Source organism: Amborella trichopoda, chromosome 12 (genome assembly GCF_054954075.1).
Source record: "Amborella trichopoda isolate Santa Cruz 75 chromosome 12, AtrichopodaSantaCruz75HAP2 v2.0, whole genome shotgun sequence".
NCBI lineage: Eukaryota > Viridiplantae > Streptophyta > Magnoliopsida > Amborellales > Amborellaceae > Amborella > Amborella trichopoda.
Window position 1 is genome coordinate 39,249,755 of NC_142347.1, and position 72,089 is coordinate 39,321,843.

At 37.1% G+C, this 72,089-nt stretch overlaps 1 protein-coding gene and 1 long non-coding RNA gene across 6 annotated transcripts; one reads left to right on the forward strand and one right to left on the reverse strand.

Moving 5' to 3' along the window:
- The first annotated feature begins 5,812 nt into the window (after positions 1 to 5,812).
- Positions 5,813 to 10,701, forward strand: LOC18446914 (growth-regulating factor 7). The gene is made up of 4 exons (XM_011629715.3): positions 5,813 to 6,767; positions 7,342 to 7,566; positions 8,609 to 8,987; positions 9,703 to 10,701. The coding sequence occupies exons 1-4, from the start codon at positions 6,308 to 6,310 to the stop codon at positions 10,415 to 10,417; spliced, it is 1,779 nt and encodes a 592-aa protein (XP_011628017.2). The 5' UTR covers positions 5,813 to 6,307; the 3' UTR covers positions 10,418 to 10,701.
- Positions 10,702 to 18,290: 7,589 nt separating this feature from the next.
- LOC110008358 (uncharacterized) lies at positions 18,291 to 41,449 on the reverse strand. Of its 5 annotated transcripts, XR_002283178.2 has the most exons (5): positions 41,100 to 41,402; positions 40,066 to 40,226; positions 37,444 to 37,500; positions 36,411 to 36,440; positions 18,291 to 18,811 (listed from the first exon to the last, which is right to left on the reverse strand). It is a non-coding gene; the product is annotated as an uncharacterized LOC110008358 (long non-coding RNA). The 5 variants fall into 5 exon arrangements; XR_002283179.2 differs by lacking the exon at positions 36,411 to 36,440 and having other exon boundaries at positions 40,066 to 40,183; XR_002283175.2 differs by lacking the exon at positions 36,411 to 36,440 and having other exon boundaries at positions 41,100 to 41,401.
- Positions 41,450 to 72,089: the final 30,640 nt, after the last annotated feature.

The window sequence follows — 72,089 nt, forward strand, 5'->3', positions numbered from 1 at the left end:
TTAATTATAAAAATTAAAGCTTCAAAAATAATGTAGATCAAGCAGATCTATGAAAACTTGAAAATTGACAGTCCAAAAAATGCATCATAAGATGCACCATTTTCAAATTTTGAAATCCATTTTTTTCTCATGTCCATGCTTCTTGATGTCAAGATAATCAATTTGAAGATATTTAGGCATCAAAACAAACTCTTACAGTGAAAGTTTTGAAGTGGGCTCTAATTTGGTTGTTTAGAGCGTAAGCTCTATATAAAAACTTTTTCCTTGATGCCTAAAAGAAAGAAAGTGGTCCTTCTTGGTAGAGATTTCACTCTGGTACGACAAACGGGTCAGATCGGGCGGATTTGACCGGATCTGGGCCCAAAAATATAGTGTGGGACTCGGACCCGACTACATATTTATTAATTGTAATTAAATATATTTGATATCTTGATATCTAAAAAATATTACCAGACCTAGACCCGATCCACTGGGTCTAAGTTTTGAACTCATACCCCAACCCGGATCGGGTCTACCCCTCGTGTCTTGGGTTGGGTCGGGGTCCATTGCGACCCCTATATTTCACTCGGTTTAGGAAGGATGAAGCTGTTGACACATCTATTGAAATGCGGTCTCTCAATACAATAGGGAAAAATAATAATTTATCTTGCAATATATTACTTTAACCGTCTATTTTCAAGTGTTGGTGCATCTACATCATTTTTGGACCTTTGATTTGCTTGCTTACAGGTAAATAGATTTCCATGCGAACGTAAAGGTCTCCTGCACCATAATTACATCTTCTTATACGGTTTGGTTTGGAGGTTTAAGGTCCGCATCTTATATAAACCAATATCCCTTCCAAGTACAAATCTTAGGAATGGACCTTGGTTTACACTTTTACACGTTGATAATATTAATCACCACAATTGTGAATACCAATAAAAATTGTTTTATAACTTGAGATATATATTAATTACCACAATCATGAATACCAATAAGAATTGTTTTCTGAATTGAGATATACTATTTTAAACTTTATTTTTGAACTATTCAGCATCATTCATTTGAATTATTCTCAGATTAACATATTTTTAACAACATTAAAAAAAAAAATTATTATATTTGCGCTATTTTCTTAGCTGCAAAAACATGAATATAAAGCAAAAGCTTACGATATATTTTTAGATCCTAAATCCATCTCTAACCTAAAACTTTAGAAGGGGCGTATTTGAGAAGGAAATGATCTATAGGTGATGCCATACAGATGTTTCCAAATTACAAATGGGATAAATATTAAAATTCTAAAACTATTTACAAAGACCCGATTAGAATAATAGTGATTATGATCTTTTTGTATTAAAAGTAAATGATATACGTGAACATAACTTATCAGCGATGGAGCCAAACCAAGCTCCGTGTTCGTAGTGGAGTATCCACCACCTGTGTATAGTGGAAGCTCCGCGATCGTGGTGGAGTATCCACCACCTGTGTATAGTGGGAGCAAAAAAAAGCGTACGGAGGGAGGGCTTGCACGGGTCCTACAAAGCCAAGGAGCAAAGCATGGTAGATAGGGGTCGGAAGGTAAGGAGACAAGCAACTAGGTTTGATTTTCAAATGAGAGGAAGGACAGGGTTTGTATCACATCATCACCTCGTTTGAAATGTAGGAAAACCAAGCGAAGAGAGAGAAAGGTCACCCACCTCCCACATGCACCACCCCCAACAACTAACTCTATAGACTGAGAAAAGGGGCTGGAAACCCAAAGTTGTCTTTTCATCATTGTTTATTATGATGGGTTTGGTGTTTCTCAGAGAACATGCCCAAACGCAAACATGGAAAAGGGATGATGGTTGAGTGTTGCAAACTCAAATAAAATAAAGGAAATATTCAGTCCCCACCACCCATTTTTTTAAAGTCAAAAGATTTCTTACCCCTCCGTGGGGTTGGCCACCACAGTTAGCTTGGGGACTATCAATAAATAGGGTTACAATAAAATCGAGAAAAAATTATTTTTTATTTTAAAAAATTGGATAAAAAATACAGATCGGTAAAAATACTTTATGTAAAGATATCGCCAATACATCGGACTAAGCTCAAAAAATCGAATAAGTTAAAATATTAGAATTTTTGAAATTTTTAAAAATAAAATTTATGTCAAAGCCATCAACAACTAATCTATCTATAAAAACTTTACTAGACTAATATAATTAAGTCAATTAATTTAGATAACTCATTTAGACACTCTCAAAATGGATCTTTTGACCTAACCATTGTATTTTCTTTCCTGTTTTTTAATAAAATTAAAAAATATAGAATATATAAGTCTATACACATTAGGGGTTCATGCTCTTTATAAAAAATAAAACAATACGTTCATGATAAATACACCGTATGAATTTCTTCATCAAATATTTTAACGAACATCACACCTACTTAGTACATGCCAAAAATAAATAAATACAATGTACAAATTTTCACGTTAAATGCTTTAACAAAGATCATACCTACTTAAATACATACCAAAAAAAGTAGACCATATAAATTTTCACATTAAATACTTCAAAAAATATCAAACCTACTTAAATACATATTAAAAGAAAAAAACCATATAAATTTTTTTATTAAATACTTTGCAAATATCACACCTACTTAAGTACACAAAAAAAAAACATGATTTTTTTTATCACTAAATACTTTAACTATGGTATAGCTGATTTAACTATAGTTAATAATTAGGGTATAGCTAATGGCAACTTTATGGCTTACATACTCGATTTGGGTCCTCTGTTAGTCTCTCTTTGAGATACAGGGTTGGATAAAGGGAATCGCAGGGCTTGTTAAAATTCGGGAAACAGAGTATCTGCTCAAGAACATTTGCTCAACAACAAGGCATCGATCACCAGCTCCAGACCTTGAATCAGTGACTTCAAGGAATGAAGCAAAGCCAACAACAAATGGCTACTGAAATAATCACTAAAATTTGATTTTCGCATCTATATGATTTTTTTCACACAATAATTTCATTTACACAATGATTTGTAAGTAAATATTTTTTTTTTTTTGCATAATAACTACTGAAATCTGCATCAACATGTTTTAATTAAAAAGCAAAAGAAAAAAAAAATCATACCTTTAATCTGTAAATGCGGCTGTGAAGAGGAATAAGAACATAGCATAAACCCTAAATCCTAACAATACATAAATCCATTGGGAATAAAAATTTCTACTTTCGGATTTTTTTTGGAAATAATATGTTTTTTAGAAATTACACATATTAGGAAAAAAATTGTTTCTCTTTCTAAAAAGATTACAAGTAAAAAAAAAAAAAAAACATTTTTTTGGTCCCCTTTTTTTCGTTCTTCATAAAAACACGTTTTTAACGGTAGTATGAAAAAGACGCGTTTTTTTGACGAACTTTTCGAAAAAATAGCATTTAAAACATTTTAAAAAAAGCTTCGATTTTTTCAAAAAATCGGCGATTAGTCGCTGATTTGCTAACTATGGTGGCAACGGGTCGGGTGTAGTCACCGAATAGTATTCAGGCTCAAATTTTGGATCCATACCCAGATCCGTCAGGTCCTAGGTCTGGTCAGATCCAATATGACCCTATGACTATGAATTTTTCTTTTTATCTTTTTTTTTTTTTACCATCGTACACCTCATGATTATCTTTTTTTTTTTTTTGTGCTAATAATATGATAAAACTTGTGCCAATATTGTAACAATATGAACACCTAGCGCGTGCCTAAAGAGACATGATTGACATCATATGCCTTATGGCTACGGGTCTGGCTGAACCCGGACTCAGACCCGAATAAATATTCGGATCTAAAATTAGGACCCATATTCGGACCCGAGGTCCCCGTCGAGTCCTAGGTATGATTGAGTGTCCATTGCCACCCCTACCCATCGGGAGTATACTAACTATTGAGGGCAAAATTTGGGGATGTTATTTCTACAACCCGATCTCAAAATAATATAAAATAAACTCTTTATATATTAGAAAAAAAAAATGTTCAAGATTGAATAGAAACCGTCCAAGTTTTGAAGGGCTAGATTTGAGTGCCACAAAATTCAAAATCCAAAATTTTCTTTTAAAGATTTATTTATCCCTTGGGAGTATACTATCAATTTACTCCTTTGAGGCAAAAGACATGCTAGGATAATTGTTTACACCTCAAATTTTAGGGAAGTAATCTCTACAACCCATAGAATAATCTCGACAAAATTTTATTTCGAAATAAACTTTATGCGTATTAGAAAAAACTAATGCCTAAATATTGAATAGAACCATCCAATTTTTTAAAGGCAGGATCTAAGTGTTGGAAAGCTTACAATTCAATTTTTTTTCCTTTAAACAACTCATCTAGTAATTGTTATAAGGGTCTAAACAATTAATTTTACACTAAAGAAATCCTTCTAAATAAGTGTTTTAAGTGAGGGACAATATATGCACTTAATTTTAGTTTTTTTTTAAAAATTGCTTTTTGAGGGAGGGGAGTGGATGCACAAAATGCTCATGCGGGGCATAGTATATGCTCTTATTTTTAAACTTTGATTTTTCATAAACTTGATTTGTTTGACCAAATAAACTCTAAAAAGCAACTTAAACTAATCACCTAGACCAAATATCACAAGAAATTTAACATTCCCTAACAACTCTAAAATTCCCAAAATGCCCTTGACAGTTTTGTCCAATCGTTTGCAGATGTTTCGACCTCTCATCTCTCATACCAAAACCGGCGAAATGCCCCATAAAAGCGATTTCCCAAAAATGAGGGGTATTATAGTAACTTTCCCTTTATTGATGTGAATAAGTAATTGGAGACATTCTTAAAAAGGCAGTAATGAAAACCCCAAAATATTTGTTTCTATTTAACAAAAGGCAACAAAAGGTACACACACTGCCCATACAAAAGAGGCAATTCCACAAGTGCAGGAGGAAAGATTCGAAATTTATGGAGGACATTATGGACATTTTCTAGAGAGAAACATAAAAATTAGGGTTTGTATGTTTGGAAGCTAGGGTCAATAAATATTCTCTCTCTAACTCCAATTCTTAATGAGAAAAGTAGGGGGTGGTAGGCTGGGGTTTTAATAGGGAATAGGGTCTAGATTTGGTTTCCGGTCACGTGGCGATGCATCTTTGTCCATGCACACTCTCTCATTCGCTATTTAATTCAATAAAAAAAAAAAAATTGCTTTAGATGGTGTATAGACTAACCTACCCAAAAAAGATGATATGAGTTTTTGAGTTTAGAGAGAGCGAGTCGATTAGCCGGAAATATTGAATGGAAACGGTTAATCGGACATGAGGTCGGAAGCAAAGCAGTTCAATCGACCTAATTAGTAAGAACTGGCCTAATTGAACAAGTTTTGGACAGTAAAATAAATGTTAAAAAAAAAAACTCTAACAAAATAAATAAAACATATCAAAATAAAGTTCAAAATTAATGAATTTTTTTTTTTTTTTTTTTTTAAGAATTGGTTTATGTTTAGGGGTATTTTTGAAATTTTTTAAAATAGAAAAATATAATAATTGGTATTAATGGCCAATTTTTTTTTAAAATTTTTTAATAGTTAAAAATATAATATAAATAATTTTTTTTTATTTTCTAAAACTCGATGTTTTTTTTTTTAAATACTTGACCGGTTCACCAAAAACCCTTAGCCTCATTTTTCCTACACTAGCTGGGCTGATAAAAAACAAATGAGAAACAATAAGAAAAAAACGGCTGCAGCCAAATCAGGCCGGCACTGACTTTAGCCGGGCCCTTAGATTGTGGGCCCGTCCCTACATTTTTAACGCCGAGAGGCCCGGTCAGCTCATAGATAGGCCTTGTGGAGAGAGAGAGAGGCGATTGTAGTGAGCGGACATTGCGAGGAAAACAGCCAAGAAATTGTCCCTTTTAGCGGTTTCCAACTCATCCCCTAAAAAAAGCCCGGATTTTGTTGGGTTGTCCTAAGTGAGAGAGTGTTTGGGATATTTTTAGAGAGAGAAAGAGCGTATTTAGAAAAAAAAAAAAAAAAGGAGGATTTAAAGAGAGAGAGAGAGAGAGAGGGCTGGGAGTATTTAGTATTGAGTCTTATGATCTTCGGTTTCACTTTCTCTATCCTCTTTTGCGCTGCTCCCCCATCAATTATTTTCCTTTCTCAACCCCAAAAAACCAGAATGGTATTCAAATCCACCTCTCTTTCTCTCTCTAAGCTCTTCTCTCTAAGCTTAAGATGAGGGATCTTCCATTCTCGCCCCCAAAACCCAACAATTACTGTTATCCAATGTCTCTAACAGTGGGGATAGTGGTTTTGTAGGGTGGTTTTCTCAATGGATTTTGTGGGTGTAGATGGTTTGGGGTTCTTGGGTACCTCTGAAACTGGTTTTTCTTGCTCTGGGTTTGAGTTTGAGAGCAAGCAAAAGGATAATGGTTTTGGATCAGGGTGCCTTAAGCAAGGGAGGTCTGGTTCTGATGAGGAATGGAGGAGCTTTAAAATGGCGAGGAGGGAAGATTACAGTGCTTCCAAGGCAATGGTGGCTCAACAACAAAGACCCACTTTGCTTAGATCCAATTCTTTGTACCCTGATGCCCAGTTTGCCTATTCTCTCTCTAGAACTGAGAGTGGCCAGTTGTGTTACTCTTCTCTCTCTAGAACTGAGAATGGCCAGTTGGGTTACTCCTCTCTCTCTAAGACTGATAATGGTGGTGCATTTTTCTCCAGTGATGGAATCTCTACCACAACCCCAGCTTTGCCATTTTACCAGTCTACTCCTTACACCAAAAATACAGGTTTGTGCATGTTTCTAGAGAGAGAAAATGAGTGACTAGTGTTTATTTCAAATTTGAGGACTTAGTCTTCGTTTTCCTCTTCAAAATGTGTTATTTTATTCTTGTTTTTGGAAGAAATGTAGGATCTTGGCATTCGGTTTTTGGGTTTAGGCATTTTGAGGGGGGAAAAGATTGGGACTTTTGATGAGAGAGAAAATTTTGGTTTGATTCCAGTAAGAGATCGAGTACTGTCTGAGTATTGGGAGAGGTCTTTTCATGGCCAGATCTTGGTTAAGTCTTTTCAAATAAAAGTGGCTTGATGCTAACTTGCTCCTGTTACCGACTGGCTAGTGGGAGACATTACATCGTTCTAGAGAGAGAGAGAGAGAGTGATATGAAAGAGAATATTGGTCGTATTTTCCATTAATATCTTGGTTTTGGCATTCATATCATAAGCTTATAACTCTAAGTTTATGTTAGTATTTGTGCTTTATTTTCTTTCCTGGTTTTCATCTTTGAGTTCTTGTTTATCTCAGATTCTCTCTCTCTAGTTTGAGCTTTAATTTGTCTACTCTCTCTTTTCATCCATTTGCAGGTTTAATTTCAGGCAGCTCTAACGGGAACATGCACGGGGTAATGACAGGAGTGCGAGGGCCTTTCACTCCATCGCAGTGGATTGAGCTTGAGCACCAAGCCCTCATATTCAAACACTTGACAACAGGAGCTCCAATCCCAGCTAATTTACTGATTTCTCTAAGAAAAACCCTTAATCCCTCTGGTTTCCCAAGTTATTCAGCTGGATCTCTGAGACCCAATTCGTGTACGCTCCTTTCTCTCTGTAGAGAGACCTTTTCATGGCCGGATCTATGTTAATTTTGAAAGAATATGTGTAGTTGTTTTCTGGAGAGAGAAGTTGGAAGGCTTTTCTCATTTACTTTTATCTGTTTCCACTTTTGTTTGTGGATGAGGTTATTACAAAATTGAGAAGGCTTTTTTTTCTTTGTTTTTTGTAGTTTATCTTTCTAGTGAGAGACATTGGAGAGCTTTGTATTTTATTTTTGTGTGTATTTGTTTTGTTTGTGAAATGGGTGGTTTCAAAATGGGCAGAATTATTTTTGTAGTTTTTTATCTTGTTTTGATTTGAGTATCTTTCATTTTTATTTGTTTCTATTTTGTATGTTGATGAGTCCATTTCAAAATGAGGAATAATGATGCATGAGGTTTATTAGTTTTTTGCTTCATAATTATTATTTGGTCGTAAGAGATATATTTTGGCGGATGTTGTGGAGGAAATCTCTCTTTCTCTCTCTCTCTCTCTCTCTGGATTTTTCCACCTGTATTTGGAAGAATTTTTTTATCTCATGCACTAAAGGAACACAGTGGGCCCTCCTACTCACAGTTGGTTTTGGAGCGGGGTTTTTCTCTTTACAATTGGATTTTAGGTGGGTTTTCCCCCTTGCTACAGTGAATTAATTTCTTTTCCATTAGTTAACCAGTTCCACAATAAAAAAATTTTCTTTCCATTTATCTTTTATGTGTTTCATTTTGTTATCCAAAGGATGGGCCTCTTTTGATCTAATTATCTCTCTGGCCTTTCTTGGATTTTTCTCTTTAGTTTTTGTAATTTTCTTTGAGATGCCTTCTTCCTCTCCTTTCCTTTCCAAAAGTTCTCAAAACCATAACATTCAACTGAAGCTAACAAGAGTTATGTGCCATCTTCTTCATTTTGTGATCTGCCCTCTCTCTTTTCCTTTCTTTTATGGGCCTTTTAATCTCCTTTCTTCCTCTTTATTCCACATTGTGGTCTCTTACTCTCTCTCTCTCTCTCTATTCATGTTTTTTTCTCTCTTATTCCTTTGCAGTGGGGTGGGGGTCTTTTCATCTTGGTTTTTCAGGAAATTCAGATCCCGAACCAGGACGGTGTCGAAGAACTGATGGGAAGAAATGGCGGTGCTCGAGAGATGCGGTTGCTGACCAAAAGTATTGCGAGCGACACATGAACAGGGGCCGCCACCGTTCAAGAAAGCCTGTGGAAGGCCACACTAATGGCCATGCCTCCTCTTCTCTCCCTAAAACCATCACCACCAACTCAACAACCACCTCGACAACAATGGCGAAGTCGTTGACCTCTTCTTTAAATGTGACTGTCTCAAATGGTGGGGGTTCGAGTCTTGCGGTGGTGAATCAGATGAAGAGCTTGCCGGTTTCTGAAAGCTCCTTGCCTGCCTCGCAGTTTGATAGGTAAGAGTTACTGGTCAGTACTTGGACTCTAAAATAGTGATCAACTGTTTGGGAGGACACTCTTTCCAGGATTTTGGCTTGTGGGAGAAGTGGGTTTCCTCTTCCCAGACTTTTGTTGAGAAAGGAGACAGGAGTTCCTCTTTCTGTGTTTCGTTGGTGTGTGTGTGTGTGTGAGAGAGAGAGAGAGAGAGAGAGAGAAGGGGGGTACTATTGCATTTGAGAGAGGCTTACTATTGGAATTTTTCCATTAGAGAGAGATTTCATCTTTCAATCTTTATAGAGGGGATTCCCTCTTTCCATTATTTTCATTACAGATGCGTTTCCAATTTGTTTGGAATGGGAAAGGGAATTTCTCTTTCCCTTATTCACACCACTGTCCCACACACGCAGAGAGAGAGAGAGAGAGATAGGTTTAACACATATTTCTACTGTTTCAAGTTATTATGTATCGTTTAGTTGTTTGAAAACCACCTCTTTCTTTTGATTGTGCATTATTGATTGAAGAATGTCATTCTCCGAGAACATTTGAGCATTCATGGCGGATTAAATAAAAAGTCCAGTCTTTTCTTGCATTTCTTGAAGTACTTCTAAAAAGTTGTATAAGCAGCATCTCATCAAAGCAATCTACAACGCCTTAGAAGATGGGTATTCTGTTTTCTCACTCCAGAGATTTCCTCACCTCATTTTGATCAATTCGTGGCTCTATCTGATGCAGGTTCATGATCAACAAAGCGAAATTTGATGAACATCAAGGCCTCTCAATGGTTTCCTCAATTGGCCTTAGGCCAAAAGCCCCTTCCTTTCCACTACCAAAGCAAAACCTTCCCTCTGATTTTGGTCTAATTTCCTCCAAAAACTTGTTAAACCCATCAAGGAACTCATATTTACATAGCCGAAACTTCATTGATGGGTGGCCAAAAACATGTTCTGAACCAGAGGAGAGAACCCAACTTTCTATATCTATACCTGTCGCCTCGTCCGACTTCTCTTCCTCTTCTTCATCACCCACTCAAGAGAGCGCGTCCCTTTCTCCCCTGAAACTCTCTAGAGATGTGGACCTTTTTCAAATGGGTTTAGGGGTTGGACCCCTTAATGAAACATGTAATCGACAAGCTAATTTGTTACCCATTTCATGGGAGACCTCCATGGGAGGACCTCTTGCTGAGGTCCTCAATTCCACAAATAACCCTAAAGACTGTAAGAGTAATTCTTCTTCGGCACTTAATCTCATGGGTGAGAGCTGGGAAATGAGCCCAAGAATGGGGTCCTCACCTACAGGAGTTCTGCAAAAGGCATTCGGCTCTCTCTCTAACAGTAGCACAGGAAGCAGCCCAAGAGCAGAGAACAAAGCCCAACATGAGAGCACCAGTCTCTGTGATGATCTATTTGTTTCGACTTTTGTAAATTCATCTTCAATCCCATCATTGTGAGTTCTTGGTTTCTCTCCTGTGTATGTCTCCCCCTCTGTGATGAGGCTAAAACTTTGGGTAATGGAAAGGAGGAAGAAAAACAGTTCAATCTGAGAGCATCTGTGGCTCCTTTCTCTTTCATCTCGTGCTATTTCATTGATTTCTTTTTCCTTTTTATAGTTTGTTGAAGAAACAGGCCTGCATTTCTAGTGGGCAATTTTGTGCTGGCTTCCAACTGATACCAGTCATTTCAGTTTGTGTTGATCCTGCGGCTTATCTATGAATTAGTTTGTGTTTTCATAGTATGCAGGTGTCTCTCTCTCTCTCTCTCTCTCTCTCTCTCTCTCCTACTTTTATTTTGTCAAAGTGGAAAGGTCTATTCACTCTTGACACACAGTTCTTACCTGTTTGTCTGGTTCACTTTTTTGTGGGTGCCCCCCCTTTTGGAGAGATTGACTTTAAATTGGAATCTATCTTTACTGGATATTGGGAGGCAGTTGTGAAGTGTAAACTCATTCTCCCTTATATCTCACATCTATTGTAAGTGGGAAATGATACTATGATGTTGAACATTCAATGGCCCGCAAGCATTATGAGTATCTATATTATAGAAGTTCACAAGATGTTGCCTCAATCTTTTGGGCTACCTATACAGCTTAGTATTATTAGTCATGAATGAAGTTGGAACATGAAGACAAATTAAACACTTAGTATTATTAGTCATAAATGAAGTTGGAACATGAAGACAAATTAAACACACTCTCTCTCTCTTTCTCTCACTAAGTGCGCAAATGTTAATCCTCTCACTAAGACAAAAAGTTCATATTAGGTTAAGGCCCTAAACGGTCAAATTAAAGTGTCTCAAAAACTCTCTGGGAAGGATTGTTTCGATGCCCAAAAATCATCAAATTGATCATCTGATTATCAAGATGTATGGACAATATAAAAAATAGGTTTTTGAGCTTGGAGATAATATATTTTGTAATGTATTTTTTAAATATTTTCAGTACTAAAATATATTTCAATACAAACCACTCCCCTCACTAATACGCAGTCAAGTTATAATAAAACAGCGCACTATTAACATGTGCTTGAAATTTGGTGTTATTAAATGAAATGAATTGTTGGCCTTAATGTTATTTTCTTTTTCCAAGGGTGTGTATGATAGCAACTATATTGCATCATAATTTTCTTACATTTGGGGCTGCTCATATTTCTATAAAAATTGCAATTTGGTAACAAACACTAAATAATATCTTCTATAGAGATCCAATTGAAAAGGAAGTTCTACAAGACAGTTGTAAGACTAGTCATGCTTTATGCGACTGATTGTTCGCTATGTGCAATGTTGACTTAGAACAACGGTTAGGAAGGGTGATTTGGTTCAAGTAGAATACTCTAAAAGAGAAGAGAAATGCCTAAAAAGATATGGATGATTGTTAGGATTTAAGAACCCTCTTAGATGCAGAAATAGGAATCTCAAATATTGGATCTCACCAAGATCGTGTATTTATCCAAACAAAACAGGCAAGAGCACGAGCCATAATACAATACGATAAATAAAGCATGAAACACACACGTTACACAAACACAGATTTACGTGGTTCACCCTAAGGGAGCAACATCCACAGGCACGACAAACTGAAATCCATTATACCAATGAAAAGTTACATCACAGATTTTGGGGATGCATCTCTAACCCTCAGCAAAAACCCTGTCGAGTAAATCCTTTTAGACCCAGTCTCCCTATCAGCACCATTGTTGACTTCTCATATCTATTCCACAGCTAAACCATTGATAAAGAAGAGATCATCTCCATTCCACAGCTAAACCACTGTCCAGAAGGAGAACTTTGAGAGCAACCGAGACTCTCTCTCTAAAACCACATCTAAACCAATATTTAGGAAGAGACGATCTCCATTCCACAGCTAAACTACTGTCCAAGAGAAGAACCTTGAGTGTAACCGAAACTTTCTCTCTCTAAAAGGGGGAAAAAGGTACATCCGTGGAGTTTTTTCCATAGGAAACTCTTGCCTTTTCGATGCTAAGGAGGCCATGCTTCTCTCTTTAGAAGAAGCCATCTTTCCGATATGGTGACCCAAATAAAACATACAAATTCTCTGTACTTTCATATCATATATATAATGTTAGGAGTCCAAACCAAATAGAAAACTTTCTATTTCCTTTTAGAAACTTATCAATATCAATCTCAATCCCATATAATATGAGATTTTCTTATGTAGTTGATTTTGGATAATCACCATATCCAACAAATGGAAGTTGTGAGAGAAGTTACAATGACTTATGATCGTATAACTCTTAATAGAACAAAATAACATAATAAGATTGGTGCAACTAACCCTAAATAGTTTCCATAAGCTTAAATGATGATAATAACCAATAAAGAAAAAAAATTATGATGATAATGGTGATGTTGATAATGAAATAAATCCAACGAATAATTCAATAGAGAAATTTTTAAAATGAGAATCCTGGTCGCTTTTTAGAGAGAGAGAGAGAGTGTGTGTGTCCCCCAATCTGGTTACAAACGTCCTCTAATGGATCCACATTTCCTTTTCTCTTGGATAGGTTTGTGGTGGGTGGGATCTGCACTTGGGATTCTGTGTTCCCAACCTTAATTCCCTAACCACCAAGCCAGTGAATATTTCCAACTTTTGGCGAATTATTTGTAATTTTTTTTATATCAGTGTAAAAGAATGTGTAAATGCACAAACAGGCTAAATCCCCTAATTTCTTTAGACCATTTATTTTAGCTACACCTAATCCAACATGTAAGAAATTTGATGGCTGAGGTGTATAGTGTTCCTTTTGAAATTGGAGGAAATTGTCCATGGACTTTGAGCTGAGGACTGATTTCGAATCAAATGGCTCAGAATATTCATATTTTTTGTATTGAAAATAAATGGTCTAATCGTATGCCTTGTGTTCTTCATTACAGACCTTGGTTTGAAAGAAAATAGAAAATAATATGGCCTGAATGGTAAGTTTTTATTCTCTCCATTGCCGTCCATTCATTGACTGGATGATGATAATGCTTATGACCATAGATTTCTATAGTCATATAGATCACACTTTACTCTCTAAAAGGAAAAATAAATATATATTGTTCTCTCCATTTTCAATGGACACTTTCCGTTAATACTGACTTTTTCAAGGCTGATATGGCCTTTTCATGTTGAGTGATACTCTTTGATAAAATGTCCAATATATATCCATCCCTCCCATGTTATAATAACCTCGTATGCATTAAGAGAACGCAATTCATGTAACGATGTGCTAATACAAGTGGGTTTAGGGGTGGCAATGGACCCAGACCCCACCTGAGACCCAAGGGGTAGTCTTGATCTGGGTTCGGGCATGGATAAAAAATTGGACCCAACAGGTCTGGTCCAGGTCCGGATCTGATTATATTTTCTTGGTCCCAATATATAAAATATATTTAAATATAGATAAGAGCAATGGTTTCATGCAATCGTCGTATACTAATATGATGCAGCAACCTTAAAAAACCATTTTATGGCTATTTGTTTGATCCAAAATTTGAAATATACACTCTTTTCATTCTAATGAACAATCACAAAAAAAGAAAAACTTGAAAACACAACTTAGAAAATATTTTTTTAGCCCAATTAACATAGGCCATTCATTTTGGTGAGATGCGTAGATCTAGGCCTTAGAAGGATTTTTTTTATTTCCAGTTTTTTTGGATGGCTTTATTATCATTAGATGAACAATGTTAAAAAATAAAAAAATGATTTGGAATTTATAGAGGCTAAGATCTTGAAATTCACAAAGTGAACGGTCTAGATTTGTTTTTGGAGAAGACTCATTTTGACCATATCTAGGGTTCAATTTGAACTTTTTTTTGTTTGATAATTGATTATTAAGATGAAGAGAGAGTGTATGTAAAATTTGGAGTCATACAAATATCACAAACATGATTTTCTAGAAGTGTCATTACATTATACTATGATACAACCGTTGCATTGGATCATTGCTCTATAGATAAATTTATAGATATTTTAATTTTTGGGTTGGGTTCGATCCAGTTGGACCCAAACCCAACCCGACCCGACCCGACCCGCTATCACCCCTAAGTGGGTTATGATTGGTTCATGACGAGTTCTTTTAAGTTATGTGAAGTGACTTTTAAGAAGAAAAATGTCAAAATTGGCGACGGTGCATGTCATCAATAACCATGCATATTCTGGTAAAGAGTCATCTAAAAGCATGTAGAATTAGTCAATTAAAAGCATGCAGAATGATCCCCTATAAAAACGTAAAAATTTGTCTCTAATAACCTTGGGTATAATAGGAATATTACGGATACCGATACTATTATTATCATCATCCGGGCTTTATTCAAATTATTTGGAGTCAGCTGCAGATATAGATATTATGGTAGTCAAAATTGCCTCTTGTGTTTGTTTTCAAACTTTAGTGTTATTATGGTCTTTGGAGGGGAAGAAAGAGATTTTTAGGGAACAAGTAAGATCCCTAATGATTTTTATACATGGGGATCAAAGATATAAAGTACTCTTACTTTTAGGGGGCCACTCCTTTGGTGGGGAGGGATCTCCATCGGAGAGTCTTTAGTTTTTCTATGGTATTTTGAGTTGAGACTTACTTTCCACTCCTAGTAGAGAAGTCTCTCTGCTGCTTTCAATGTTATCTTTTTAGTTGTGGTGCTGTAATGGGAAATATGGAAGTTGATCGGCAGTATCCAATCATGAGAGCGGTTAAGAACGTAAAACCAGATAGGATTTTATCAGTGTGTAGAGAGAGGCATATCTCTTGCCGCCTCCCAAACATATTTAGAAGGGAAATTATCAATGTTTAGATATAGGTATATTTTTTTGTAACACAAAAGTGTAGTCTTCATTGATAGTAGATTTGGGCATGCCAACGCCAAAAATTAGCCTCTTGAGTTGAACCACATAAATCTTTATATTATTGTGATGTTTTTATTAACATTTTATTTTCTTGCACTCATTATATGGATATATTTGTCTATTTACATTTGACAACTATGCATAGTTTCTAAGCAATATGTGGCAATTGACGAGGGTTTTATCTTTTGTAAGCCCTTGGCGAGTATAGAAGGAAAAATCAGCGAGTGTTTTGTTGATATTTAGATAGGTTTTTTTTTTTTTTTTGGTAACACCAACATGTAATATGTGTAACTGGTGAACCACATAAGTCTTTCTGTTATTGTGGTGTACTATTCTTATTGTTTTATTTTCTTACACTTGATTTCTGTTTATATTTGTCTATTTCTTTAGCAACTATGTCCACGATCTAGGGTAGGATCAGAATAATTAGGGCACCTGGTTATGTAAGCTAGGACTCCTGGGGATCATACACTTGATGCTTGAGCACAAGGTTTGTACTGGGCTAATGTTTATATTTTGAATGGATAAAAATGCATGACAAAGTTAAGGTGGTTACATTGTCTAAGGTGGAGCAATGTGGATGCAAATTGTTTGCAAATTCCACAATGATTTTATTCAACAAGAGAGAAGAAATAAAAAAAATCTATAGATGTCAACATGGGAAATCTGGTAATTTGATATCAAGGTGATGATTACTAAGTTTAGCGATAGTCAAAATCACCACTCCTATATTTTCCTAAATATTGAGGATATGATATTTGAACAAATAAGTTTCTCTAAATATTAAAGGTATTATTATCTTTGGGCAAAAAGCACATGAGGTTTCTCAGAAAACAAGTTGTAAACCCTAATTATTTCTATATAAGAGGATCAAATAAATATAGTACTCTTTTTATAGGCAACCATTGGGGTTATGCAAAAGGGCCTCAAAGAGAGAGGAGTCTCCAAAAAAAAAAAGTTTGACCTCCTAAATAAATGTGGTCTTCTCATAAGATTTTGGATTAATTCCCTTCCCATTTCAAGAGAGGATCTTTCAGTTACTCTCAATGTTATCTTTTTGATAGTGGTATCATTTCATTTAGTCTCAATGTTATCTTTTTGATAGTGGTATCATTTACTCTCAATGTTATCGTTTTGGTAGTCGTATCATGGTAGGAAAGATGAATGCTAATAGCATTGTTTTCGGTCAAGAGTATATTTAGATGGAAAAACTGACAAGGGTTTTGTCAATGTTTAGAAATAGGTATATTTGTTGTAATCCAAAACTGCCTTCATCGAATTGCATTCATGGTTGTAGTAGTCTATTACATATTTAGCTAACTATTTACATAATCTGTAATAGTTAGCTAAGTATTTACATAATCTTGGGTAAGCTCTCGGCATTTGTTGTTTGCTAAGGGACGGGTTTCCAAGGACCTAGAAGAGTAAACATGCTGAACAGAGTTTGATACGAAAAATAGATCACCCTCCTCTAGGATTGGAAGTCAAAAACTCGAAGACCTACAAGAATAAACATGCTGAAGATGGTTTGATGCAAGAAATAGATCAGTCTCATAGAGAATGGAAGTTAAAAAGCTTAATATGTTTGTTTAAACGCTATATAAATTGCTGAAATGTATATAAGTATAACACATTTAAACAATAGAATCATCTTCAGTTCTTAATCATGTATAATAAAGATACTTCGACGGCTTGACCTGCTGTCATGGAGTGTTGTTCATGCGGGTCGATGTCTTGGGTTCGTAGCCCTGCTTGACTGATGCCGTGGATGGCGCCCCCTCTCCTCTCAAATAATAAAGATACTTTAAACTAGTTAAATTTTTATACTTTCAACGATTTTAAATCGCTTAAATTTTTTGGCTATTTGTATGCATTGCTTACACATTTTGTGGATATATGATTCAGCTCTTTTAACACACTCAAATATTTCATGAATATTAAGCTGTTAATGGGTTAAAAGAATTTCGTTTGATCTGTAGTCAAGAAATCATGAAATTCAAAGAAATCAAATTTAAAGAAAAAGAAACCAAAGGTCTGACATGGACTTTTGGTTTGGAAATGGGTTGGTGAGCTTAATGTGGAGTTACTTGTCTGACACACTCTTGGCTTTCTCTCTTTTTACATCTATTATTGCCCTGTCCAATATGCATGGGATACGTCAATCTAACATTTTATTTGGGGATTCAGACTCAATTAAATGTTTGACACCACCTTAAATATGAAGCTTGTACGCTACTGAGAAGGCCTCTTTACTCCAAGGCCAATGATTTACTTGGATGAAAATGGAAACGTGGATTATTAGAACCTGATATGATCTGACACATTTATTCTAGAGAGAGAGAGAGAGAGAGAGATGGTAATAAATAGAAAAATATGTACAATCATCATTTTCATAATATCAGATGAAAAATATATCATTCAAGTTTTTAAGGGGCATTTGATTGCAATGTAACTTGAGAACACTTACATAATTATTTGAATTACTAACATATTACAATAACTTTCATGCATGCTTATATGGTTTATGGTGCTAAGGCTCTTCAAAACCTGTCCATTCAACAAAGAAAATGCCAATGCCTTCCAAACAAAATTATCCCTCTTTTGCGCAAATTATCACTGGCAAATCATAACATGACCATTTGAGGTGAGGGCGTTTGAATATTTATGATTTTGTTGTATACTTCGATTGGTCAAAAACTCAATCATGAGACATATTAACTCTTTTGGCTTGGGAAATTAATGCACCTCTTCAACAGGGTTTGCTGCCACATTGTTTTCTCATTCATTGCAGGACAGGAATTTCATGGTTAGTAAATGAAAGAAAGATTCACAGGGAAATGGGTAGGAAATTTTAGATTGAGAATATTTGTAACATTACAAAAAGGGAGAAAAACTTCAAGATGAATGTGGTTATTCTTACAACTTCAAATGCAAGGCATGAGCAATAAGGGTTTCCAAATGTAATGGATAGGCACATGAGCTTTTGCAATGATTGAAGAGAAGCATCAATATCAGATGTTGATAGCATAAGAATCCGTGAGACAGAAAATGAATGAAGAACGTATTTCTGCTACAACACAAATTAATGGTTCAAGTGGCAAACCACTGAACATAGTTTGATATTGATCATTGCTGGACAGTTGTTCATTACATTCGATCTTTAGAACCTCAATAGCTGAAAGATAAAACATGGATCACAATGTTCTGATTGCAATGAACTCCAATTAGCTGGCAATTTGATGAACACAAACTGACTAAACTATACATACAACATTGGTTTGATTATTTCTTATTATGAAGTATAGCGGACAGTCTCCAAGCAGTCTGATTTCCTCAATCAACAGCATGCTATAAAAGCTACTACTTTCTTCTTTCTTTAACTCACTACACAGGTGGTTTATCATCTTTCTTAAATCTGATTTCTGTAGATTACACCAGAAATACCATTTCCTGTGAACAAAGTTGTTTTAGGGCCTAAAGCAACGTAGAACCACTCCAAAGCCTAAACATCACAAACACAAGAAAACATACTTGAGGTTACTTCCTGTTTTCCAAGCTACAAGAATTCAGAGTTATGGATGGTCAAAAGAATGTATAAAGAAAAAAAGCAATTTCAGTGTTTCAGTGTATTCTAGGTATCATTACAATAGAATCACCTCTCACAAAGACTTGGAAAAGCAAAATCCATATGAAATATGCACTATTCTATACAAAATTGAAAAACTTCACAAAGAAAATCAATTATCAGTATGGAAGTGTGAGCTCCTAAGTCCCTATCCAAGATGTCTTTGGCCATACTCCAGCTTAGGAAAGAGGCGGAGCTCTTACTGGGGTTTCTTGGTTTGTGCTTGTAGCGCTCTCCAAATGGCTAGCCGTATTTTCAACCCCAACCACTTTGCAAATAGCTGCGCCACCCTATGTACCATGGATTCTTTTACTTGGTTGCTGTACTGGTGTCGACATGTAGTTGATACACATACCAATATGGTGCAGAGGATAAAAACCAAGGTTTGGAAACCAAAAAAGAGGCACTGGTCTCAGGTTCTAGACAAGGTAGAGAGACATCTAGCGGTTTGGAAAGGTAGATATCTCTCTTTGGCAGGAACAGTTACCTTGATCAATGCCACCCTGGCAAATACCCCTGTCTACTTCATGTCCCTTTACCAGATGCCTGCACAGGTGGCTAAAAGCATAGAACAACTTATGCGGAATTTCTTGTGGTCTGGACAGCCAAAAGGACCAAATTCCACCTAGTAGCATGGGAAAATATCTGCCTACGAAGAAAGCATGGGAGTCTAGGGATTCGGGTCCTTAGGAAACAAAATACAGCACTCCTTGGCATATGGTGGTGGCGCCTAGCCTCTCAGCCAGATTCTCTTTGGGCTCAGGTTTTACGATGTAAATACAGGATCCCGGATGAAACCTGAGTGCCAGAAAGGATCCAAAGGCATAGAGTGTCAAGAGCTTGGAAATCCTTTGCCTCCTCCCTTTCACAGTTCAAAAGATTCATAAGATTCCTTCCTAGAGAAGGCCATAGGGTGAGTTTCTGGACAGATTTATGGCTAGGAAACTCTCCACTGTGTCATGCCTTCCCAACCCTATATTCTCTTGCCTCTAACAAAAACTCCACTATCGTCGATGAAATGCTGCTTTCAAGTGGCCGAAGAGTCTGGAACCCATCATTTCGAAGAAACCACTCAGACGAGGAATCCAATCAATTCCAACTACTCTCGAATGCTCTTTCCTCACTATTTATCCCAACTCATGGGAAAGACAGAATAGTTTGAACTCTTTCCCCCTCAAGTTTCTTTACGGTAGCCTCTTTTTATAAAAGTATCACCCAGCCCCCTACTTACCCTCTCAATCCCACCTCAGTTCTGGCAAAAGTATGGTCAACCATTGCCCCACCTAAGATTCAAACCTTCAATTGGATTGCATGTTCCCAAAGAGCACTCACAGTGGACCAACTACAAAAACGAGGGATCTCAATCCCTAATAGATGTGCCCTGTGCCTATGCAAGGAGGAATCCAACCCACACATCTTTATTTATTGCGATTTTACCCATAAGTTGTGGAGGCATGTGTTGCAACTCTTCGGTATTAATTGGGTCACACCCCCTACAGTCAAGGCCCTGATATCTTTTGAATTGGAGTCACACTGGCTACTGGCTCGAAGAACTTTATGGAAGGCTATTGTGGCTGCTACCATAGGGACAATATGGGTAGAAAGGAATAACAGAATTTTCAATGGACTTAAACTCCACCTACCAGCTCTTTTCCACAAGGTAACTTCACTGGCCTCCTTTTGGACCGCTAATCACAAGATCTTCTCGGGTTTATCAAGGAACTTTTTCCTTTGCCAATGGAACTCCCAGTACGCAAAAGCTATGGCTCTCCTATTGGGTCTCAAAAAATTCAATCCATCATGGGGCACACACTTGATTGTGGAAGGAGACTCACAAAACACTATTTCACAGGCAAGTTGGATGACCTCTCTTCCATGGCAACTAATTACAATTTTTGATGAAATTACTCACATTTGCAGTGATATGTACGTCTCCTGGAAGCATATATGGAGGACGTCCAACGAACTTGTAGATCTCATGGCGAAAGAGGGAGCTAGATTCCAATTGGAAGAGCAGCCCAGGTCCTACTCCTTTTTTGTTCAGAACTACAGTCGTACTACGTAGCCTCTCCCTTTTTGTTCAGGACCACAACCATACTACATAGCCTCCCTCGACGGAGCACTCCACAGTCTCAATGTTACTTTTTTGAAAAACCATGGTAAATCATTGTATCTGGGCGGGACTTATAAGCCTTTTATGTACACGACTGACTAATGTATTTTTTACTGAAAGCCACCCATAGCAAGTGCCTTTAGCCTCTCACAATTCTGTAACTATTACTGTCTTAGTAATACAACGTTAACATTTCTCAAAAAATCTTTCATCATAAATTTCGTAGCCAACTGAGCTTTAAGTGTTGCAATATTTCCTTTGTTTGGTCCTGCAACAATTATGTCATCGACATATAATAACAAGATAATAAAGCTTTCATCACCATATCCATGAAAATAGGCACAATGGTCAGCTTCATATCTTCCATCACCATATCCATGAAAATAGGCACAATGGTCAGCTTCACATCAACGAAAATTCAAGCTCAACATACAAGAGTCAAATCGTTTGTACCAATATCTTGGCACCTGTTTCAACCCATACAATGATTTCTTGGGCCTACAAACCAAATTCACTTTACCTTCCTTAAAGATACCCTCTGATCATATAAAATTTGTTTTTATATCACCATGCAAAGATGCAATTTTCACATCTAATTGTTCTAACTCTAAATCAAGAATAGCAGCCATAGCCAAAACAACTCTAATAGTGGACATGCACACAACAGGAGAAAAAATCTCATCTAAATAAAAACCTGATTTCTGAGCATAACCTTTCACAACCAATTGAGCATTGTACCTTTCAACAATATCATCAGGACCTGTCTTCTTCTTGAAGACCCACATGCAACCAATTACCTTTCGCTTCTCTGGTCATTCAAGGAGGTCCAATGTTTTATTTTTTCGCATGACCTCCATCTCTTCTTCCATGGATGCTCTCTATTGACCGGCTTCATCGACCTCACATGCCTCATGAAAAGAATCTGGCCCACCCTCCTTTGTTAGGCAAACATATGACAAGACATATAGACGTTAAGCCTCACAATAACCTTTTTAGGCCTATCAGATCTTCTTAATTCAGAATCACCTAAATATTGTTCAAGCTCTTGGATAATTTCAAGTTATTGGTCCTGACCACTATCTCACTAGTTCTCATGGCTGCATTCCCACCTCAACAACTTTTGCATCTTGCTCATCTTTTTATTTCTGTATGGAATTTTCATTGAAAACAACATCTCGGCTAACTATAACCTTGTGGTCAGTAGGATCCCACAATATGTACCCCTTTGTACCATCAACATAGCCAAGAAAAACACACTTCTTGGATTTTTCATCCAACTCGGTTCTTTTCTCCTTTGGAATCAAAGAATATGCATCACAACAAAAAATATGTAGGAAAGAATAATCAACTGGTTTACCTATCCAACCGTCTTTTAGTGACTTGTAGTCAATAGCAAAACCAAGAGACCTATTGAGTAGGAAACAAGTTGAACGAACTTCCTATGCCTAGAAACACTGCTCTAATGTAGCAGCACTCAACACACACCTGACACGCTCCATAATGGTACGATTCATCCTCTCAACAACACTATTTTGCTGAGGTGTTCCAGGAACTATCAACTGCCTAGCAACATCATGCTTACTACAAAAATTATTAAATTTACCAAAACAAAATTCTCCCTCATTATCAATTCTTAGACATTTGATGCTCTTAAGTCTTAACCTTTTTTATTTTCAACCAAGGCCTTAAATTTTTGGAAACAATTGAATTTTTTGAAACAATTGAAGGCATTTGATTTCTTTTTCAACATATAAACTCACTTTTCTTGAAAAATGATCAATAAAAGTGACAAAATATGCAGCACCCCCCATAGAAACAACATGTGATTCCCATGTGTCTAAATGAATCAATTCTAAAAAATCCTTACTTTTAGTGGTGGATAAAGCAAAACGTAATTTGTTTTGTTTTCCAAATAAGCATGACTCACAAAAATCTAAATTAAAAGATTTTAAACCAGAGAGGAGGTTTTTATTGAGAAGTATCTTGAGTCCACGCTCGCTCGTGACTCAAACGTGCATGCCATGTCATGACAGAGTCCACCTCTGTACTATCGGCCTCTCCCAAAACTGTTTCTCCAACAAGTCTATACAAATTGCCTACTAACTCTCCTTTTGCAACCACTAATGCTCCTTTTGAAATATTCAAACATCTATTGTCCCCAATAAATTTAAAGCATTGCTCATTAAAATTTTCTAAGGACAAGAGACTCCTCCTGAGATCTAGAACATGTCTAACACCCGGGATGGTGCATATGCCTCCATTGAACATCTTGATTCAGACATCTTCAACTCCCACTATTTTACATGAGTCATTATTTTCTATGTAAACAATACCTCCATCACATGGTTGGTACCTATAGAACTAATCCCTATGTAGAGTCATGTGAAAGGATGCACTTGAATCAAGTAACCAATACTACAAAACTTCCTCCCTATCCACAAACTTAATTTCCTCTACTAGATTTCCCTGAGATCAACTTGAACTAGGCTTCTCATTAAAACCAGATTTAGAGGCTTCCTGGTTCCCCTTTTGTACCTTACAATCTTTTCTCACATGGCCTAACTTTTCACAACTCCAACACTTCACTTTCTTATATCTTCTTGATTTAGATCTTCACTGACCTCTACCATAGCTCTCTCCATTGATCTTCCCCGTGCTACAAACACATTCCCAAGGGAATCCTTACCAGACTTTTGCCTAGACTCTTCGCCAGAAGTGCTGAAACAACATAATCAAATTCAAGAGATTTTTCACTACTGAGATTCATGATTAATCCATCCCATGATTCCGGCATAAAACAAAGTAAAATAGCTGCTTTATTTACATCAAGTGACATCGACTTGCTAATCAAGGCATTAAACTCATTTAAGTGTCCTTGCAAAGATATACCATCACTCATCTTGAGATTGTAAAGTTTTTGTGAAGAAAATTTTTATCAAGAGTCTTACCTTCATAGGTATTTTTCAGCCCGTCCCATAAATCTTTTGCAATAGTTTTTTAGGAGACATTGAATAAAACGAACTCATCAAGCGACAAGAAAATATTTGTCCTGGCCCACTCATCCTTCTTATCATCCATTTTTTCAGGTTTTTTTTCTTTGCCTTTTAAAGCCACTACACAACCATCTTTCACCAACACCGCATGCATCTTTAATTTTTCAGGTTGAGAAATCTGAACTGTCAAATTTTAAAATTTCATATCTGTTTGAACTTCCTCCAGCCAACTTCAAATATCTGTCATCTGCCACAAACCTCGTGCCCAACAAGGATCTTAAACCCTAAGGCTCTGTTACCAATTATAGAGGATAGAAACCAAGGTTTGAAAAAAATAAAGGAAACAAAAATAGTGCAGAAAAATAAAAGAAGAGAGACAAAGATTTTCATGGTTCGGCAAGTTGCCTATATCCATAGGGCAGCAAAGTTCTCTTTCACTAATAAGAAAAACACCATGTAAGCATGGAGAATAAAAGGGATTACAAACTCTCTCTCTAGCCCTAAAACATAGTCTTTTTCTCTCTAGAACACCCACCCAAAAGGACTAAAGAACTAACCCTTCTCTCAGTATTTTACCTTGCATTATATTCACTCTACAAAGCTTAACTTTATAAAAAGAAGAACCTAATATGCCAATCACGTGAGGCTCCATATTTTTTCCAATCATTTAGGAGTGAAGAAATTCTATCTCCTATGGGTCACGTGCTATCCAAATCCATAAGGATGCACTTCCCATAGAAATAGGCTATCCACAACTCTAGAGAATATAGGTAGTTATTTCATAGATTAGGTTTCCTAAAAACAATATTTAGTTTCCTAAACATATGGCCTAACTCAAAGGGTCACGTAACTTCCCTTAAACGAAAGAAATATGACTTTGTCGCCAACACATGGATCCTTTTGGAATCTTCTTGTTTTATTAAGCATTCTTTATAACATCTAGAGATTTTTATTCTTTTTTTTTTTGAGCAAACACGTGAACTTTGAAAATGTCCATGAAGTTTAGAATATCTATGAATTCAACCAATTAATGTATAACTGATAATTTCTTGCTACTCATTATCAAACAAATGTTGGTAATATTGTTAGATGTGGTTATCGCTTCATAATGTAGCAGTATCACTAAATCCTCTTCTTCATGGAACAAGAAATCCCACACCCTGCATTCATGTCAGTATCTGACACGTGTACCCATGCCTATGCAACATAGGTGCCACCTACAAGTTACACCTTGTGACCCCACTTCTTCATAAGCCACTCTACAAGAAGTCAAACTCTTGAGTTCAAATGTGTGGTTAGATTTTGATAATGATTTCATCACAATTTGTTCACTTTACCCTCAAACCAGTAACAAGGTAGTATTTTAGAACCAGCAATGAAGAAAGCAAATGAAATAGACAAAGATAGGGGTGTCAAGACGTTGGCTTGGGTATGATCAAGGATGGCTTGCATGGGTGGACGACAAGGTTGAGCTTGATTTGAGCATAAATGCCCAGCTTGAGCTTGGCCAATTTACTTGAACAAGCCCATAAGCAAGATGTTCATGTCATAAACAACCAAGCACAATCTTATAAACAAGGAAATATATAATATGATATATATACTATAATAACTCAGGTGGAGTTTCTTATTTAAGGTGAGACCAATCTAATATAATATATATTGTATGCTTTTTGCTACACACATATCTCTAAAACAAGTTCAAGATCAAGTTGAGCTTGTCTCAGCTTGAGCTTAGCGTCTTCAATAAACAGGTAATCTGAGCTAGCTAACAAGCTGGCTTGGCTTGTTGAGACCCTTAAGTAAACATGAAATCAACAAAAAATAAGAACCACGTAAAGCAGCCTTAATTGTAAGCGGTAATAAAAAGTGAGAGGCTATATCAATAAACTAAATGGCCTTAGATTTTTCTCATTTATAAATTTTGCTAGTTGTGGAAGAAATCACATAGAGTACTGAAGTTTTTATGCATTGATACATTGATCCTCCCAAAATGTGATTCTACAAAATAAGGACGAGAGACAGACTCCAATGATAGCAACCATAGAAGACACACAATGAGAAACCCGACTCACTCTTGATCATTCAGGATCTTGAGTTTTCTTTATCGAAATATGGGTTCGTGAGGAGTTCCAAATGCTTACAAAGACATTTATTTCATTTACATCGAAGCTTGGTTAGGCAAGTTAGGAATACCCTTGATCAATCAAGGGTTCGCTAACCAAACCAGCTCCATATAGAATACCCAGTCTTGTGCATATTAACTACCGAATGCTTCCCATAATACATTTTAAAAAGTGGGATCTATCATCTCACCATTATGTTCCTTTCTCAACTTTATACCACATTCTACCGGCACAATTATCCAATTGCAAGGTTTCATTTTAAATTTCTTAATAATGTCTTTTCTGAAACGCTTTTGAGATTTAAAAATTCCATTCATTATATGTTTCATTTCAAGGCTAAGAAATTAAGAAATGAGCCCAATGTCAATCATCCTGAACTCTTGATACATGCCCGGATTATATTTCGTAAAGATCAAGTCATCAACATATAAACAAACAAAGAAAATATATCCCCCTTTGTATGCCATATTTCAGTGGCATTGCAGTGAAACAAATAGATAATGGAATTCTTATATCTGAAAAAGGCCTATGCAAAATAAATTTTGAAGAAATTTAAAATGTACTAAAACAATCCAGTAAATACACAAGTACAATGGTGCATAGTTAAGGCAATGATGAAACGATAGGCTTTAAAAGTATTGTGGGAAGGCTAGATATATCCCATGACGGCCGCTACGGCGATCCGGAAGAGGGATCTCAAATTTTAAGTGTTTGAATTGCGATCCCCATTGCTCAGGATCAATATCTTAAATGGTTGGGACCACCTCGATGGCTGTTATGTTTAATTTTTATAAAATTAGGCACTGTAGTCAAAAAATAGTTTTATTTCTTAAGATACATTATCTAATTCAAGTTCTTAGTGGAAATTGTAAAATTAAATAGTGTAGTCTTGATTTTTTGCATGATCCAAAAAGGTTGGGATCAAGATCCAAAGAGGTCGGATCGAGATCCGTAGAATATGCATCTTACGGACAGCGCTTCCTACCATATGAATCTTTAGCATTAAGATCCCCTGCCGAATCCCTAAATCGCTTCCAATCCATTCTTGATTTCAACAACATGGTTTGAAACCCTATGATGATTGTTGATAAGCTGATAAGATGAGTGGCTGAGATTGCACATCTTATGCACACTAAAGGTTATTCAAATATGGATGACTAGTCCTTTTATCCTTTTTGGTTATCAGTTGCTCGGTAAGGTACCAAAGACTAACTTTGTTGTGGACTGCTCCTCCTTTGGGATGTGTCAAGTTGAATATTGATGGGCCATATACATGCTATCAGGTCCCATTGCATGGTAGGCGTACCTATGACCATGAGAGCAATTTCTTGAAAGGCGTCTCATGTAGTTTTTGCTACTGTACCAGTTTGGAGTTGAGGGCTCTATTTCAAGGTGTTGGAAGGGCCAAGGAGATCCACTCTCAAGGCTTTGGATTCAGGCCAATTCACAAGCTCTAATTTCATGTTTACATGGGGAATGAAAGTTCCTTGGCCTTCATGTGCATGGTACCCAGTGTTTCAAAAAGTGTTAGGCGGCTCCTAGACGGTCAGGGGGGTCCAGGCTGCCCAGCGCCTAGGCAGGCGCCCAAAACCTGGGTGGCCCAATAGAAATATTTTTTTTTTTGGGTTTTCTCTCTCTAAAATAGCCTCTAATGGGTTTTACGTTTTAAATGAACCTAAAACCACAATTTTGCCTCTTTAGTATTAAACAAATTAACCCAAAAATACCCTCAAGGAGCTGCAATTCCACCCTTGCGTGGGGCACAAGCCCTGGGCGGCCGCCTAGGCGAGTTCAGGCGCTCAGGGAAATCCGCCTAGGCGCTAGGCGGTCCGCTTTTTGAAACAATGAAGGTACCTTTCTATTTTGCTTGCTCTCTTGGCCATATGCACGCTTCACATGTTTTCCACCAAGGAAACCAAGCAACTAAGCATCCAAGTAATATAGGTTCTCTCTCAAACACTTTGGTTGAGTTTTGGAGTTCGACTATGCAATGTTGGTATGTGAAGACAAATGTAGTTACTTAACATTTCATTTTTCTTAATTTTATTGGGTTTTGGCCAAGGTTTAAAAAAAGGGATCAGCAACTTGGATTGTCCACCCCAAAAACCGTGTCTAATCGGTGGATCGGCACGTTGGATTAGAGAATCGGCCGAACCGGCAAGTTTCGTCCCAATTTTTTTTTAAAAAATCACTATAAATTTCTAAAAACAATGTTCATTGAGTTTCTAAAAGGAATTAGTGGTGGTGCATTATGTCCTTTTATTACTTTGTAAAAATAGATAAATACTGAGACGATGTTATCCTGTCTGAATGTCTGTATAATTATTAATTATAATATTGCACCAAGGTTTCAAAAAACGCTAGGCGGCCCCTAGGTGGCCTGCCTGGCGCCCAGCACTCAGCACCTAGGCGAGCGCCTTGAGGTGCAAATTCTTAGTTTTTTTTATATATTTGCTATCCAAATGCACATATAAGCATATATTTGTATCAAAATTTGTAATTTATTCCATTTGAAATTGACAATATCACAAGTTCACAACATACGTTTTTATATACAAACATATCACATGTCTCAACCTCTCAGGTAATCAGGTTGAGAATAACTTATTCAAAATTTCGAACCATACAAAACATTTAAAAGTCTAATGGGCTACTGTAAGGTCTCCAACTCTCATATTCTCCATATTTCATAGCCATAAAATAAACCATAATAACATCCAAGTCTCCAACTCTCCAAGTCATCAACAAACTGACTTCCAAAACTATAAAAAAACCAGTAAACCACACAACGAAATAGTCCAAAAAGACAAAAAAATTACAAACCACATAACTAAAGAAAAATCGTTCAAACTCCAAATGTCTAAAGCCCAAACCAAAATGGTGCAATAAAGTATTAAAGTTACTTCAAACGAAGAGAGAAGACAATCAAGACATCAATAAGAATTAGAATCATCTTCATTGCTTTCATCTGCAGTAGAATTGAAGCCGTCATCATCAGAATCATCACCCTCATCAACATATTCCACAAGAAGTACTTTCGATTTCAGCAATTGCTTTAGATTCTAATAAATAAGTTTATGATTGAGGGTTTCTTGTTTTTTTTCAGTTTGGGGTTGAAAAATAAACCCCTAAACTTCTTTTATACAAACTTGGGGGTCAAAAGACCCATTTTGCCTTTTGGACGAAGTTTAAAAAAAAAAAAATTCTAAACGGTGCTAGGTGCCTGCCCAAGTACAGCCACCCGTGTTGGGGCGCCCAGGTCGAGGTGCACCGAAATTTTTTTTTGGGGTGCCTAGGCGTCGAGCGGACCGTTTTTTTAAACACTGATTGCATCAAAATAATTTACAAATATTAGAAAACACTTCCATATCATAAGATTAAAAAAATAATTTCCCATATAAGTGAAATTAGTATCACATCAAAACTTTTATTAACTCGCTTTACTCGTCCAAAATTATCGTAACCTAACTAATTATAATATTATACATTGAAATTGGAATTATTAGTTTATATTTTATAATCATTTTACGATACAAATAAGAATAAAATTTGCAATACTAATTATTGTAATATTATAATAAATGTGATTCAAAAAACAAAGGTATGATCCTCACAAATAAATAAATCTAATGTGTTTAATAATTAATGTGGACAAAAATATAAAATTTAGAAACATAAATTTGCAATCATATTTTAGTAAAATCAGGAAAATAAATAAATAAATACTTGCAATGTGGGATAATTGATAAAGCAACTTGAAAATAAACTCTAAAGTGATATGAGCTAGTGTTATTTTCTCTATTAAAATATCCCATAAACTAGTCTTTTAATGGTTAATAAACAGGTATTAGTATTATTTTTCGCTTTTTTATTATCCTATGAGCTAGTAGTATTTTTTCTTTTTAATCCCAATTAGCTAATAGCTAATATGAGCTTTTTTTAGCGTTTTTTTTTTTGGGGGTAAGTATAATCCCATGAGCTAATAAAGCTATCAAATCTTCGAGTGAGACAATGCTAACATGGACAATGAAGATTTATCCCCCATCAAAGAGACGTGAGATAAATTGGCATACAAAAGAGTTGAACAAGTTTAAGGTGTACCATGTGATGAGATGCAAGGCCACGTGATAGTGATGCAAGGTCCAAGAGAGATGACGTCACGGGTCACGTGGTGGGTCACCACATAAATTTTTTAATAGGAAAAGTTAATAAAAAGGTGGAACCAGTTGGGACGTCTGGTTCTCTCTGAACCAGTACGGACCGCTGGTTCAGGAGGGGATCCGACCGGATCTCGTTTTATTACAAGATCCAGAACGATATGGACGATTCTTGATCCCGATCAGGCGATTCCAATCCGGGTCCCTGAATTTCAAACCTTGGTTTTGGCTGAAGAGCTTGATGAGTGAGACTATTCATTGTACACTTTTTTTTCAATAAATTAACTAAAAAATGCAATAGAAAGTTAAATTGCACTAACTCATGAATAGTGCGTAAAAGAAATAGATAACATAAAAAAAGGTATCCAAGTAAGCCATAAATTCATCATCAGCATCCAGGGCTTATCCCAACTACCTGGGATCGACTACGCAAATTCTGTTTCGCTATTCCGCTCTATGAAGGGCCACACCCTCAGTTAAATCATAAATCACCATATCTCTTTTCGTTACTTCCATCCATGTTATTTTGGGCCTTCGACTTGAACCAAAGCACCCATCTAAATGCTTTAGACCAATTAGTTTAAAACCAGTAGAAGAATCACTAAAAATTTAAAACCGTTTTTCAAAACTCAAACCAAGAAACATCTAAAGAAAGGCATCAAGAATCAGATTATGTGAGCTATTATGCATTGATGTCTAGTTCCTCAAAAGAAATGATGATGCCACTATTGGCACCTTTGAAGATCTTTAGTCTTAAATGCAAAAGCAACCAATCAGCCACCTCTTCCGTGGATAAATTGTTCTTCTGAGTTGCATCAATTCAAACATACTCCAATTTCGTTCACAATTAGAAAAGCTACATGGATACTTAAAGCTTTACTAGCAATGTTTTGCATTTCTGTGAAGTGTCCATAGTTCAAATAAAAAATTAATTCATTAAAACCCTTTGAATTAATATAATAAGAACTCTAATGAATTTTATGTATCTAGGCTGTTTTGTGTCCTGCCAAGATAGCAAGGTCAATACCAGGAGATCCATCATCTTTGTGATGCTTGGACAACAATAAATATGTCTTAATCCATATAACTAAGATTCATTTTCATAAATAGTTTTATGAAGAAGTCATGCAATGCTTGTGGAAATAAACCTCCTTCTTTAAAATAATAGAAAGATTAGCAAATGTACACATTTTACAAGTAAAGTGGTTAACATATACATATGGTTATCACCCTTAACAGGAAACCATGCGTTATAGGCATTTGTGAGAACTTCCAATTCCCAACTTAAGGTGGTAACTATACTTATATATTAATCCCTTTGCGTGTGAAACAGGTGAGAATTGCAAACCCTTCTAAATTTTACAAGCAAAGAGACAACTTCCACTAGAATTCCATGACTACTTCACATAAAATCTATGAAAATGAATCCTACTAATGAGGATAAAGGAATAATAACTATTGACCCGCCTAAACATTATAGAAGTGATGGATCTCTTGGTATTGAGTTGATAGTCTTGGACAGTACTCTCAAAATAGCCCATGGATATAAAATCACCGAAATTCTTGTTACAAAATTCAAAGAGTCAAGAAATTAGGTTATTTTCATGCCTTCATGTGAATGGTGGATCCTTTATGGACATCAAATTTGGAAAATGCATAAGATTATCATATGAATTTTGTACCAGCCATGTAGCTCCTTTGGTTGTAACAAAATCAAAGTCCCTTTGAATCCCGCCCATTGGATAAGTGGAATCATGATCCATAGATAAGATAAATGATATGGTGCTTGTACACTATATTGCCTAGAACCCCAACATTGTTGAATTTTTGGGGCATTCCATTCCTATCTTTTTGCTCAGCTTGTTTCTTATCTTCTAGCCATAACCATTGAATCAAAGCACCATGTTTTTTATGAATATGTCATCGATGACTCGAGCCCCAACATCTAATTCTAAAACATCTTTCATCATGGTTTCTTTTCTTTTCTTTTTTTTGGGGCTATAGTATTTAATACTCTCTGTTTCTCTCACGTTTGTGTGCGTGTGTGGTGTCCCTCTCTCTCTCTCAACTTTATTTAATACGATGCATTCAATTTGTTCAATGAAATGAATGTTCATGCCTTCATGACAAGGAAGCCATGGCTCTGATAATGGGGTTGTTTTGATGAATGTTGGTCTATGGAGTAGAGTGGGTGGAGAGAGCAAGAATTGAAGGCACCAAATTTTTCTAAAAGTTTTGCTCATTTTTTCCACTCAAGCCAACAGGCCAAAGTACCCTTCCATCTAAAAGGGGACATCTAGTTAAATAAGCGCATGCGTAACTATGACATTCAAAAGTGGTTCTGACCATGGCGTATGCCATTTTGAGGGTTATTAAGCATAACTATCCCATATACAATCATTCGAGCCTTATCCCACTATTTGGGGTCGGCTACATGAATCCTATTCGACCATTCTGCTCTATTAAAGGCCATGCACTCAATTAAACCATACGTCACCATATATCTTCTAACTACTTCCATCCATGTCCTTTTGAGCTTTCCTTTTACGCTTTAGAGCCTTCCACTTGAAACAAATTGCCTCTCTTAGCAGGTGTTGTATTAGGTCTACGTTGTACACGGCCAACCCACCTAAGTCTACTTTCTCTCATCTTATCGCCTATTGGAGTCATCCCTAAGTTCCCTCGGATATATTCATTCTAAATTCTAGCCTTGCTTGTCATATCACTCATCCATCTCAACATCGTCATCTCAGCTACACTCATCTTATGAATAAGAATTTTCTTGACCATCCAACATTCTGTCCCATAAAGTATGGTTGGTCTTATAATCATCATATAGAACTTCCCCTTTAGTTTTATTAGTAAATGCGGCAATCACATAAAACTCTAGATGCACATCTCCATTGTGCCCACCCCTCTAATTCTTTGTGCAACATTGTCATGAATCTCTCTATTCTCCTGGATTATCAACCCAAGATATCGAAAATAAGCTCTTTTAGGTATTTCTTGGACATCAATCTTAACTACCTCCTCGTTTCTACTTCTACTATACTAAACTTGCATTCCATATACTCCGTCTCAATCCGGCTAATTTTCAAACCTTTAAAATCTAGAGCATCCCTCCAAAGTTCTAACTTTGCATTGACATGGCCACTATTCTCATCAATTAAAATTATGTCATACATGAACAACATACACTATGGTGCCTCATCCTGTAGATGCCTAGTTAACTTAACCAAAACAAAGAGATATGGGCTCAACACTGATCCCTGATGGTGGCCTATTGTCACTGAAAATTCATGTCTCACCACTAGTTGTACTCACACCAGTTAGAGCTCCTTCATACATATCTCTCATGATGCCAATATATATTCTAGAGACTCCTTTTTTTTGTAACACCTACCAAATTAACTATCTAGATACCATATCATATGCTTTCTCTAAATTAATAAAGAGCATGTGGATGGAGGTCTCTTCCCTTCTCCCTAAACATCTCAATCAGCTGCCTAAATAGGAAAATAGCCTCAATTGTTGTTCCCTAAAATAAAACCGAACAGATGTCTGATACACTCGTTTCATGCCTTAGTCATTGCTCAATCACTCTCTTCCACAACTTCATAGTGTCGCTCACAATTTTGATCCCTCGATAGTTCGTAGGGTTTTATATGTCTCCTTAGTTCTTACAAATAGGTACCACAATACTTTTTCTCCATTTGTCTAGCATTTTCTTTGTTTTGAGCATATTTTCTTTGTCCTCAACATCTTGTTGAACACACATACATACATACATTATATCTATCAAAAATTGTTACCTATAATGAATACAACTTCAGCTTATGCTCTCAGCCATCAGATCTTGATTGGATGGTTAAATATACATATTACTATTTGAATTTTAATATCCCCAAAAAATTTCTACTCCTGTGGGAGCATACTATCCATCTACTGCCTCGGGCAAAACTTACACTAGGAATATCTTTTAGATCCCAAATTTTGGGATGTGATCTCTATAACCAAGCAACCAACCTCAAAGAAAAAAAAAATTAACCCTTACTCTCTATGTGCCTAAGAAAAATGGTATCCCAAGATTGCACCGGAACCATCCAAGTTATGGAATGAATGATCTAAATGTTCAAAAACTTAAAATTCAAAATTTTTTCTTTGAAAATAATAATCTAGATACAATTAGACGGATCCCAAACTTTCAAATAAAAAAAAAAAAGAAAAAATGCCCAAAAAGTATTTTGCCCAAGGGAGTAAATACATAGATGCTCTTGAGGGAGCAATAGTATACACTATCTTTTAATATTTTTTATAGAAATCTGTTCAAGATGAAATTTTGGGTTCATACTACATATTAGAGGGCACAAAAAAAAATATAAAACACATATTTTCTAAAATCGAAAAAGACCAAACTACCTCTTGATATGGCAGGGGTAATTTGGTCATTTGAACTTTTGAAAATATTTTATAATATTTTTAATATTTTTCTATAGTGTGATGTGGTGTCTAGCATGTCAACCCAAAATTTCAGCTTAATCTGATATGTAGAAAAAATGTTAAAACTCAAAAAGTAACATGCACTTTCAACCATCCAATCAAGATCTAAAGATTGGGACCAAAACTAAAGTACTACTCATTTTAGGTGATAACCTATTGGTATATATATATATATATATATATATATATATATATATATACTCTTTTCATTTTGATGAACAATTACAAAAAACAAAATTTGAAGATGCACCCTAAAAATGTTCTTTAACCCACTTAACATAGGCCGTCCGTTTAGTGAGATGCTTTAAGCTTAGGCTTAGAAGGAATTTTTGTTTTTTTCCTTTTCGAAATTTTGTAGAAGGCTTTGTTATCATTAGATGAACAATGTTAGAAAAGAGAAAAATTATTTTGGGTTAATAAAGGCCTAGATCTAAAATTTCACCAAGTGGACAATCTAGATTCATTATTGGAAGGGGCTCATTTTGACAATATCTAAGGTGCAAATTGAATTTTTTTTCTTTTTTTTTTTTTTAGATTTTGATTATTGAGATGAGAAAAGTTCCTGGGCAAAATCTCACAAATATGGTTTTTTAGAAGTATGGTTTCAATATATTACAATAACATGGTGACATGAAATCACTCCACTACATATATATAATGAATGTATTAGAGTGGGTTAATTCAATCATGCAATTGACAAGGAAACTATTGTAAAATTGGTAAGGAATTGCCACAGAGTGGCAAGTAGCTAGTATTTGACTTGTCGGCTCTAGACTGAGTCAATGCTTCATCTTAAGTTGTTGAGAAGGTAAACTACCAGGACAGTGTACAGCTACTCCAGAAAACGTCCAAACACAATTGTCTATAATCTATCAATATCTACACTAATGGTCAAGTTTTTTCTGGAAACCTTTTTTAAATAGAAAAGCAAGTTTTCCCTTGTGGTCTAACATCATTTGCTTATAAAATGTTCCAACCAGGTCATAGGGGCAGACCGCAAGATGTTAGCTTCAGATGATGGTAGGTGAGGTTTGGAGGGTTTCCATAACTCTTGGAGGCACCTAAGTGCCCATCCATTGCACTCCTAAACTTTGATAACATAATGTGATAATTCGAAGGTCAAATTGGTATTGACATCATATGTATGGGAACCTTTCAAATTGTATGGATGGAAGGAAATTGTAGGGTTTTGATGCCACAGCGCCTAATATGGCATGGTTCAGGCTAGCCAATTACTTTTCTTCTAAATAATTGGGCCTATTTGTCTGCAGTAGCTAAAATACACTCAATGACATTCAAAAGAATGAAGAAGACCTTGCAGAATTTTCACAAATTTCAATGAAAATGGTTCAACAATAAGTAGAAATTTACTTGTTCATGGTCATATATTTTTGCCTAATATGTACTCGTAAAAACCCCTTTTTCCTTGCCTATCACAGACAAAATTGACAATCAGAACAATAAAGAGAAGTTACAGACTATATTTGTACCTTTCAATATAAAAGGAAAGACTCTAAGAAGTAGCTAACAAATTGGCACTAAAACACCCAGTCTGCTAAACAAGCTGCTAGGTTTCAAGTCACTAACCGGTTAAGTCTCATCATCATCTTGCAATATCTGAAAAAAAAAAAAAAAAAAAAAAAAAAAAAACAAGAAGCAAAATTTCAATTTTGCCATAATGATTTCTTTATGCATATTGATAAAGGGCAAAGATCTATAAGGTCTAGGACAACCATTAAATTAGGTGGTCCAGACCCCAAAAAACAGAAGAGGATCTTTTCAATCTGAAATTTATTATATCATCTTTCATTCACAGAGTGAACAAATCCAAAAGAGAGACAGAGAGAGAAAGAGCTTTTGAGTTCTTGAAACCCTAGAACTTCATTACACTGACATAGACAATTCAGAGTCAGTCTTTACGGGGGAAGCGTTCTGAAGCTTTTTTTTTGTGCTTGAAAAGATTTTTTTATGAAATTGATCTTGGGGGTGACTCATGATAATCTGAAAATTTTTAGATCAATAAAAATCACCTTATGTTTTTTGGGGGATAGATGACCTAGTCATATGATCGAGCTAGACCACATAATACAAACCCATTTATAAATGAGATTTATAAGGATTCGATTTCCATATTTAGATGGTAATCAAATGCCTTTAAAAATCCAATCAGCCTTCCAGGAACACCATGTGCATGACGAGTCTAGACTTGCAAACAACGTTTGTCCTTAATTATAGAGAGCTGCTAATAAAATCAAGGTACCCTCTGATTTCTCTACAAGGTAAGACACTTACAATATCTAGGAACTAGTTGTCTCAATTAATAAAATATGGATGACGATAATCAAATATAGAAAAATCCAATGCGCTTATGTTTGTGCATAGAACCAATGATACTCTTGTGAAATTTATGGTGCGAATAACAATTTGGAAACAACAAAAGCATAAAAACATAAGAGGTCATAGAACAATGAGTAGAAAAATTATTACCATGCACTCTTTAGAATTATATATGTTCAAAGCCTCGTAAAGGAAACAACCACCAGGCCACAATAAAGAGTTTATAATCATCTCGACAGCAATACAAATGTACAAGCAACAATCATGAAACATGAAGTCATACCTTTGAAAAATGCAGTTTGGTCTATGCCAATTTCATTTCTAGAAGCTTTTTCATGTCCTGGCGAAAAGATAATGAACTTCAGATTTGCAAGCCAGCAAAACAAGCACAAAATTAAGTGTAAAACTCAAATCTAGATTCAAAAGAGGCCGATGATACCAACGCCATCACAAAATAGAAACTACCTATAGATCCAACCAATAAAAGCAGGACAAATGCTTTCAAAAGCCATTGATAGCATGCCATGAACCACATGACACAAAAACAAGGACACTTCTAAACTTCTACTCTTTGACAAGTGATGCATATAAAAAATTTGGTTTGTTAATAAAAAGATATGGAGAACATGCGTACTTATAAGTAACTTAGGATTGCAATTATTTAAAGGCTACCTTACCTTTCTGAATTTTCAATTAGGAAAAGTACTTGATGGGTTTAAATTCAAACAAATCAGTATATGCAACACATATTCTGAATTCAATAAAATGTACCACCAATATGCAGTCTACCAAATGGTTGGTGCTAAAGACAACCAAAGAAAAGAACTACACAAAAGAAAACCAATTACAATGAGATGGATTAAATGCACCTTCACAAGCTTATCACAGTTCTTAGGACTCAAACATAATGTCTTTAAATAAGACTTCAAACGAAAGGTTTCTTCAAGTACAGGCAAGCAAGTCGAAGATTTCGACTTGGCAAAACTTTTCTGCTGCCCTTTTAATTAATAGAGAGGTTCTAGCCCATATAAATCAAACAGAAAAAACTATGAGGACAAAGAATTGGACATGATTTCTTCCATAAAAGCAAAAACTCAAAGACACTTCACATTAGCTCGATCTTGAGCTTCATTACATTCAAATAGAAAGCGCTTTAGCTTCATGTTAGCATATGAAACACATGACATATTAATCAACTAATCAAATATGATTGTAACTTCAAAAATGAACCAGTCATACTTATGGCAAAATGTGCCAAATTGTGCTATCCAAAGTTCATACTCAAGGATTATGATGTTCAAAACCTTCCTATGAAAGAGCAAGCAATGCATCAAATTCAGGATGCAAGTTTAATAAACCAAGAAATAGACCCATCACTTATGGAACATAGGGGAAACCAATGGATATTTGACGTACCATTATCCATGATCATGCTTCACTAACAAAGAAAGCAAAAAGAGTTACACATTAGCTTTTGGTGAATTGCCATTTCCACTGCTTCTAAGGTTAATAAATTGAGGAGCATGAATGGAGAAAGCTTAAGCTAGAATGAACATCAGAGTGCTAGAATGAACATCAGAGTCTATGATAAATTTTAAAGTGTCTGGGAGGAAAGGGTTCCCAAAATTTAGGCAAATAGTACATGTACTGGAAATCTCAGGATAATGGATGTGAAATACAAATCAACAAACAATATTATGCATCAACAAATCCCAAAAAAATTTAGCATTCAAAAAAAAAAAACAGAACAAATGCAAGAAATTTATTTACCCAAAAAAAATGCAAGAAATTTTAACTCACATCTTCACTTAATTTCAAGGCTCAAAAACTCATCTCAGGCATGGGACTCAGGCCCTGCCCCAGCCAAGTAATTCGGATGAGTCCGGATGGACTTGCTCAACTAATGTATGGGACAAAAGCAGACCTAAAAATTTAAAATATATATATATATATATATATATATATATATATATATCAAATAATTGTTACAAATAAAATAAAAATAGTAAGAATCAAACTAAACTAAAATTAACATTGAAAGTTCAAACAAAATATGGAAAAATATATAAAACATAGATTAGAAAAAATTGATTTGTAACCAGACAATTCAGAAAAATGAAGAAAAGGGGAAACTAAAAAAGGGTATATGACAAGAAGCACTTACAAATCATCATAAAAAACATCCAAATATACATATAGAATAATTATGCATTGATTTTACACTTTAACATAATTTTTGTGATTTTTTATTTTCTAAATATCCCCAAGGTTTGCAGCCAAGTCCCTGAACACTGCCTCATTTGTGAAGTTAATAGGAAATAAAACTTAACCAAGAAACACATAAATTCTAGTAGTGTTTATAAATAAAAAGGAATTATGCATACAATGCATCCCATATAATATGTCTCCAGCTAAAATTTTCATGAATTGATGTAGGAACAAGACCCAACACCAACTTCTTCTTCCATGGATTGATTCTAACAAATAAACCTCAAAAGTCCAGTAAACAGGAAGACAGAACAATGAAGATAAAAGTAATTTTCCCCCGTTTTCACCTGCAAAATATGGTCAGGATCACCAATTCACAATAAATCATCAATAAAAGGGAAATAAAATTTAGAGCATTGATCATCATTACCAAAAAATACAGATATATTAAAAAATTGACTCATTTGGGAGAAAGATAAAAAAAAAAAATCATGGGCTGGAGATAACAAATTGTCATTAACCAAAAAATTAGGCAATTTATTAGAGTTGGATTGGATAAAGGCTATGGATATAGGCATTTAAAAAAATGACCACATAAATGTATATAAAATAAGGTTAAATTGCAAAGAGAAAGAATGAGAAAATGGTATTAACGTTATACTTGTTTCCAAAAGAAGAAAGAAAATGCAAATCGTACCTCGAATTGTTTCCTTCTCCTACAAGAATCTAATGCAAAAAATTTTCTCTTCTTTACCCTCTACCCAACCCTTCTTTTTATGACCGACAATCTAAGTCACTAAGGGCCGTTTGGATACCTGGAAATATATTGACATTACTGCAAATGGATTGTTTTTGTACCTGCATATGGATTGTTACTGTTTGGGTAGTATTTAGATGCAACCGAAGAAAAACATTGCTACTGGGTTGCCACAGAATTCTATTGAAATGCGGAATTAAAGTCAGCATCACACCAATCCAAAAAGATTTTTTAATACAAAAAAAGGCATCAAGAATACACAAAAAAACCTTTTAAAAGAATTTATTTCTTTTTTTGTGTCGTTTGGGGTTGTGCAATGCTATCATGAGATGGATCAAAAGCCCTGTTCATGTTCCTTCCATGGGGGCTTTGGACTCTGAGAATGAATAACAGAGCTCGAGAGTGTCTTGAAAACAACCACTAAGATGTTGCAGGTTCAGGTGGAGGTCATGGATTTGAAGATTTCAAATCAAATTGGGAATTTGGGGAGAGAGTTTAGGCAAAAAGTTGAGCATCAAGAGGCTTCATTTTCCAATGAGATAAAGAATTTTGAGAGTAGGACTGTTGGGTTAGAGGTCATTTTCCAATGAGATAAAGAATTTTGAGAGTAGGACTGTTGGGTTAGAGGAATCACTGCATAAATTTAGAGATATGGGTCTGCTTATGGGCTTGGTAGGGTGGACCATGTATTGGCTTCAGGAGGGGGTAAAGTGGTTAGACACTCAGAATCTTATTAGCTTATTAAATGGCAAGGTTCTTACTGTTGTCAAAGGAAGAATTGAAGTTCACAGTAATGCACAGAAGAACACAGCAAGAACGATCTAGGTTTTTCAATAAAGGAAAACCAGTAAAAAATCAAAAAGAATTTAAGAGATTACACCATCGATCTAACATCTTAAACAAGAAAAAGAACACAAAAAAGAGGCAACAAAAATAAAAAGGCAAGAGAAAGAGGTTTAGAGAGAGAAACGCACCTGATATGATATATCAGAAGCTTGAAGAAAGCTCCAATGGCGACCCTGGAAAGGAGAGGATTAGGTTTCAGGCGAGACAGGGAGACAGAAGGAAGAGAGAGCACTTCGTGAGAAAAAAATAAGAGCGCTCCGAGCCTGTGGCTTTATGGACGAGCTGGCTTATAGATTGGGAGTAACAAAGCCTTGTTCTGGGGGAGAGGGAGAGGGAGAGAGGCGAGAGAGAAAGAAGGTAGGGCTTAATCTGTTAGGTTTTTTAGATGTTGAGCCACCCTGAGATTTCGAGATTTGAGCGGGAGATAGACTTTTTGAGCAATTTATCCGAACGTAACTTTTCCTAGCAACTCCTCAAAAAAAAAAAAATATATATATATATATATATATATATACATATAAATAAATAAATAAATATCTTTTAACAAATACTCTCAATATATATATATATATATATATATAATTTTTTTTTTTTTTACGAAAATACATTTCTCTTACCTAACCAATCATTTTGGCTAGAGGAGGCGGTCCAGCATTTGGAAGAGGCGGTTCGACGATTATTTTGCTGGAATCGACGGTACGGCGTTTCACAATCCAGGAATTGGAGAGATGGGCAGTCTGTCGTTTTAAAATAGCAATGGAGCATTTTGAAGGGGCAATCCGGCATTTTGAAGTGGTGGTACAATATTTTCTCTTATCTAACCAATCATTTTCGTTAGAGAGGGCGGTCTAGCGTTTGGAAGAGGCGGTTCGACGATTATTTTGCTGGAATGGGCGGTACAACATTACACAATCCAGGAATTATGCTATTTGAGAAATAGGCAGTCCGGCATTTTAAAATAGCGGTCCAGTATTTTGAAAAGGCAATCCGGCGTTTTGAAGACTTAGTACAACATTTTGCGAAAGGGCGGTACAACATTTTGAAGTTTGGCGGTCCGGTTTTTTGAAGTGAGCAGTCGACCGTTTTAAAGTGGCAATCCGACATTTTGGAGTGAGCAATCCGGTATTGTACAAGTGCAGTTCGGCGTTTTCTTTTATTGGGATCCGCAAATAATTTGTCATTTATTATGTATGAGAAGGTATTTTTATAATAAAAAAAAAAAAATGAACTTTTTGTATTGGGGGTATTTACTAGCCAACATGGTTTTTGAGGGAAATTGCTAGGAAAAGTTAGGTGGGATAAATTGATTAGAAAATCCATTTTAGGGGTTTATGCAATTTTTCTTTCTTTTTATTAAGAGAGGCAAGCGCAATGGATAAATTACCTGTCAGACACGTAATAGATTTTTTAGCCCTCCTAATAGGTATTCTATTTCCATTTCGTTATCATTAAACTGTCTATAAATCTCATATTTTTCTTGTAATCTATTTTAATATAATAGTTATGCAGATACACAAACGGCTCTAAAGATAATAAAATTCACAATCCATAAGGCTTTTTTTACGGTCCAACAATCAAGTCATAAAAGATATAGAATCATAACCCATAAGGTTTTGTTCAACTCAAAAATTTTGAATTTATTAAAATTTTAAATTATAATTTACTTAATCATAGAGTGAAAAAAAATTATTAAAAAAAGTTTTTATAAGGTCGCAACTTTAAAATGTAGAATTAAAGTGCACTTCAAAATTTTTTTGCAGAAGGTTGTTTTGATGTTGGAAAACTCTCTAATTGATTATCTCGACGTCAAGATGTATAAATATGTGAAAAAATAAAGATTTTGATTCTAAAAAATAGTGCATCTTAGAACACGTTATCTAGATCATCCATTTTCAAGATTTTTATTTATTTATAGATTTACTTGGTTAGAACTATTTTTGGAGTTTAAAAATTCATATTTAGATATGAAAATGGATTATAAGTCCATCTTAATAATTTTTTACACCAAAATTACATCTAATAATAAAATTTGGAAGTGCTCCTAATTTGGATTGTTTAAGGTCGCAACCCTGTACAAACCACACCCATTTTCATTTACATTGCGCACCGAATTTAAATTTTCCTTCAAATTTTGTATGATATGATCTCGGCTTTGCAGTATTGAATCTACAACTTGAACACTTGCATTCCTAATGATGTAATATGTAATAGATAGACGGAGTTGCCTGTAAACAACTTTGTCTGGTGTCATTTTGGTGGAAAGTTCCTGGTTTTTATTGTACCACAATCAGAAAATGGAGGCCATCTATGACTGAACCCAGTGTCTGGGTTGGTTCGAAGTGAAACACTTTAAATAGGTCTCCAAACATTTGTTGACCACTCCAGTGTAACCATCAGATTGGGAATAGTATGCATAACTAACTTTTAAGTGGGTATCATGCAACTTAAATAACTAATACCAGAAAGGGCCTCCGAAACCACATTCTCCTTCCCTTTATGATAGACAATTTCATAGTCATATCCCACGAACCTGGTGACCTATTTTTGTTGCTTAGAAGTTGAAATTCTCTATTCCACAAGCTATTTTAAGATTGTGATGATCAGTATGGATAATACAGTGTTGTCCCACCAAGTATGTACTCCATTTATGTATGGCATGGATAATTGCTAACATTTCCTATCCTTGCATAAGCACAACACCTATCCCAGTCATTGAGGCATAAGTCTTTATAATGAAGCCCTTGGAGAAATCAGGTGTTAGGATGAATGTTACCTGATTCCATCAAATCTTGAACAAGCTTCTCTATTTCTCTTTTTTCAACATATGGATACCGATAAGGTCTCTAGTATTTTACTCCCTAATGTAAGGGACTATTGTGATCATGAGACTGTTAAGGTGGTAATCCCTTGGTTGAAAGTAGGACTAGGGTGTGTAAAGGAGAATTGTGATCATGAGACTGTAAGGGACTATTGTGATCATGACACTGTTGAGGTGGTAATCCCTTGGGTGAAAGAAGGAATAGGGTGACCTTGAAAGAAAGACCAATGTGATCTTTTATCGGGGAATAATATTATTATTTTTTTACCCCTTTTGTTTTGGCAACAGATGCAGTGATATCATGCAACGGTTGTATCATAGTATGATACAACCACACTTCTAGAAAACCATATTTGTGGTATTTATATGACCCAAAATTGTACACACACACTCTCTTCATCTCAATAATCAATCCCAAAAGAAAAAGAAGTTTAATTTGAACCCTAGATATGGTCAAAATGAGTCCACTTGAACAACGAATTTAGACCATTCATTTGGTGAATTTCAAGATACTAGCTTTTACAAACTCAAAATCATTTCTTTCTTTTTTAACATTATTCATCTAATGATAATAAAGCTAACTAAAATATTACTTATATAATCGGTCCCATATGGTCTTGATAATATTGTTTTATAGTATCCCATCCACCATAATAAAAATAAAGTGTTAAGGTCTTGGTATGCTATCCATGGGCTGTACATCCTCTTTTGACTTGCATGAACAGCTTGAGGATTGCCCAGGTATGCCCAAAAGCTTTATAATAATGCATTTTTATGAAGTAGCTATTTTTCATAGCTATAAAGCAATCCGGTATGCAATATGGATCCCACCTCTTTCAAACACCTATAAACTCAACTTTGATGGCAGCTTCTTTGGAAATCTAGGAATGACGTGTTTTGGGGGGCTTATCATATATTATCTTACGAAGATTCTATTGTCTTACTCTGGTACTTGTGGTAATACAACAGTCAATGAAGCAGAAGCAAGAGGTCTACTGGAGGGAATTAAATTGCTTTCAAAATTTGATGGAGGAAAGGTTATTGAAGGAGATTCAACGAATATTATAGCATGGTGTAAAAAAGAAGCAAGAGTTCCTTGGAGACTCTCTTCCATTTTTCATGAAATCGGTGGCATTCTTTAATCACTTGAGGTTGAAACATTGTTACCGTGAAGCAAACATTGAAGCTGATTCTTTAGCCAAGGGAGGTGTTTATCAATCATCAGTGGTAATTACCAATTTCCTGTGATGTACCTCTATGTATTTCATTCCCGTTGTAACTTCACTAGTTTATAGTTAATAAATGTTATGTGCTAATGTTCAAAAAAAAAAAGAAAAAAAAAGAAAAAGGGAATAGCTTGAGGGGTGACCTTTCTTTTAGTATTCTCATTTCGCATAATAACAAAGTTATATATCTGACGATGACGTTTTGTCACGACCCCACCCCCGAAACCCTAAACCGTACGAGTCGACGGCGGTAGGGTGTTGGATCGCGACCGAATGTGGCAAACGCCACTTAGGTGGGAGTGGCTCAATCGCATGAAAAAATGGAATCAAGAGCAAACCATGCCAGCAAAACTAAAATCTACACATAAAGATACATATCATCCCAAAAGAACATCCATTTCCATTTCATTAGGTATCCACAAGTTCTTACGATTTCTTCAAGTCACTAATGGCCCAAAACTACACAGTGTAAAGTAACCAACACAATGGTAAGATCACCAAAAACATACTATAGAAAACTCTGGAAGATAGCTCTTTAGACTCTAAGCTTCAATCACCCAAGCACAACGTAGCTATCCACCTTCGGTTTAGAGATTAAAACTTTCTCTCTACAATCATGCAAATAAGATGGAATGAGCTAACAACCTAGTAAGCAGATCTACATCATTGCATCTCAATTATTATAACAGTGGTAGAAGTAAGCAGTGCATACTTATTCACAAAATATCAAGGGGAGGGCGGGGCGGAGGTGCGAGGGGGAGGGGTGAGGGGGGAGGGGGAGAGGGGAAGCGGGGAGGAAGGGCGTAGGGGGGTTTACTAGCTGTACCCTACTGTGTACATGGAACAACAACATATCCTGCTTTGTACCACTATAATTCTCAAACCATGAAGTATTTTGAGGCCATCTCAAAACAAAAGTTTAAACTATGACATAAACCTTTCTAACCAGGCCAATTTGAAAACATTTGGACTCTATTTGGTTGTTCAAAGGTCCGTGCTAAGCAAGGTGATAGTTCTGAGTTTTATCCAAACTGTCCACAGTGACTTATCTTCATAAAATAAAGCATAACTTTCAATCTAAGAAGAATTTCAAAATAATTTCTTCCATACAAATTTTTTCCCACTCAAGGACCTTTCATTGGCTGTAGTATGGCAGGAAATGGACCTCGTTTGTTAGTTAAATTCAGTAACCACAGCAATGCTAGTGGAAAATCCAGGAAAAACAGTCAACAGTGACCTATACGTACATTTTGAAATATAGCTTCATTTTTATAAAAAATTTCAACAGTAGTAAACATGAACATTTTACTAGACTCGTATATCTTTCCAATGGCTGTAATTTGAAGCCAATCGGACCTCGTTTGGTTGTTCAAAGCCCACTACAAAGACATGTATAGTCTTGGAATTTCACAGTAATGCCACACATACCTCAAGAAGGGGGGAAGGGGGGAGGCATGGGTGAGCGAGGAAAGAGGGGGGAGCGAGGGAGGGAGCGTGGGAGGGATGGGGGAGGGACAAAAGGGGAAGAAGCGAGGGGGGGGGGGGGGGGGGGGGGGGTGAGGGGTGAGGGGTGAGGGGGGAAGGAGAGTGTGGGGAGCGGGGACAGGGGAAGGGCGCGAGTGGGAGAGCGGGAGGGCGAGAGCAAGAGAGGGGGAGGTGGGGGAGAGCGGGGAGAGGTGGAGGGGGAGTGGGAGAGGGGTTTGGGGAGGAAGGGGGATGGGGGATGGGGAGAGGGAGGAGGAGAGCGGGAGGGGGAAGGGAGGGGAGAGCGAGGGCGTAGGGGTTTACTAAATGTACCTTACTGTATACATGCAACATCATACCTGATTTCGTATGACTATAATTCTCAAACCATAAAGTATTTTGAGGCCTTCTCAAAATAAAAGTTTAAGCTATGACATAAATCTTTCTAACCATGCCAATTTGAAAACATGTGAACACCATTTGGTTGTTCAAAGGTCCGTGCCAAGCAAGGTGATAATTCTGAATTTTATCCAAACTGTCTACAGTGACCTATCTTCATAAAATAAGGCATACCTTTCAATCTAAGAAGAATTTCAAAGTTAATTTCTGCATGCAAATTTTTTCCCACTTAAGGACCTTTCAAATGGCTGTAGTTTACCAGAATTTGGTTGTCGGTGTTTTCCATATCTTCGAGACTATGCTACAAACAAATTTTGTCCCCGTTCTCTTCCATGTGTATTCTTGGGCTATAGTATCCAACATAAGGGTTACATATGTCTACATCTATCCACATGACGAGTCTACATCTCTAGACATGTTGTATTTGATGAAAATATATATCCTCTACAACACCGATTCAAGATGTGCAAGATTATGCAACACACATTCATAGGGATGAAAATGTTGACACTCAAGAAATCAATCAATCTAATTTTGTACTAGCCTTTGAGCATCTTCATCATCATCACATGGTCACAAGATATCAAGACGGTACTCGAAGACCTCGAATTCTGCAATCTATAGTAACCATATCAGGTGCTCATACTTTTGAAGCAATCCCTTATGAACCTAAAACCATTAAGTCTGCCCTGGGTCATCCGAGTTGGCATCGTACGATGGAGGAGGAAATTGAAGCCCTACATGATAATTCAACTTGAGAGCTAGTTCCTCGTCTTCCAAATATGAATGTTGTTGGTTGTCATTGTGTCTAAAAGACTAAATTAAGGTTTGATGACAGTCTTGAGAGACTTCAATCCAAACTAGTTGTTAAAGGATATAATCAGGTTGTTGGAAATGATTTCTCTGAAACAATCAACCTTGTTATTAAGCATGCTAATATTCAGATTGTGCTTACCATAGATGTTGTGCGCAACTGGCCTATCAAATAACTTGATGTGAAAAATGCTTTCCTACATGGCTTTCTTAAGGAACCTGTATTCATGGAATAACCTCATCGATTTGCGAGCTCAAAATATCCAAATCATGGCTGCAAATTAAAAAGTGCTTTCTATGGTCTCAAGCAAGCACCTCGGGCATTGTTTGATCGATTTAGTACTTATTTATTATCATTGGGGCTTTATTACAACATAGCTGATTCATCTTTATTTGTTTCTCACACTACTCAATGCACTATTATCATTCTCTTTTATGTTAATGATATTATTGTTACTGGTGATAATTCTAATCTTTTAGAATGATTCATTTCTCAACTTGCAAGGGAATTTACAATGAAAGATCTTGGACCTTTTCACTACTTTCTTGCCATCGAGGTATCTTATTTTCAAGTGGGATTTTTCTTTTACAAAGCAAATATGCCCATGATCTTCTTGATCGTATTGAGATGCTCAATGCTAAGTCTTTTTCAACACCAATGGCTATGAAGAATGTTATTCATAGGAATTTTGATCGATTTCAAGATCCATCTCTTTATCGGAGCATTGTTAGTGTACTCCAATACATTACCATAACACGACCTGACCTTTATCATAGTGTTAATAGTGTGTCAGTTTATACACGCCTTACAATTGTACATTTTCAGGCAGTTAAGCATATTCTTCATTATCTGAATGGTGCACAATCCTGTGGTATACTAATAGTATCTACCAGTTCCCTTGAGTTATATGCATTCTTTGATGCATACTGGGCTCAATGTCCAACCAATTATCGTTCCACCACTGGTTTCTGCACTTATCTTGGAGTGTTAAGAAACAATCGACTGTGGCTTGTTCTAGTGCTGAAGAGGCATGCAAATCTATGGCAACCATTGTTGTAGAATTGACATGGCTATCTTTATTCTTTGGGATATTGGGTTACCTCTTCTTCAGCCACCAATACATTTTTGTGATAATGTTAATGCTCTCTACATGACAGTTAATCCTGTTTTGCATGCATGGACAAAGCACATTGAGTTAGACTATTATTTTGTGCGTGAAAAGGTTGCTCTTGGATTACTTATCACTGGTTTAGTTCCCTCTCGCAATCAAGCAGCTAATATCTTCACCAGGCCTTTGCCACGAGATGTTTTTCGAGATCGTTGCTCCAAACTCTGGCTTCAGATGCCTTCCCGATCAAGTTTGAGGGGGAGTAATAGAAACAAGTAACAAGATAGGAAAGTGTATATTGCCCTTTCCTTTTGAGAAGATAATATAACAAGATAGAAAAGTGTATATTGCATGTAACAAAATAAAAAAGTGAATATGCCACCATTGTATAACAATTATATATACAATGAAAGCACCACCACAAGCTTTGTGGGGCTCAATTATTTTTTATGAAAAAGTTATATTCTTTCTCTAAAATTCTTCAGCATTTATATGAATTTATAAAAGGTGAAATACTGTTGGGAAATCAAGTGGAGATGTTTTATTTCTTTTGTCTTTATTAAAGTATTCCAAAGACATGATTACCAACAAATGAGGGAATTAGTTTAGATTAATAACGAATTTATAGAAAGTTTGGTTGATCTTTACATGAAAGGGACCTGAAGAAAGTTCAAATGAGCCCCAAATCACATTTTAGAAAACCAATTATATAGTAGTATTATATATAAGATATCCAAATGAGCCCCAAATCTCATGGCATTTTAATACCCATATTAGAAAATGCTTATATAAGGTTGCAACCAGTGTCATCGGGATCGGACCAATCATTGAATCGGCTAAAGGATTGGTCCAATCAAAACACACACTCAGACTGCTTTGACCAAAATTTAAAATATAAAGAAAAATATAAATAATATTTTATAGTATACAGTATATTAAAAAAATACTTGTTGAACTAGTTTTAATTAACAAGTTTGATCAGTCAAAATTGATCAAATATTGGTTTTGACTGGCTTTTAACTAAAGTCAATTTTTATTTTGGATCAGACTGGCAAAGGAACCGGTCATGGTTTGATTGGTCGAGGCGCCTGTTCAGTCTAGTCTTTATAGCTATGGTTGCAATCTTACTTGTACAAATAAGGTTGCAATAATCCACACCATCCATATTATCTGGACATTTTAGATTTGACAATATCTTAAAGGGTGCGGTTTGTATAGAGCCTAGGCTCTAAACAATCAAATTAGAGCCTACCTTCAAATAGTGTCGAGAAATGTGGTTTTAATAAAGTAAATCTTTGTGATAGCCTAAAAATATATTTTATATTTATTTATAAAGTTTGAAGCTTAAAAAATAGTATAGATTGATAGATCTATGAAAACTTGAAAATCTTGAAAATTGACAGTCCAAAAATCCATTATAAAATACACTATTTCCAAAACTTGAAATCCATTTTTTTCTCATGTCCATGCATATCGATGTGGTGATAATCAATTTGAAGATATTTGGGCATCAAAACAACTTCTTCTAGTGAAATTTTAATGTAAGCTCAAATTTGATTGTTTAAAGCCTCGGCTCTATATGAATTTTCCCCTATCTTAAATGATGTGCTACTTTTAAACAAATGCCTTAAAAGTTATGTCATACACTATCCAACTAAAATCAATAGTGTAGAAAATTGTAACCTTATTTCTACAAGCAAGGTTGCCACCTTATATAAACCTCACATTTTAATATTTAATTTCATTGTGAAATAAAACTTAACTAAATATTTTCTCTTGTGATACTATTTAGTATACTGTCCATCTACTCTTCAGTCTAGGATCAATTTTAGGACCCTAAATGTTTGGGATGTAACCTCTTCAACCCATAAATTAACTTATAATTGCACTATCTATGGACTTGAAAAAAAATTCAAGATTGATCGTTCAATTTTTAGAGTGTGAGATTCAAGTTTTACAAAACTCAAAATTCATTTTTTCTTTCTTTTGAGAATAATCATCTAGTGATTCTGAGGTGATTCCAAACAATTTAGATTTAAAAAAATCCTCTCAAGTAGGTCTTCGGACCAAGGGAGTTGATGTAAACTGAGCTCCTAGGAACAAAGTATACATGTTGTTAGTTTTATCCTTTTTTGCAAACTCTTTGCCACCTTGTACTATTGAAGTAAAGTGTACCTCAAAGATCCTCTAGAAGGGAGTGTTCCGATATCAAAGAATCTTCAGATTAATTACCTTGACCTCGAGATATGCTATATAAACAAAAAGAATTTCAAGTCCTAACAATAGTGCATTTTATAATAGGTTATTTAGATAATTTATTTTCAAGATTTCAAGTGCTTATAAATCGATTCAATCTGTTTCATTTTTCAATTTCGTATATACTGCGAGAGCAAATAGATTTTAAACACATAATAAGATTTTTGACATTAAAACTACATCTCCAAGTAAATGTTAAAGACGTGCCTTACTTTTACAGTATAAGGAGGCAGCCTTACACAAACCTCACCCTTTCTTTTTGTAGTAAAAATATAGTTTATGTAAACATTTATTTATTTAAATATCAAAAGAGAACACCTGAAGGAAATTGTGTTTTATCGAGGAACGATTAGACACTTATCTAGATGGGGGATCACCGCTGGAGCTGACCTGTTCTAAACAAAACTAGTTATTGGTATGTAGATTTTGTCAGAGAAACTGGGCAATTGAAATCGGCCAAATCAACTATTCACACCCATTATATTTCTTATTGTTAATTCATTAGTTTAATTTTTGAATTTCAAATATTATGTAATTTATTTGGACCGTTTCTTGCACTAGAGAATTGGCCTGATCCAAAACCGGTCCGGCCAGTAACCAATCCAATTCGGCCACCCTAAACTTGTTTGAAAACACTATATTGAGTAATGGATGGTCTAGATAAAGCAAATAAATGGATTTTGACTTGGAACACTTTTAGACCTCCAAATCTATATCTCATTCCCTTTAGAAAAATGATCTTCAAATGTCATACACATGTTTTGAGAATTGAAGTCCACCAAATTCCTTGGCTAAATTTGTTTTCATGTCTATTGTGAGGCTAATGGGGAAGCTGATTGCCTAGCGTATTTCTTTACTCTACTTGTCTATTTTTGATACCTTAATTCCCACTTTGTAATCCCAAGCTATTTCAGCACACTATCAATAAAAGTAACTGATATTGTCAAAAATAAATAAATAAACTAAACTAAACTGTCTCAAGTAGCTAACTATGAAATTATTCTCCTGATGAAAGATTAAAGTAGTTAAAAGATGTCAAAGGAAGCATCGCTTCAAAATCTCCAAAGCTTCACAGTCAAATAAATAACTTGTGATTGGAAATTAAAAGTTAGCTGAAATTGTGGAATTTAAAATCAATTAGAATTCCCATTTGTATTGTAGATGCTTCAAACTTCACATATACGAAAAAGTTTATATAAGGTGTTGACCTTATACTATACGAGTAAGGGGCACCTAAAAACCCATTAGAGAAGGTTGTTACTATGCTGAAAAAAATCTCAAATCGATCATCTGAACCTCAAGATTCATAGATATGAAAAAAGGGGATTTATAGTCCTAAAATAGTTTATTTTCTAACGCGTTATTTAGACCGTCTATTTTCAAGATTTTCAAGTGTTTATAGATCTACTTGCTTGTCACCCTTTCTGAAACTTTAATTTTTATAATTAGGGGCAACAATAGATTTTTTATCATCGTAAGCCATTGTGGCACCAAAATTGCACGTTCAACAAAATTTAAGGTGCACCTTACTTCAATAGTATAAGATTGACACCTTATACAAACTTGTAAGGACCAAATTTTTCCTGCCACAGTATTGTGCACGGTGGTAGGAGTCTGTTAAGAAAGGGGACAACGCCGTCTGGGGGTGAAGAGACCAGTGCCGGCTGTGAAGAAGAAGAGATGGACCAGCGTCGTCTGGGGGTGAAGAGACCAGCTCTGGCTGTGAAGAAGAAGAGATGGACCAGCGTCGGTTGTGAAGAAGAGATGGACCAGTACCGACTGGGAAGAGACCAGCTCCGGCTGTGTTTCACCATGTGCAAGCTTCGGCTGTGTTTCAAACATGCATGGATTATGAGTGCCACCTATTGAGTCCATGCTGTTTTGACTGCCACTTGTCCAGGCTTGGCGCCACTTGGACAGTCACCCAGCCTCATGTGTACTTAAGCCTTCCTTCTCACACTCTCCCCTCATTTTCTTCTCTCTTTAAGGCAAAAGTTTCGAGAAGCTACTGTGGGAGGCAGCCATTGTTGGAGTAAAAAAAAGAGGGCTGTGAAAGAAAGTTTGGGGAAGGCACTTTTGCTGTTAAAGTAAGTGGATCCATCATCATTGCATCATAGTCATAAGGATACATGGATTTTATGCTTAGGGAATGACCAATAAAAGTATATGTGATGTGGTGATTCCTTATGCTTTGTTTACTAAAATTTGGGGGCTTTGTTTTATGATGAATGTGGATGCTGAAAATGAATGTATGATTCATAAATTTTGTATGAAATGTATGTTTATGTGTGTGCATTGTGAGAGGACAGTTGTTATTGAAAGAAAGACCTATGTGATATTTTGCCAGGGAATACAATTTTTTTTAATGATAATAATCACCCCTTTTTATTTTGGCAAAAAGATCACTTACAGATGGTCTTATTACAATAAATAAATATTTCAAAATAAAACAACACAACCATAAAAATAAAACTCAACTACTTGATGCCATTTATTCAACCTAATATTATGCTTGAGAATATAAAAATAAAAGAGAGCAAGTAAGTAAAAGAGAAAATGCCAGATATTACCTCGACTAGGCTTATTATACCCCACACCGAGTCACCACATCTAATGGCGCGGGATCAGCGATCTAGCTTCAATCTTGAACCGAGAAAGCTAATTTCGGCCCAATTAGGTAACTACCCTTAAATCTTTACAAAACCCTAACCTCAAAATTAATTAAAGCTTTAGCACTGATTTCCCAAACCCTTAGTGTCTTTAAGTCAAGAGAGAGAATAGTAGACCTAGGGTTGGGGCATACCCCCTATGGAACTTCTAGAGAAAGAAAATATGCGAGGAGAGAGAGGGGCATGAGCCCTATGGAGGAGAGAGAGAGTTTATGGGAAAGAGAGGTATCTAGAGAAGGGGGAGAGCACCCCTATTTATAGTGAAATTTAGGTCTAGGGTTTCCTATAGTTTGCCTCTTTTTTGAAATTGAATATGGACTGTTGATTAATGTGACTTGTAGGGTGAGATATTTGAGCCATCCATTCCATAAATGGGCCGTAAACATTATGGAAGGTGCATGAACCATTATCCCCCTTTCCTTAAACCATTTTCCCATCAATATATTTAAATAAGTTAAATCCATTAAAGATATCATGCATTCCATAAAATTGCATTATCCGTCTCATATATTCCATAAGAGTATATAAAGAAATATCAAGTTAATATTCACTATCTTAAATAGATAAGATATGGTCAATATTTACTATATTACAAATTGACCATATGACATAATATACACTTTTCATATTTAAATAACTTGAACACAAAGCTATCAAAAGGAATCCAAAGGGGTAGGGCGTGCCACCCTTATATGTCACATGTGGGCCCCTATCCACATGCCACATGGTGGGCCCATGTATACTATGCACCCCCATGAAATTTTATAAATATTTTTTAAAATTAAATAAAACAATTTAATATATATTTGAATTTTTATAACTTTGTATAATCAATAACTGTATTTTTATAAGTCCAAAAATCATAAATAAAATATTGAGAGATTCATAAAAATTCAAATAATAAAACTAAAATTGTTTCAATAATAAAATCAATACAATTAATTTAATATGATGGGAAAATGATCCATATGGCTTTAGGAATTCAATCTGTAATTATGGGGTACTCCACCTTCAACTGTAAACTGCAGATCACACTTGCTTTATCGAACGGACCTAATGTTTTCCATAACCCACCGTCCAAGCAGGGGCTCATTAGCTGGTCACCAAAGTCTGCCCGATGAGTCAAGGGATGGCAATCCCAATCTGTGGATTACAGGTCTTCCTTTAGAGACGAGTCAAGGTCACCACAACCTGATGCGACCACAACTCTATTGTGCATATGGGTATTTTTCGAACATGCATACGCTTCACCTAAAAGGTGGATAACTGGCTTTCCAGAATGATCTATCGATATGCATGTTGTGTGATGGAATATGGATGAGGTTTTGACCCCCGTCTCTGTGGGCTTACCATCACACACAAGGGTCACACAGTCTCTTGGTTCACTCATCCATGCATAAGCTCCGACCTCATCAATTGCTAACCCAAAACCCTTATCGGTTTATTCTTTATGCCCAGGTACCTTTGGCTTTTCCAATCCACTGGCATAGATCGTCAAGCACAGTCCGGTATCGGAAACATCATTTGCTTAGCATGGTCTTCGAGGGACCACACTCCCACTGAGTTTATGTTCCACTATAATAAATGTTTTTCATTACACACTCATAAGGCCTTTAAAGGCTACATAAACCCAACAGTTTTCATATTCTTCACCATGAGATGGAGGTTATGAAACATACTTTTGAGGTATGTGTGGCATTACTGTGAAATTTTAGGACTATACATGTTTTTGTAGCGGGCTTTGAACAACTAAACGAGCTCTGATTGGCCTCAAATCACTGCTATTGGAAAGATATACGAGTCTAATAAAATTTTTATGCTTACAAACTATTGAAACTCTTTATAAAAATGAAGCTACGTTTCAAAATGTACGTATAGGTCACTGTTAACTATTTTTCCTAGATTTTCTACTAACATTGTTGTGGTTAGTAAATTTAACTAAACAAACGAGGTCCATTTCCTGTCAAACTACAACCATTTGAAAGGTCCTTGAGTGGGAAAAATATTGCATGAAGAAATTATTTTGAAATTCTTCTTAAATTGAAAGTTATGCTTTATTTTATGAAGATAGGTCACTGTGGACAGTTTGGATAAAACTCATAATTATTACCTTGCTTGGCACAGACCTTTGAACAACCAAATGGAGTCCAAATGTTTTCAAATTGGTCTTTTTAGAAAGATTTATATCATAGTTTAAACTTTTATTAAGATTTATATCATAGTTTAAACTTTTATTTTGAGATGACCTTAAAATACATCATGGTTTGAGAATTATAGTGAGACGAAGAAGGGTAAGTCGTTGTTCTATGTACACAGCAGGGTACATTTAGTAACCCCCCATCCTCCTCCTCCCAACCCCCTTCACCCTTCGCCCACCCGCCCTCGCCCCCACCCGACCTCCCGCCTTCCTCGCCTCCCACCCCTAGCAGTTATCATTTTCTTCGCCATGAGATCGAGGTTATGGAACATATTCTTGAGGTATGTGTGGCATTACTGTGAAATTTCAGGACTATACATGTTTTTGTAGCAGGCTTTTGAACAACCAAATGAGGTCCGATTGGCCTCAAATTACCGCTATTGGAAATATATACGAGTCTAGAAAAATATTAATGTTTACCCACTGTTGAAATTATGTTTAAAAATGAAGCTATATTTCAAAATATACATATAGGTCACTGTTGACAGTTTTTCCTGGATTTTCCACTAACATTGCTGAGGTTACTGAATTTAACTAAACAAACGAGGTCTATTTCTTGTCAAACTATAGCCATTTGAAAGGTCCTTTCGTGGGAAAAAATTTGCATGTAGAAATTATTTTGAAATTCTTTTTAGATTAAAAGTTATGCTTTATTTTATGAAGATAGGTCACTGTGGATAATTTGTATAAAACTCAGAATTATCACCTTGTTTGGCATGGACCTTTGAACAACCAAATGGAGTCCAAATATTTTCAAATTGGCCTTGTTAGAAAGATTTATGTCATAGTTTATACTTTTATTTTGAGATGAATATGAAATACTTTATGGTTTGATAATTATAGTGATACGAAGCAGGGTATGTTGTTGTTCCATGTGCACAACAGGGTACAGTTAGTGACATATTCATGAGATGGAGGTTATGAAACATATTGTTGAGGTATGTATGGCGCTACTGTGAAATTCAAGGACTATATATGTTTTTGTAGCGAAACAAGGTCCGATTGGCTTCAAATAACTGCCATTGCAAAGATATACGAGTCTAGTAAAATGTTCATGTTTTCGCACTGATGAAATTCTTTATAAAAATGAAGTTATGTTTCAGAATGTATGTATAGGTCACTGTTGACGACTTTTCCAGAATTATCCACTAACATTGCTGCGGTTACTGAATTTAACTAACCAAACAAGGTCCATTTCCTATCAAACTATAGCCATTTGAAAGGTCCTTGAGTGGGAAAACATTTCCAAGAAGAAATTATTTTGAAATTCTTCTTAGATTGAAAATTATGCTTTATTTTATGAAGATAGGTCACTGTGGACAGTTTGGATAAAATTTAGAATTATCACCTTGCTTGGTACGGACCTTTGAATAACCAAATGGAGCCAAAATGTTTTCAAATTTACCTTGTTAGAAATATTTATGTCGTAGTTTAAACTTTTATTTTGATATGGCCTCAAAATACTTAATAGTTTGAGAATTATAGTGATACGAAGCAAGGAATGTCATTGTTCTATGTACACAACAGGGTACAGACCGTCCCCCCTTCCCTCCCCTCCCATTACCCCCTTCCCCCGTGTTTGATTTGAGGCCAACCAAACAAGGTCCTATTGGCCTCAAATCACAGCCATTGGAAAAATATACGAGTCTAGTAAAATGTTCATGTGTGCCCACTATTGAAATTCTTTGTAAAAATTAAGCTATGCTTCAAAATGTTCGTATAGGTCATTGTTGATTGTTTTTCCTCGATTTTCCACTAACACTGCCGTAGTTACAAAATTTAACGAACCAAACGAGGTCCATTTCCTGTTAAACTACAGCCATTTCAAAGCTCCTTGAGTGGGAAAAAATTTGCATGAGAAATTACTTGGAAATTTTCCATAGATTGAAAGTTATGCTTTATTTTATGAAGATAGGTTACTGTAGGTCACCTTGCTTGGCACAGACATTTGAACAACCAAATGGAGTCCAAATGTTTTCAAATTGGCCTGGTTAGAAAGATTTATGTCATAGTTTAAACATTTTGTGAAGGCCTCAAAATACTTCATGGTTTGAGAATTATAGTGATACGAAGTAGGGTATATAGTTGTTCCATGTACGCACCATGGTACAGTTAGTAACCCCCATCCCCCCTCACTCCCGCTCCCACCCTCCACCCTTCCCCTCCCGCTCGCACCTTCCCCCCTATCCCTTTACCTCATCCCCCATCCCCGCTCCCACCCCCAACAGTTATCATGTTCTTCACCATGAGATCGAGGTCATGGAACATATTTTGAGATACGTTTGGCATTACTGCGAAATTCCAATACTATACATGTTTTTGTAGCGGGCTTTTGAACGACCAAACGAGGTCCGATTGGCCTCAATCATAGCCATTGGAAAGATATACGAGTCTAGTAAAATGTTCATGTTTACCACTATTGAAATTATTTTTAAAAATGAAGCTATGTTTCAAAATATACATATAGGTCACTGTTGACTGTTTTTCCTAGATTTTCTACTGACATTGCTGTGGTTACTGAATTTAACTAAGCAAATGAGGTCCATTTTCTGTCAAATTATAGCCATTTGAAAGGTCATTGAGTGTGAAAAAATTTACATGTAGAAATTATTTTGAAAATCTTCCTAGATTGAAGGTTATGCTTTAGTTTATGAAGATAGGTCACTACGAACAATTTGGATAAAACGCAGAGTTAACATCTGGTTTGGCACAACCTTTGAACAACCAAATGGAGTCCAAATTTTTTCAAATTGCCCTTGTTAGAAATATGCCATAGTTTAAACTTTTATTTTAAGATGGCCTCAAAATACTTCATAGTTTGAGAATTATAATGATACAAAGTAGGGTATGTCGTTGTTCCATGTACACAATAGGGTTCCCACGCTTCTTCCCCTTCCCCCCAACCCCTTCCCCAGCCCCCCTCGCCCATCGCCCATCCCCCATCCCCCAATCCCCCTCCTAACAATTATCATGTTCTTCATCATGACATTGAGGTTATGGAACATATTTTGGAGGTATGTTTTGCATTACTGTGAAATTCCAGGACTATACATGTACTTGTAATGGGCTTTTGAACAATCAACCGAGGTCCGATTGGCCTCAAATCACCGCCATTGGAAAGATATACGAGCTAGTAAAATATTCATGTTTACCCATTTTGAAATTCTTTATAAAAATTAAGATATGTTTCTAAATATACATATAGGTCACTGTTAACTGATTTTCCTAGAGTTTCCACTAACATTGCTGTGGTTACTAAATTTAATTATCCAAACGAGGTCAATTTTCTTTCAAACAATAGCCATTTGAAAGATTGGTGTGTGGGAAAAAATTTACTTGTAGAAATTATTATGAAATTCTTCTTAGATTGAAAGTTAAGCTTTATTTCATGAAGATAGTTTACTGTGGACAATTTGGATAAAATTCAGAATTATCATCTTGCTTGGCACGAACCATTGAACAACCAAATGGAGTCCAAATATTTCAAATTTGCCTTATTAGAAAGATTTATGTCACAGTTTAAACTTTTATTTTGAGATGGCCTCAAAATACTTCATGGTTTTAGAATTATAGTGATACGAACCAAGGTATATTGTTGTTCCTTGTACACAGTAGGGTACAGTTAGTAAACCCCCTGGCCCCTCCGCCTCCGCCACCCCTCCGCCGCCCCTCCCCCTCTCCCCTTTCCCCCTCTCTCCCCCTCCCCGTCGCCCTCCCCCCTCACCCCTCGGTCCTCCCGCCTCACGCCTCGGCCCTCCGCTTCCCCTTCTTGAGGTATGTGTGGCATTACTGTGAAATTCCAAGATTATATATTATACAGCAGGGTATAGTTAGTAACCCCCTCACTCCCCCTGCTCCTCTCCCCCTCACCCTCCCCCCTCTCTCCCCCCGCTTCCCTTTCTTGAGGTATGTGTGGCATTACTGTGAAATTCCAAGATTACATATTATACAGCAGGCTCTACCCCTCACCCCGACCCTGTCCCCTTGCCCCTGACCACTCCCATTCACCCATCACGCCTTCCCGTTCCCTCTCCCATTCACCTTCGCTCCCCTTCCCCTTCCCCCTCGCTCGCACCCTCATCCCCCCGTCCCTCCTCGCCCTGCTCCCTCCCCCTCTCCCCCTCGCTCCACCCTCGCGCTCTCCCCCTTGCGTCAAACCCTCTCCCCCTCTCTCCTTCCCCTCTCCCCTTCTCTCCCATTTCCCCTCCCCCTCCCGACTCCCACCTCGCTCGCTCCCTCCGCCTCTCCCTTCCCCTCACCCTTCCATCCCCGTCGCCAGCCCCCCTTTCCCTCCTCGTCTGCCCCACCTCTACCCCTCCACGCCCTTCCCCTTTCCATAGCAACCCCTCGACCCTTCTCCCCCTTTCCCCCCCTACCCCTCAACCCCTCTCCCCATTTTCCCTCCCTACCCCTCAACCTCTCTCCCCCTCGCCGTCTCGCCCTCGTGTCCTTCGTCCTCCTCATGCCCACCCCCATCTCTCCCCCTCGCCCTCCTTCGTTGTACCCCCTCCCCAATCCTTGCTCCCTCCCCCTTGCCCACCTCCCCCACATACCTACCTCATCCCTTTCCTCCCTTCTGCGTCCGCCCTCCACTCATAGCCCCTCACCATTTCTCCCCCCCCCCTCCCCCCGCCCTCCCCCCCCAACCCCCTAATCTGCTCCCCGCTTCACCCTTTCCCCTCCCCGCTCTCCCGTGATCCTCCCCCTTCCTCGCTCCCTCGTCCCCCAGCACTCCCTGCCCCTCGCCCCTCACGCCCTCCCTCGTATCCCCTCCCCACCGTACCCCATCCACCTCCCCCCTCGCCACCAACCCCTTCGCTCCCATTCCCCTCTCCCCCCTCGTTTGATTTGAGGCCGACCAAATGAGGTCCGATTGACCTCAAATCACCTCCATTGGAGAGATATGCGAGTCTAGTAAAATGTTCATATTTACCCACTGTTAAAATTATTTATAACTATTAAAATTATCTATAAAAATGAAGCTATGTTTCAAAATGTACGTATAGGTCACAGTTGACTTTTTATCTTGGATTTTCTTGTAATATTGCTGTGGTTACAAAATTTAACTAACCAAATGAGGTCCATTTCCTGTCAAACTATAGTCATTTGAAAGGTCCTTGAGTGGGAAAAAATTTGCTTGTAGAAATTATTTCCAAATTCTTCTTAGATTGAAAGTTATGCTTTATTTTATGAAGATATGTCACTGTGAATAGTTTGGATAAAACTCATAATTATCAGCTTGTTTGACACTGACCTTTGAATAACCAAATAGAGTCCAAATGTTTTCAAATTGGCCTAGTTAGAAAGATTTATGTCATAATTTAAACTTTTATATTAAGAAGACCTTAAAATACTTCATGATATGAGAATTATAGTGATACGAAGTAGGGTATGTCGTTGTTCCATGTACACAGTTGGGTACAGTTAGTAACCCCCTATCCCTCTCGCCCTCCTCCGCCCTCGCCCTAGCCCCCTCGCCCTTTCCCCTTCGTCCACCCTCGCCTTCTCCTTCTTCCCTTTTCCCTCCCTCGTGCAACCCATCTCCCCTCACCGCCACCCCACCCTGCACCTCTACACGCTCCCATCCCCCTCTACCTCTCTCGACCCCACTACCCCGTCATCCTCCCCTGCCCTCCTTCCCTTCCCGTCTCCCCGTCGTGCCCCTACCCCTCTCGCCCCTCGCGCCCTCCCTCGCATTCTCCCTCACCACCTTATCCCATCCCCCTCGCCCTCCCCCCTCGCCCTCGCTCTCCCCCTTCGCCTCCCCACCTCCCCCTCCTCTCCCATTCCCCTCTCCCCCGTCGTTTGATTTGAGGCCAACTTAACTAGGTCTGATTAGCCTCAAATCATTGCCATTGGAAAGATATACGAATCTAGTAAATGTTCATGTTTGCCACTATTGAAATTCTTTATAAAAATGAAGCTGTGTTTCAAAATGTACATATAGGTCACTGGTTACTATTTTTCCGGGATTTTCCACTAACATTGATGTGGTTACTAAATTTAACTAACCAAACGAGGTCCATTTCCTGTCAAACTATAGCCATTTGAAAGGTCCTTGAGTTGGAAAAAATTTGCATCAGAAATTATATGGAAATTTTTCTTAGATTGAAAGTTATGCTTTATTTTATGAAGATAGGTCACTGTGGACAGTTTGGATAAAACTCAGAATTACTTGGCACAGACCTTTGAATAATGAAATGGAGTCCAAAAGTTTTCAAGTTGGTCTTGTTAGAAAGGCTTATGTTATATTTTAAACTTTTATTTTGAGATGGCCTCAAAATACATCATGGTTTGAGAATTATAGTGATACGAAGCAGAGTATATCGTTGTTCCATGTACACAACATGGAACAGTTAATAACCTCCCATCCCCCCACCATTAACCCCCTCCCCACCTCCCCCCTCCTCCCCCCTCGCTCCACCCACCCTCCCACCTTCCTCCTAGCACCCCCAACAGTTATCATGTTCTTCACCATGAAATCAAGGTTATGGAACATATTCTTGAGGTATGTGTGGCATTATTGTGAAATTCCAAGACTATACATGTTTTTGAAGCAAGCTTTTGAACAACCAAACGAGGTTCGATTGGCCTCAAATCACTACCATTGGAAAGATATACGAGTCTAGTAAAATGTTCATGTTTACCCATGTTGAAATTCTTTATAAGAGTGAAGCTATGTTTCAAAATGTATGTATAGGTCACTGTTGACTGTTTTTCTTGAATTTTCCACTAACATTGATGTGGCTACTAAATTTAACTAACCAAATGAGGTCAATTTCCTGTCAAACTACAGCCATTCGTAAGATGCTTGAGTGGGAAAAATTTGCATGCAGAAATTATTTTGAAATTCTTCTTAGATTGAATATTATGCTTTATTTTATGAAGATAGATTAATGTCGACAGTTTGGATAAAATTCAGAATTATAACCTTGCTTGGCACGTACCATTGAAAAACCAAATGGAGTCCAAATGTTTTCAAATTTTACTTGTTAGAAAGATTTATGTCATAGTTTAAACTATTATTTTGAGATGGTCTCAAAATACTTCATGGTTTGAGAATTATAGTGATACGAAGCAACATTTGTCGTTGTTCCATGTACTCAACAGGGTACAGTTAGTAACCCCCCTCCGCCTCTCCCCTTTTCCCTCTTTCTCCCGTTACCCCATTTCCCCTTTTCCCTCTCTCTCTCGCTACCCCCCTCCCCCAACCCCCGTTCCTCCTCGCCCTTCTTGAGGTATGTGCGGCATTTTTGTGAAATTTCAAGACTATACATATTTTTGTAGTGGCCTTTTGAACAACCAAATGAGGTCCGATTGGCCTCGAATCACTGCCATTAGAAAGATGTACGAGTCTAGTAAACTGTTCATGTTTACCCACTGTTGAAATTCTTTATAAAAATGAAAATATGTTTCAAAATGTATGTATAGGTCATTGTTGACTCTTTTTCCTAGATTTTCCCCTAACATTGTTGTGGTTACTAAATTAAACTGACCAAACGAGGTCCATTTCTTTTCAAACTATAGCCATTTGAAAGGTCTTTGAGTGGGAAAAACTTTGTATGCAGAAATTATTTTGAAATTCTTCCTAGATTGAAATTTATGCTTTATTTTATGAGGATAGGTCACTGTGGACAATTTGGATAAAACTCAAAATTATCACCTTGCGTGAAACGACCTTTGAAGAACCAAATGGAGTCCAAATGTTCTCAAATTGGTCTTGTTAGAAAGATTTATGTCATAGTTTAAACTTTTATTTTGAGATGACCTCAAATTACATCATGGTTTGAGATTTACAGTGATACGAAGTAGGGTATGTCATTGTTCCATGTACACAGTACCGTACAATTAGTAACCCCCTCCCTCGCCCGCGCCCTCTCCCGTGCCCTTCCTCCTCGACCTCTCTTGAGCGCTCCCTCCCCCTTCTCCTTCGCCCAGCCCCCCTCCGCCTACACCCTCTCCCACGCCCTCGCTCCTCGCCCTCTCCCGCTTGCCGCATCCCCTTCCCCCTTCCCCATCCCCCTTCCCGTCCCCGCTCCCTTCATACCCCCGCCCCCCCAACTTCATCCCCCTCGCCCTTCGTACCAACCCCTTCCCACTGATTCCCCTCTCCCCCGTCATTTGATTTGAGACCAACCAAACAAGGTCCAATTGGCCTCAACTCACCGTCATTGGAAAGATATACGAGTCTTGTAAAATGTTTATGTTTACCCACTATTGAAATTCTTTATAAAAATGAAGGTATATTTCAAAATGTACGTATAGGTCACTGTTGACTATTTTTCCTGAATTTTCCGCTAACATTGTTGTGGTTGCTAAATTTAACTGACCAAACGAGATCCGTTTCCTGTCAAACTATAGCCATTTGAAAGGTCATTGAGTGGGAAAAAATTTGCATGTAGAAATTATTTTAAATTCTTCTTAGATTGAAACTTATGCTTTATTTTATGAAGATAGGTCACGGTGGACAGTTTGGATAAAACTCAGAATTATCACCTTGCTTGGCACGAACCTTTGAACAACCAAAGAGAGTCCAAATGTTTTCAAATTGATATGGTTAGAAAGATTTATGTCATAGTTTAAACTTTTATTTTGAGAAGGCTTCAAAACACTTCGTGGTTTGAGAATTATAATGATACGAAGCAGGGTATGTCGTTGTTCCATGTACACAGCAAGGTATAGTTAGTAACCCCATACCCCCTCATTCCCCACTCCCCCTCCCCCTCCCTCCGTCGTCGCCCTTTCCCCCTCCAGCTCTCGCCATCCCTCCACCCGTCGCACTCTCCCCCGCCCCTCCCCCTGACCTCTCACCCCACTCCCATGCCGTCTTCTCCCTCGAGCCCCCGCTCTCCGCACCCTCGCCTCCCCCTCGCCCATCTCCCGCCATCACCCTCCACTCTAGCCCCTGCTCCCATCCCCCCTCCCTCCTTCGCCATCCCCCTTCCCCCGCCCTCGTCCCGTCATCCCCCAGTCCCCTCTCCTCATCCCGCGCTCCCCCCTCGCCAGGGTATGTTGTTGTTCCATGTACACAATAGCGCACGGTTAGTAACCCCGTACCCCCTCCCTCCCGCCTCCCCTCTCCCCTCCTTTGCCCTCGCGCTCTCTCCCTCCCCCTTCCTCCTGCTACCGCTCTTCCCCTCCCCTTTTCCCCCTCCTTGCCTTGGTCCTCGCGCCCTTGCCCCTTCCCCCTCCACCCCCACCCCTCCTCTCCCCCTCCCCGCTCCCCTGTCATCATCCCTTGTTCCCCCCTTGCCGCCCCCTCCCTCTCTAGCCTCCTCGCCCCTTCTGCGCTCCCTCGCATCCCCCTCCCCACCTCACGCCATCCCCCCACCCACCTCCCCCTTCCCCCCCATTTCTCTCTCCCGCCTCGTTTGATTTGAGGCCAACCAAATATGGTTCGATTGGCCTAAAATCATAGCCATTAGAAAGATATTCGAGTCTAGTAAAATGTTTATGTTTATCCACTGTTGAAATTCTTTATAAAAAGGAAGGTATGCTTCAAAATGTACGTATAGATCACTGTTGACTGTTTTTCTTGGATTTTCCACTAACATTGTTGTGGTCACTAAATTTAACTAACCAAATGAGGTCCATTTTCAGTCAAACTATAGCCATTTGAAAGATCCTTGAGTGGGAAAAAATTTTCATGTAGAAAGTATTTTGAAATTCTTCTTAGAATGAAAGTTATGCTTTATTTTATGAAGATATGTCACTATGGACAGTTTGGATAAAACTCATAATTATCACCTTGCTAGGCACATACCTTTGAACAACATATAGAGTCCAAATGCTTTCAAATTGGTTTGGTTAGAAAGATTTATGTTATAGTTTAAACTTTTATTTTGAGAAGGCCTCAAAATACTTCATGGTTTGAGAATTATAGTAATACGAAGAAGGGTATGTCGTTGTTCCATATATACAGTTGGGTCCAGTTAGTAACCCCCTAAACCCTCCCTCCCCCCTCCCCCTCTCCCGCTCCCTGCCCCTTTACCCTCTCGCCCTCCTCCTCCCCCTCCCTTCGCCCGACTCCTGTCCTCCTCCCCCCGACGCCTCTCCCCTTCCCCCCTCTCGCCCTCCCGCGTGCCCCATCCCCCGTTGCACCCGCGCACGTCTCCCTTCCCCCCATTTCCCCTCCGCCTTCCGCAGTCCTCTCCCTCCCCCCGCCCCCCTCCCCCATCCCTCGCACCCTCGCCTCGCTCCCTCCCCTTCGTCTCCTTCCTTCCCTCTCTCTCCTTCCTCCCTCACCCCTTCCCTCTCGCTCCTCCCTCCTCATCCTCTCCCCACTCCCACCCCTCCCCCTTCGCCTCTCCTCGCCTCCCGCCCTCCATCTATCCCCCTCCTCCCTTCCCCCCATCCCCCTGTCCTCCCTTGCCCTTTCGCTTCCCCTCCACCCCTTCCCCCCTCCCATTCCCCTCTCCCACCTCGTTTGATTTGAGGCCAACCAAACGAGGCCCGATTGGCCTCAAATCATCGTAATTGGAAATATAGACGAGTCTAGTAAAATGTTCTTGTTTACTCACTTGTTGAACTTCATTATAAAAATGAAGTTATCTTTCAAAATGTACGTATAGGTCACTGTTGATTGTTTTCTTCAATTTTCCACTAACAATTTTGTGGTTACTTATTTTATTTAACCAAACAAGGTCTATTTCCTGTCAAACTACAGCCATTTGAAAGGTCCTTGAGTGGGAAAAAATTTGCATGTAGAAATTATTTTGAAATTCTTTTTAGATTGAAAGTTATGCTTTATTTTATGAAGATAGGTCACTATGAATAGTTTGGTTAAAACTCAGAATTATCTCCTTGCTTGGGATAAATCTTTGGACAACCAAATGGAGTCCAAATGTTTTTAAATTGGCCTTGTTAGAAAGATTTATGTCATAGTTTAAACTTTTATTTTGAGAAGGCCTCAAAATACTTCATGGCTTGAGAATTATAGTGATACAAAGCAGGGTATGTTGTTTTTCCATGTACACATCAGGGTACAATTAGTAACCCCCTATCCCTTTCCTCCCCGCTCCCGCTGGCTCCGTCCTGCCCTCTCCCCCTCCCCGTCCCCGTCCCTCCCCACTTCCCCCTTCGCCCTCGCTCCCCGCTACCTTTCTCCCACTCCCACTCCCACTCCTTGCGTCCCCCTCATCCCCTCGCCGGGCTCCCCTCTCCCACTTCCCGCTCCCCCCTCCCCTCCTCTCCCCTCCCTGTCCTCCCTCCCTACCTGCCTCACGCCCCTCCCGCGCCATCGCCCTCCCGCCTTCGCTTCCAACACCCCCTCCACCCCTCCCCCCTCCCCGACTCCTCTTATCTCCCATCCCCCTTCCCTCTCATTCCCCTCTCTCCCCTCATTTGATTTGAGGCCAACCAAATGAGGTCTGATTGGCCTCATATCACCAACATTGGAAAGATATATGAGTCTAGTAAAATGTTCATATTTACCCACTATTGAAATTCTTTATAAAAATGAAGCTATGTTTCAAAATATACGTATAGGCCACTGTTGACTATTTCTCATGGATTTTCAACTAACATTGTTGTGGTTACTACATTTAACTAACTAAACGATGTGCAGTATGAAATGCTTCAACCCAAAATCGTTTAGGAATTCTTGTATGAAACATCATTGTAAGGCCAAATTCTACAATATTTCTATGTTTCCTTTCTGCTATTCCATTTTGCTCATGAGTCTCTGGACATGATAATTGTTGCATGATTTCAATGTTATTAAGATGATCAGTAAAGCATTTTTTAGCAAATTCACCACCTCCATCACGTTGAAAAACTCGAATTCTTTTGTCAAACATCCTTTCAACCATACGATGAAATTTCATAAATACAACAAAAAATTCAGATTTTTAGTTTTAAAGGATAAATCCAAGAAAAAAAAATATAATCATCAACAAACACCACATAAATAGTGATAATTTTGATTAGATAAAGTTGAAGCAGGGCCCTATAAGTTTGAATGAATCTTAAAAAGAGGTTCAATAGAGGTTTTATCAACACCACTAAAAGGAAGCTTACAACTTTTTCCAATCTGACAACTATCACAGATAAAATGAGATTTATTCCATACATCAACATTAATTAATTGTTTAGATTTTAAGTAACGAACAATTTTATTTTGAGGATACCCAAGACGTTGATGCCACACATCTTCTGATGTTATTTTATTCCGATTAGAGAATAAAATTTATTTCACTTCTTCAAGTGCATACAATCCTCCCTTTCAATTCTCGTTAGCTAGAGTTCTCCCTGTACTCATTTCCTTAATCAGAAAACCATCTGATGAGAACTAAAAAATACAAGGAAATTATTAAGTAAATTGCCTAACAGATAACAAGTTCTTTTTCATTTTGGGTACCAAAAGAATATTAGAAATATTGAATTTTTCAGACCCAAAATTAATATTTGTGTCACCAACATGTGAAATAGTTAGTTGTTCACAATTACCAATCATGACTGTATCTGTGCCAATATAGAGACAAAGACTTTGCAACTTACCTGGATATCCTGTCACATGAGTGGAGGCACTTGTGTCTGGGAACCATTCTGAATCTTGTGAATCAGCTAAAGTCATTGCAGCAAGGGGTTGAGGAATACCTTCTGCTTGGTACATTTGGTTGAAGCGATGCCAATACTTCAATGCAGTGTGTTTAAGTTTTCCACAAATTTGACATTTTTTCCCAGGTGTCTGAGCTGACTGTTGTATTTGTGAATCTTGGTGGAATCCTTGATCCATGTGTCTCATAAGAAGTATACCCCTATGGTCTTGATTTTTCTTAGGCACCTCACGACCCACATTATTGATCTGACTAGTTTGAACAAATCCATGTCCTCGTGAGCTGAAGAAATGTTGACCACCAAAGTTGTTCATCCCTCTACCTCTGTAATTCTGGTTAACTCTATTGGGTCCAAAAAAAATTGTCGTCCAACAAAAGCCATATTTTGATTTGGTTCGGATTATTCTTCAAAAACATATGGTTGATTTCTAATCTCATGGCTTTGAAGGAGAGGTATAATTTCATAATATGGAGGAATTGGAGGCTTAAACATAATGGTAGCAAAACTCTCATATTTTGGGTCAAGTCCATTAAGAAGCCAAAAAACCTTTTTTTCATCGGGTATAGGTCTTCCAATAGCTACCAAATCATCACAAATACTATTGAATTTGCACATGTACTCTAATAGGGTTGAATTCCCTTTCTTGCATAGTTAGATTTGCTGGGTAAGTTGGAACTTCCTAGCTTGATAATTACTTGCATAGATACTCTTCAAGCATTTCCAAACTTCTATAGAAGTCTTGAAGCTAGCAACAAGACCGAGACACTTTTCTAACAGTGTCCCTATAATCCAGGCTTTAAGTAGTCGATCGGATTTTAATCATGATTTATGATTTAGGTTTCGATTTCACTCTTACCATCAAGAGAGAGAATCTTTTGGCTTGGTGTAGGGCAATCACTATTAATAAATCCAAAAGTTCCTGACTCTCAATTAATGAAAGTATTTGAGTTTCCCATAACAAATAGTTGTTTTGTGTTAATTTAATTGACACAAAATTTCCTACGTTAAGTGTAGAAAGATAGGGATACTTGGATGATGGAGTATCGATTGGATACATAGGATCGCTTCAAAAGTTTAGAGTGAGAAAGTGGGTTTTTGAGGGGCGTGACCTACCAATGTTGTGGAACAATACTATGAGAAAGTGGTGGATTTTAATGTGTATTGATGTTGGAGAGAGTGGCTAGGACGTGAGAAGAGGGAAAAATAATGGTGGAAGAGGGAGGAAAAGGGTTAATGGGGCTTGAAGGAAGAGAAATATACAATGGCGTGTGTTTTTTTTTTTTTAATTCCACCTCTCTCTCTCAAGGTATCGTGTAGCTATTGCATGGTTTACAAACTACAGCCAACCGATTCATAGCAGAGTTAGAACTAAAGACGTGAAGAGGAAGTTACGTTTGTAAACAATAAGGAAGAGGAAGGGAAAAAGATTGAGGTACCATGACTCAAGACGAGGTTGCCATCTACTTTGGATCGATAAATTACTTCAAGCTGAAGGACTAAGAGGGTCGATGATGCTCTGATACCATGAAGAATTTTAGAAAGAGAAGACCTTTTTGATAAAAAATGCCTTACAAACCTTGTGGCTGTTTTTTTTATTGTATATATAATTGTAATACAATGGTGGAATATTCACTTTTCTATTTTGTTACATGCAATATACACTTTTCTATCTTGTTATATTCTCTTCTCAAAATGAAAAAGTAATATACACTTTCCTATCTTGTTTGCTTGTTTCTATTAAATGCTTATGAAAGATTTTGAGTCCACATGTAAGATTCAAATACTTATAAAGGAAAAAAGCAATAGTTTTTCTCAAGAATTTTGTCAAAAAAAAAAAAGAGTATGGTGGACTAAAAGAATGTCATAAATATTAGACGCATTGGAACAAAACATAAGAGTCCCCCCCCTCCCAAAGAAAAGAAAAATTACTAAGAAAAACAAAATATCTTTGAGTCAGAATACTCTCAATTTCTCCAGGCTAAACTTGGTTCGTTTTGTAGTTTCATGATATAGATTATCTTCAGAGCAAGGATGTTGTTTATATAATGCAATAATATCAAACAATTAGAGCAAGGCACACCTCTAAACTTGGCTCGATGATGCATTCGATACAAGAAACCCCTACAATGTGTAGAGATAGAGATAGTCGAGATATAGATAGTTGATGATAGTTTTTAATTTTAAGTTATCTTGTATTTGATATATATATCTCTCTTGAAAAGCCTAGATTAGTTCATTATTATCAATAACTGATTAGCACTCTTTTGATAAGACTAGATTAGTTCATTATTATCAATAACTGATTAGCCCTATATGTATAGGGGACTCTGTATATTCTTGATGATTAATCAATACACAATGATTTTCTGGAGGATTTAGAAGCTTAACATGGTATCAGAGCAGGACGATTGATCGAAGTTCCACATGGTGATGTTCTTCCGATCCATGACTTGAGTCATTCATTGTTGGACGGCAGTTGCTTTCAACTAAAATTGGGGGTCTTCGTTTCTTTTCTCAGGTCATGTTGACGGTTCTATTTTTCCTTTTCAAGATCATTGATGGTGTTGCTTTTCCTTAACCCCTTGATGAGGGTTTAATAAGAAAAGTTATGGTGCACAAAGAAGATCACTGAACAAGAAGAATTTGGAGTTAACGGTGGTGCTTGTCTTTAACTCCTTGATGAGGGTCTAATGAGAAAAGTTATAGTGCGCACCTTAAGCCATGGTCTTTTACACGCAGCTGCATATATTTTACCAGACATCCCAAGAAAAGTATTGTTGTTGCCAATACACCATTTTTTAGTAACTTACTAATATGTTATCTCCAAGTATATCTTTTTTTGGGTTGTTTAACTTTGAAAAGCAACCCTTCCTTCATCGTTGAAAAGACTTTATTTTTGGAACACTCATTTGGCTTGCAAACTATTGGCTCTTCGTTTATGTTAAGCTCTGTTCGGTGGATCTCTTTACCCGTGAATTTCTCTCTTCCTTGTTCATCTCTTTATGTTTTTTTTTAATAAAAGAGGTGGTCCATAGGGACCATATTACACCAAAACTCTTTTCTATGTTCATGAATTATTTACTAGATTTAAATGCTTGATAACGTATGTGAGTTCTGATACAACTTACACGTGGCTTCTGAAAAAGGAAATGTATTGGCTATAAAACTTGATGGGAAAAATTATCCCGATTGGAGGTTCCATTTTCAATTTTTTATTGAAGGGAAAGGTTTGTGGAGATATGTTCATGGTACTGAACCTGAACCGGCTACACCTAATACTAAAAATAGCCAACAATGAAAGATCGACAATGCAAAAATTATCGTATGGATCTTCAGCTCTGTAGATTTGGTTATTGGAAGGTCAATGAGAGGCTTCCATACTGCGAAAAAAATGTGGGAATATTTGGAAAAAGTTTATCAGCAATCAAATCTTGCAAGACGCTTCCAGATCGAGTATGATATGTTTTCCTATAGTCAAGGGGTGAAAACCATTCAGGAATATTAGGCTGGTTTAATGAACTTGTGGACATAATATGAATAAGTAAACTTGAAGGCTATCACTAGTGCTTGCTGCATTCAGAGCTTAATGGAGATAAATGGTGACAGGAA

Excerpts from the sequence above, each read along its gene's own strand:
- LOC18446914 (XM_011629715.3), top strand. The coding sequence starts at position 6,308 with ATGGATTTTGTGGGTGTAGATGGTTTGGGGTTCTTGGGTACCTCTGAA. Across the intron at positions 6,768-7,341 it reads TCCTTACACCAAAAATACAG|GTTTAATTTCAGGCAGCTCT; the intron begins GTTTGTGCATGT and ends ATCCATTTGCAG. Across the intron at positions 7,567-8,608 it reads ATCTCTGAGACCCAATTCGT|TGGGGTGGGGGTCTTTTCAT; the intron begins GTACGCTCCTTT and ends ATTCCTTTGCAG.